The sequence below is a fragment of the Cynocephalus volans genome, chromosome X (genome assembly GCF_027409185.1).
Source record: "Cynocephalus volans isolate mCynVol1 chromosome X, mCynVol1.pri, whole genome shotgun sequence".
NCBI lineage: Eukaryota > Metazoa > Chordata > Mammalia > Dermoptera > Cynocephalidae > Cynocephalus > Cynocephalus volans.
The window spans coordinates 40,785,446-40,857,534 of NC_084478.1; the positions used below are offsets into that span (position 1 = coordinate 40,785,446).

General features: G+C 47.0%; 4 protein-coding genes across 4 annotated transcripts; all 4 read left to right on the forward strand.

The window, feature by feature from the left end:
• Nucleotides 1-3,374: 3,374 nt before the first annotated feature.
• Nucleotides 3,375-4,418, forward strand: LOC134367911 (melanoma-associated antigen B1-like). The gene has a single exon (XM_063084569.1). The coding sequence runs from the start codon at nt 3,375-3,377 to the stop codon at nt 4,416-4,418; it is 1,044 nt and encodes a 347-aa protein (XP_062940639.1).
• A 16,502-nt stretch (nt 4,419-20,920) lies between these two features.
• On the forward strand, nt 20,921-21,964 carry LOC134367912 (melanoma-associated antigen B1-like). Its single transcript, XM_063084570.1, has one exon. It carries the CDS (start codon nt 20,921-20,923, stop codon nt 21,962-21,964), a length of 1,044 nt encoding a protein of 347 aa, XP_062940640.1.
• Nucleotides 21,965-38,466: 16,502 nt separating this feature from the next.
• On the forward strand, nt 38,467-39,510 carry LOC134367913 (melanoma-associated antigen B1-like). The gene has a single exon (XM_063084571.1). It carries the CDS (start codon nt 38,467-38,469, stop codon nt 39,508-39,510), a length of 1,044 nt encoding a protein of 347 aa, XP_062940641.1.
• Nucleotides 39,511-56,012: 16,502 nt separating this feature from the next.
• LOC134367914 (melanoma-associated antigen B1-like) lies at nt 56,013-57,056 on the forward strand. The gene has a single exon (XM_063084572.1). The coding sequence runs from the start codon at nt 56,013-56,015 to the stop codon at nt 57,054-57,056; it is 1,044 nt and encodes a 347-aa protein (XP_062940642.1).
• Nucleotides 57,057-72,089: the final 15,033 nt, after the last annotated feature.

The window sequence follows — 72,089 nt, forward strand, 5'->3', positions numbered from 1 at the left end:
GAAAGGCACGGTGTCTGAGAAGCAGCACGTCTGAGAGGTGGAGTCTGAGAGGCACGGTGTCTGAGAAGCGGTGCATCTGAGAGGCCGGGCATCCAGTCTGCAGAGTGTGACTTCCCAGGACTGGTCTGCAGTCAAGCTGAGGAGCCTAAACGTGGACTGAAGGTACCCCCACCCACCTACAATCAGGCGGGCCCTCACTAAGTCCCGTCCCTGCGGTTGGCTCTGGGAGGCCCCGGGCAGCCACAGCTGGATGTGGCTCACCCTTGCTTCCACTTCTCTGAGAGGTGGCATCTGAGAGGCGTGTAGTCCGGTCTGCCGAGGGTGACTTCCCAGAATTGGTCTGAGGTCAAGTTGAGGACCCTAAATGTGGACTGAGGGGACCACGGCTCACCCACAGCAAAAGGGGCCGCACTAAGTCCCGCCCGTGCACTCGGCCCTGATAGGCCCTGGGCCAGAGCTATAAGACTGAGGAGCCGTGTCATTTCAGCCTTGAAGGCCTCAGGGAGAGGAAGGCCTTAGTTTAAAGAGGACAGCCCCCTTCGTAGAGGGAGAGTCTTGGCCCTAAAAAGATTAAAATTAGGACTTTCAGTGCTCATGAGCAGATGTTTTCTCAAAATTGGGCCCTGCTCTCAAACTTGGGAGCCCCAGGCAAGGTAGCCAGATGTGGAGCACCCCAACTTCCCTCCTAGTGATTCAGAGAGATGAGGGCTTTGGTCTGAGACTTGTGGACTCGGGTCAGTATATGGAGGGGTCATAAATCTTACCAGGCGCTAAGGTTGGAGTCCTCTGTGAGACCTGAGAGAGCCACAGACTCCAGAACAGTGGGATCCTAAGAGTCCCAGCCCTGCTGTCAGCAAGCACAGGTCCCAAGGAGCCTTGGCAAGATGTGGCTCACTCTGTCAACTTAGGTCCAAGGAATATGAGAATCTTTGTCTGAGTGGTGTGGCTTCCAGACAACAGAGGGTGGAGTCCCAGAAAGTATGCAGAGTCAAGATGAAGACCCTGAGTGAGGAAATGGGATGCTACACAGTGGAGAGAGCTTCAGCTGTTGCTGCTCCTGGGAGTCCCAGGCCAGAGCTGGCAGACTTAGATACCCCGGACTCCTGCCTGCAAGGTCTTAGGAAGATGAGAGCTTCGGTTTAAGGCGAAGGGCTGGCTGTGCCAGTTCAGCAGAGGTGGAGAGTCCTAGGCCATGACAGGTCAAGGTACAAATCCTGTGTGAGGAATGGGGCAGCCACCTATCCCAGAACAGAGGGGAACACAGAGTCTTGCCTTTGCATTCAGTACTGAGAAGCCAGGGTTAGAGCTCTCAGGCTGAGGTGTCCCCTCATTTTCTCTGGGTGTGGTCTCAGGGACATAAATACCCTTAGTTTAGTGAGACAGCCCCCATTCAGAATAAGAAGATCTGGTTCCTAACAGGAGCCAAGGTGGTGATACTGAGTATGAGGGGACCCCTCCCAGAAAGAAGTGACCCACGTAGAAACAGAACGTAGAGCTCTGTTCCTACTGCAAAACTTGGGAGATCTGGGTATGATGACATGGAGAATCTCACTTCTTCCTAGAGCATCTCAGGGAGGTGAGGAATTTCACCGAGGTAGACAGCCTAAGGTTAGCAGATTGAGGATTCCCAGCTAGTGCCAGGAGTCAAGGAGAGGATCCTGAGAACTGAGGGGACCACCCATCTCATAACAGTGAGGGTAACGCAGAATCCCTTCCTGAATGTTGCATTAGGAGACCATGGATAGTCGTGGCCAGATGAGAAAAATTTCACTTCTTCTCAGGGTGTCTCAGGGAGTTGATTGCCTTAGTATGAGCAGAAAGGCATTAGGTCAAGACAGGGAGGACTGAGATGAACACCAACGTAGTGAGTGGTAGTCCACAAAGTTCCACCCCCTCTTAGCCCTGGGAAACCCCAGGCAGAGGTAGCCAAATGTATCCCTTCCTCACATCCAGCCCTGGGGACTTGGGGAGTTGAGGGCCTTGATGTGAAGCTGGCAGAGTCAGGTGGGATGAGGGAGGCTCAGATGTTGCCTGAGTAAAGACTAGAGACCAAAGACCCCAGAATAGTGGGGTCTTATAGAGGACAGGGGGTGCTGGACGTGAAGCATGCTTTCTTTCATCTTAGGGCTTGAGGAAGGTGAGAATTTTAATCTGATGCAAGGGGCCACACGTCAGTAGAGAGAGGATTTCCAGGTTGTGCCAGAACATCACAGAGAAAACCTTGAGGACTTCAGGGAACTCCCACCCCATATCAGCAGAGGTACCAGAGTCCCTCTCTGTGTCAGCCCTGAGAGGCTACAAGCATAGATGTCAGGGAGATGTGTTCCTCAGTTCCTCCTCAGGAGTAACAGAGAAGTGATGCTCTTAGTCTGATGAATTTGCAAGGGGGAGGAATTTTAGGTGTTTCCAGGAGTCCAACTGGAGACCTGGAATGAGGACCATGAGTGGGACCACACATCATTGGGCCTCAGCCTGCCAGCCACAGCTTTCAACCTCTGGAGAATAGACAGTGTGTTCAGATATTGCCATCTTCACTTCTTCCGTTGGGTTTCAGGGAGGTGTGGGCCTTAGTATGAGGAGAGATGTCCTTAGGTCTGGAGAGGGGAGCCCCAGGCCGTCCCAGGAGTAAAAGTATGGATCATGGGTGAGGACAGAAGGTACCTCACCCCAAATAGAGGGAACAACAAAGAGTTGGGCCCTGTTTCTGCTCTCAGCACTAGGCATCCTGGCCCAGGGTCGTCAGGCTGAGACTCCTCCTCATTTCTTTGTATTAGGTCTAAGGGAGGTGAGAGCCTTGGTCTGAAGATGCAGCATCAGTCAGCAGAAGGGAGGATTTCAGACTTTAGATGTAGACAAGATGAGGACTCTGAATGAGCGGATTGATGGCCAATGATCCCAAGACAGAGGGCCCCACAAAACCCTCAGAACTGCCTCCAGACCCCACAGAAGTGGTGGACTAAGACACCTCCTTATTTCCTTCTCATGGGTCCCAAAGATCTTTGAGGTGTCACCATCAGAACAGCACAGAATAGACATGATGATGATGATGCCATATGCAAACCGAGAGGACCCTTGAACACAGAGGGAGTCCACTCTGCCGGGTCTTGCTGTGACCCAGTCAGCCCCAAATAAGGGATGGCCTAAGGCACACTGTAACTTCCTCCTCTGGGTTCCCAGAGGACAGGCTGACAAAGAAAAAGAGCCCAATGTGTTCCTAGGACTCTCAAGGGAAACTGCGGAATTGGCTTCTTAAAATCCAAGGTGATATCTCCTTGCTAAAGGTGTTCACAAGATCTCATCCTCTCTCCTCCAGGTGCCCACTTCACCTGACTTCCTGCCCACACGCCTGCCTGCTGTCTCTGACCACAGTCATCATGCCTCGGGGTCGAAAGAGTAAGCTCCGAGCCCGTGAGAAACGCCACCAGGCCCAAAGTGAGACCCAGGGTCTTCAGGGTGCTCAGGCCGCTGCAGCAGAGGAAGAGTCCCCTTCCACTTCCTCTCTTGTTTTGGGGGTTACTCCTCCTGGCTCCCCTGCTGCTGGCATTCCCCAGAAGCCTCAGGGAGCCCCCCACACCCCCACTGCTGCTGTGGGTGTTTCACGCAAGAGATCTGGTAAAGGTGCCAAGGGTAAAGGTGAGGGAAGAAAAAATTCCTCCCAGGCCTCAACCTCCACTGAGAGCTCACGCCATGATCTTCTAACCAGGAAGGCCGGAACGCTGATGCAGTTCATGCTGCACAAGTATAAAATGAAAGAGCCCATTATGAAGGCAGAGATGCTGAAGGTTGTCCACAAAAGGTACAGAGAGCAATTCCCTGAGATCCTCAAGAGAGCCTCTAGGAACATGGAGCTGGTCTTTGGCCTTGACTTGAAGGAAGTCAACCCCAGAAATCACTCCTATACCCTTGTCAGCAAGCTAAATCCCACCGATGATGGGAGCCTGAGCGGTTCCCGGGGCTTTCCCAGGAATGGGCTTCTAATGCCTCTGCTGGGTGTGATCTTCTTCAGTGGCAATTGCGCCTCCGAGAAAGAGATGTGGGAATTCCTGAATATGATGGGAGTCTTTGATGGGAAGAGTCATTTCATCTTTGGGGATGTCAGGAAGCTCATCACCCAAGATCTGGTGAAGGAAAGGTACCTGGAGTATCAGCAGGTACCCAACAGTGATCCTCCACGCTATCAGTTCCTGTGGGGTCCAAGAGCCCATGCTGAAACCAGCAAGATGAAAGTCCTGGAGTTTTTGGCCCAACTCATTAATACCACCCCTAGTGTCTTCCCATTCCATTATGAAGAGGCTTTGAGAGATGAGAAAGAAAAAGCTTCAGCCAGAGCCGCAGCCATGCGTGGCACTTCTGCCAAGGCCAGTGCATGTTCTAGGCCTACACATCTGACAGCTCCTCCTGCCCCTAGTGACGTGTGAGGCAGATTCTGTTATTGAAGAGGGCTTCCAATCTCTTAAGTAGTGAGAGGCCGAGATGGGGCCAGAGAGATCATAATATATATCTTCTTGTTCTTGTTTTACATTAGTATCTTTCAAATACTGTTATTTGAGTAGAATGTTTTTTTTAGATTCAGAGTCTGTGTTTATGAATGATGCAGATCACACATTTATTGCTGTTATCAGGTTTTGAAGAGTTTAGATATTCTGTAATACATTTTGAAAATCTTTGAATCTTCTTGGGGTTTAAGAAAAAGAAAATTTATGGCTTTGGAATGGAGATTTTATTGGAAATCTGTAAAAGAACCCCACTAAACAGAATTGGAGTCTTAAAATAGAGGGAAACAAAGCAAAATATAGTCAATTTTTGTTTGCATTATTCACTTTTGTCTATCTTTTTGTAAAACTCAACGATATGTACCTGGTTGTCTATAATCTATTTCAAGAATGCAGATAAAAGTAAATAGTAATAAATTACATTCTTTGATCGGTGGCTTGTTTATTTCCACCATTAACTGAGCATCTGCTCTCTGCAGGGCTCTGTGCTGGTAGTGATGATGCTAAGATAAAGAAGACCCTTCCGCTGCCCATGGATTTTTAGAGTCTAAGAGCTGGTAGTGTATAAGGAAGATGACTTGGTACACTCTAACATGTACAGGACAAGTAAAAGAGAGGATGGTGGGGGACGGGAAGGAGGTCCAGATGAGAGCAGTCAAGTGTGAATTCCCTCAGTCGAGCAAGGCACTTTGTGGTTTGGGACATTGCAAGTCCCTCGTTGGGAGGTAACCTTAAGTTAGCTCCAAGGTGGGGTAGACGAGACTGTGATAATCATGAGTACGGGCCAAACCCTCAGATGGTGAGCCCCATAGTTGAGAGACTAAGCCCAGAATAGGAAACAGCCCTTAACAATTACTTCGTGATTGTGGGTAAAGCAGGTGGAATCTCTCCCTAAGGTAGAAAGGAAAGATGCACGACGCTCTTGTCCCAGTGCAGTTGAACACAATGCACAAACCAGGTGTGCTGTGCATATGGTCTCCAGGGAGTTTCTGAGAAATAAGGATGATACCCCCTTGAGGTGAGATGCTAAAAAGCTATTAAGCTGGCACCCTTTGCCCTGAGCTGGGGGAGTCAGAGCCTATTTCATTAATTGGGTTATTTTGCATATAATTTGGCAAAACTCCAAGATAGGGCTAAATTTTATTAGTGGTAAAATAAATAGCATTTTTGTTGCGGAGGGCATCTAGGAGGGAGGGGCATTGCTGGTCCTTAACATAAATTCTGAAAACTTTGAGTTGAATCCTCGTGAAGTCCATTAGAGGAATAGCATTCTCTAACGGGGAAAATTTACTTCTATTATTTGTTTAGCAGCACTGTAGTTTATTTGGGGGTTTTGTTTGTTTGTTTTAAAGCACTGAATATTTTCTGACATCTGGATAAAATAGAATTCCCAGAGAAGAGAATAGTCTCTTCTGGTATTAATATAATCATAGTAAAAACTGCCATTCATTAAAGACCCAATATTTGCCAGTCATTTTGCCAGGTGCTTTACACAGATTACATATTTTCTAACAATGCTGTGAGATGGGGCTTTTCAAACTCATTGGCCGATGGAGAACTTGCAATATTCTGAAGTTCACGTGGCTGGTCAGTGATACAGCTGGGACTAGACCTTGGTCTGAATTCCTCTAGAGCTCACCCTTTTCCTCTCCTCCCGGCCTGAGGCAGATCTTGTGTCTATTCATTCATTTCTCTTCTCACTGTTCCACAATGTCTCTCAAGTGATAGGAAGTACTCTGTGGCCAAAGCACTAAAAGCAGGCCTAAAGAAGCCAGGTGAAACTGAGCATCAAACCCAATTTGGGACTATGGGCTTCCTGTGCCTGGGGTCCTGATGCCACTAGCCCTGGGAACCCACTCCACGTATAGTTAGTAAGGGTTATGTGACTAACTCTTATCACTGAAACATAGCAGATGCATGTTTGTCACCTCCAGGTCAAGGCTCATGAGAGCTAGTCTGACACCTCCATGCTTTCTCTTACATTCAACAGCAAACATGGGGAGCCCATGGTGAGGTGTGGAGCCACGTGATGGAAGCAGCCTGCATCCTTGGGTCACCTATTAACAGAGAGCCTCTGCCAACCCACATCAGATTTTGTGTGCACAAGAAACAAATTTTTGTTGTGTTAAGCTATTCAAAAGTTAGGTTTTTTTCTATGGCGTCAGTTAGCACTTACTTTATCTGAGTAATACACATTTACTATTTCTATTGTTAGGCCTATTTAAATATTTTAACGATTGAGTTAATAGTTGTGTATCTATTCTTGTTGTAAAAAAATTTAATAGAGATAAATCACAATTTCTCCCCTTACGACATTCCTCCAAAATTCAGCCCCCTTTTCAAAAGTAACCACAATTAACAATCTGGTATGTGTCATTTTAAAGCTGATTCCAGGCATTTTCATACGTAGATGTGCTATAAAATATATTAAGTTTTTAACATACATGGGTAACATTGTACATATTGTTCTGCTACTTGTTATGTTCTGCCATGTTGCTCTTGTCACTTAATGAAATGAATGCAGGATCCTTCTGTGACAGCACATATAGATCCACCTCACGTTTTAAACTATTTCATAGAATTCTAAAGGGTGTTTGTGCCATAAATAACCATTCTCCTCCTAATGTTCAAGTAAGTTGTTCCCCATTACTTATGATTAATAGAACTGAAATTGATGCCTTTGAACATGAATTTCTGTGTAAATATTCAAGGTTTCTTACAGGAAAGACATAGTAAAGCAGAAATTGGGTTAAAGAAGGTTTGACCATTGTAAATTTTTATAAATATTGCTCAAGTTTCATCACAAAATGATCTAACAACTCACATTACCACAAATTAAAGCATACAGATACCTTACACCCCCCGAAGTCTATATCCTCATTCTCCCCGGCTTCCGAATAGTCTCACACATCGTGATCTATTACTCAGGTAAAAAAGAACCATTCGGATATATATAGGAATGGTCTGGGCTATAATATCCATTGGCTTTTTGGGCTTTATCATCTGAGCCCACCACATATTTACAGTAGGAATAGATGTAGACACTCGAGCATACTTCACAGCAGCCACAATAATCATCACGATTCCCACAGGCATAAAAGTATTCAGCTGACTAGCCACACTGCATGGAGGAGATATCAAATGATCTCCCGCTATATTATGAGCACTGGGCTTCATCTTCCTATTTACAATAGGGGGCCTGACAGGAATTGTGCTAGCCAACTCATCACTAGACATTGTACTTCACGACACATACTACCTAGTAGCGCATTTCCACTATGTATTCTCCATAGGAGCGGTATTCGCTATCATAGGAGGCTTCATCCACTGATTTCCTCTACTTTCAGGCTACACCCTCAATGCCACTTGAGCTAAAATTCACTTCACGGTCATATTCGTGGGTGTAAACCTGACATTCTTTCCACAACAATTCCTAGGCCTATCACGAATACCACGGCGATGCTCCAACTACCCAGATGCATACACCATGTGAAATACAGTCTCATCCATAGGATCATTTATCTCCTTAACAGCAGTTATATTAATAATTTTCATAACATGAGAAGTCTTCACTTCAAAACGAGAAGTTTCAGTGGTAGAACTTCTCAAAACAAATCTAGAATGACTACACGGCTGCCCCCCTGCTTCCCACACATTTGAGGAACCGGTATACGTAAAGACCCAACAAGAAAGGAAGGAATCGAACCCCCAAAGAATGGTTTCAAGCCAACCCCATAGCCCCTAGGACCTTCCCCACAAGCGAGATATTAGTAAAAACATTACGTGACTTCGTCAGAGTCAACTTATAGGCCCGAATCCTTTATATCTCTGTGGCACACCCATTACAACTAGGACTTCAAGACGCCTCCTCCCCCATCATGGAGGAACTATTATAATTCCATGAACACACCCTCATAATCGTGTTCCTAATCAGTTCCTTAGTCCTTTCTATCACTTCCCTAATATTAACCACAAAACTCACGCACACAAGCACTATAACACCCCAAATGGTAGAAACCATATGGACTATTTTACCCGCTGTTATCCTAACTTCCATCGCCCTTCCATCACTACGAATCCTCTATATAACAGATGAAATCAATAACCCCCTCTTAACTGTCAAAGCCATGGGCCACCAATGGTACTGAAGTTACGAATATACAGATTACACAGACCTAAACTTCGACTCATACATAACTCCCACCCCCGACCTAAAACCAGGGGAGCTCCGACTCCTAGAAGTTGACAACCGAACAGTACTCCCGATAGAAACCCCAGTCCACATGCTAATCTCATCCAAAGACGTGCTACACTCACGAACCGCACCCTCGCTAGGCGTAAAAATGGACGCGATCCCAGGACGTCTAAACCAAACAACCCTAACAGCAACGCGACCAGGCCTATTCTACGGACAATGCTCAGAGATCTGCGGCTCAAACCACAGCTTCATGCCCATCCTACTCGAACTCATCCCACTCAAACACTTTGAAGACTGATCAACCTTAACACAACACGCACATCGTGAAGCTAAATAGCATTAACCTTTTAAGGTAAAGAATGGAAGCACTGGCCTTCCCACAATGAGATGCCACAACTAGATACCTCAACATGATTCACCTCCATTATATTTATAATCCTAATGCTCTTCATTATACTTCAACTAAAACCCTCAAAATTCACCTACCCCTCTAACCCCGCAGAAAAAATTACTAAAATACCAAAACACACAAATCTATGAGGAAAAAAATGAACGAAAATCTATTCACCTCTTTTACCACCCCCGTGCTAATGGGAATACCTATCGTAGCCCTCATCATTCTCCTACCCAACGCAATGTGTCCTCTTCCCTCCTGCCTCATCAACAATCGCCTAACCTCTCTACAAATATGACTGATCCAACTTATTCTGAAACGATTGATGGCAACCCACAACACCAAAGGACAATCATGATCCTTAATACTAACCTCACTAATCCTATTGGTTGGCTCAACAAACCTACTAGGCCTGCTGCCCCACTCATTCTCACTCACCTCCCAACTGTCCCTAAACTTAGGCATAACAATCCCCCTGTGAGCCGGAACGGTGATCCTAGGTTTTTGCCACAAAACAAAAGAATCTCTAGCTCACCTTCTACCCCAAGGCACACCCACCCCCTTATCCCAATACTCGTAGCCATCGAAACCATCAGCCTCTTCATCCAACCCATAGCCCTAGCCGTACGGTTAACAGCCGACATCACAGCTGGCCACCTGCTTATGCACCTTATCAGAAACACTACACTAGTACTAACAACTCTGAGCCCCCTGACAGCCTCAGCTACTTTCACCCTCCTCACCCTACTCACCATCCTCAAACTTACCGTAGCCCTAGTCCAAGCTTATGTATTTACCCTCTTAGTAAGCCTCTACCAACACAGCTATGCCTAATGACCCACCAAACCCACGCCTATCACATAGTAAACCCCAGCCCCTGACCACTCACAGGAGCCCTATCCGCATTTCTCATAACATCCAGCCTAACAATATGATTCCACTTTAATTCCAACACCCTCTTAATCCTAGGACTACTGACTAACCTACTAACCATATACCAATGATGATGAGATGTAGTACGAGAAAGCACCTTCCCAGGCCACCATACAACTATCATCCAAACAGGACTACGATATGGAATAATCCTTTTTATTACATCCGAAGTTTTCTTCTTCACCGGGTTCTCCTCAGCCGTTTACCACTCAAGCATAGCCCCAACCCCTAGCTTAGGGGCTTTCTGACCACCAGCAGGCATCAACCCTCTCAACCCCATAGAGGTTCCACTACTCAACACACCAGTACTGCTAGCCTCCGGAGTGTCCATCACCTGGGCCCACCACAGCCTCATAGAAGGAAACCGCAAACATATACTCCAAGCCCTCTTCATCACAATCTCCCTGGGCACTTACTTCACACTCCTCCAAATCTCAGAAAACCTCGAAACCCCCTTTACCATTTCCGACAACGTAAACGGATCAACATTCTTCGTAGCAACAGGTTTCCACGGCCTCCACGTAATGATTGGATCCGCCTTCCTCACCGTCTGTCTTCTACGCCAACTAAAATTCCACTTCACATCCAAACACCATTTTGGCTTTGAAGCCGCAGCCTGATATTGACACTTCGTAGACGTAGTCTGACTGTTCCTATACATCTCCATTTACTGATGAGGATCCTATTCTTTCGGTATCAGCTAGTACAGCTGACTTCCAATCAATAAGATCTGGTCACAACCCAGAAAAGAATAATCAACCTAGCATTAACTCTCTTAACCAACACAACACTAGCACTCCTCCTTATCAGCTTTGGCTTCTGACTCCCCCAAACATATACCTATGCACAAAAGTTAAGTCCATACAAATGCAGGTTGGACCCAGTAGGATCCGCTCGCCTACCATTCTCCAGAAAATTCTTCTTGGTAGCCATCACATTCCTACTATTCGACCTAGAGATTACCTTACTACTACCCCTCCCGTGAGCCACCCAAACGAACAACCTCAAACTAATACTCACCGTGGCACTTATCCTAATCCTCACACTAGCACTAAGCCTAGCCTGTGAATGATCCCAAAAAGGCCTAGAAGGAGCTGAATATGGTAGTTAGATTAATTAAAACAACTGGTTTCGACCCATTAAATTGCGACATTTCGTAACTACTAAATGCCTCCAATTTATATTAACATCATCTTAGCATACACTACATTCCTCGTAGGACTGCTAATATGCCGATCCCACTTTGCATCCTCCCTATTATGCTTGGAGGGCCTAATATTATCCCTATTCGTCCTAGCCACCGTCCTGTCCCTAAACCTACACTTCACCCTATCCTACATCCTCCCCATCATCCTCCTAATCTTTGCAGGCTGCGAAACCGCCATAAGCCTAGCACTTCTAGTAATGATCTCTGACACTTAGGGCCTAGACCTCGTGCAAAACCTTAACCTCCTACAATGCTAAAACTTATTATCCCCACAATCATACTCATCCCCACCACGTGGTACTCCAACAATAATATTATCTGAATCAACTCAACAACCCACAGCCTACTAGTTAGCCTCATCACTCTTCTTTTCTTAAACCACAACGATGAAAATAGCACAACCACATCATTAAACTTCTTCTCAGACCCCGACTCAACCCCACTTCTGGTATTAACAACCTGACTCCTCCCCCTAATAATTATAGCGAGCCAACACCACCTCTCTAAAGAAACACTCATTCGAAAAAACTATATATCCTCACATTAACCTCATTACAAATTTTTTAATCATAACATTTACCGCCACAGAACTGATCATATTCTACATCCTATTTGAAGCAACACTAATCCCACCCCTAATCATCATCACCCGATGGGGCAGCCAACGAGAACAACTACATGCAGGACTCTATTTCCTATTCTATACCCTTTTCGGCTCCGTACCTCTACTAATGGCACTGACCTACATCCACAACTCCACCGGCTCATTAAACCTACTGCTGCTTCAACACTGAACCCAAACACCCCCACCCTCATGATCCGGCACCCTCCTATGAACAGCATGCATAACAGCATTTATAGTAAAAATACCACTCTACAGACTTCACCTCTGACTACCAAAAGCACACGTAGAAGCCCCTATCGCCAGATCCATAGTCCTCGCAGCCATCCTCCTAAAACTAGGAGGATAGGTAATGATACGAATCACCATCATTCTAAACCCCCCAGCAAACTCCATAACCTAAACCCTTCCTCGTTCTCTCTCTATGAGGAATGGTCATGACAAGCTCTATCTGCCTATGTCAGACAGACCTGAAATCCCTCATGGCATATTCATCCGTCAGCCACATGGCCCTAGTAAGCATAGCCATCCTAATCCAAACACCCTGAGGATTCACAGGAGCTACAGCCCTAATAATTGCCCATGGACTTACATCATCCCTGCTCTTCTGTCTTGTAAACTCCAACTACGAACGCACCCACAGTCGAACTATAATCCTGGCCCGCGGACTGCAAACACTCCTCCCCCTAATGGCAACATGATGATTACTAGCCTCCCTAACAAATCTAGCCCTCCCACCAACCATCAACCTAATCGGAGAGTTACTCATAATAATAACATCATTCTCATGATCAAATATTACAGTTATCCTCATAGGACTCAACATACTAATCACAGCCCTATACACCCTATTTATACTAATCACAACACAACGAGGTGCTCTCACACATCACATCAACAGCATCAAACCATCCCTCACACGAGAGAATTCCCTGATACTCATACACATCATCCCGCTTCTACTACTGTCCCTCAACCCCAAAACAGCTCTAGGGCCCCTTTACTGTAAATATAGTTCAGACAAAACATTAGGCTGTGAACCTGACAACAGAGACTCAAAACCCCTTATTCACCAAGAAAGATCCCAAGAACTGCTAATTCTTATGACCATACCTAAAACTATGGCTTTCTTACGTTTAAAGGATAGAAGCAATCCATTGGCCTTAGGAACCAAAAATCTGGTGCAACTCCAAGTAAAAGTAATAAACCTACCCCTATCCCTAACAATAATCTCACTTGTCATTCTCATCATCCCCACCCTTACCAACATGCACAAGCACTACCCCTACCACGTGAAAACCTCAACCCAACTTGCTTTCTTGACCAGCCTCACACCTGCCCTCACATTTATTTACTCTGGACAGGATACAATCACCTCCAACTGACACTGAATCACCATCCAAACACTAAAATTATCCCTTAGCTTCAAACTGGACTACTTCTCTATAATTTTCATCCCACTAGCCCTCTTCGTTACATGATCCATTATAGAATTCTCTCTATGATACATGCAATCGGACCCCAACATCAATAAGTTCTTCAAATACCTACTCATCTTCCTTATCGCAACACTAATCCTGGTCTCCACCAACAACCTATTCCACCTCTTCATTGGATGAGAAGGAGTAGGCATCATATCCTTTCGTCTAATCAGATGATGACATGGCTGAACAGACGCAAACACAGCAGCCCTGCAAGCAATCCTCTACAACCGTCTCAGTGACATCGGCTTCATCCTAGCTACAGCGTGATTTTTCGTATATTCAAACACATGAGACCTCCAACAACTATTCATCCTCAACACAAACCCGAGCCCCCTCCCATTAACAGGCCTCCTCCTCGCTGCAACAGGTAAGTCCGCCCAGTTCGGCCGGCACCCATGACTAGCCTCTGCAATGGAAGGTCCCACACCTGTCTCAGCCCTACTCCATTCCAGCACAAGAGTCGTAGCAGAAATCTTCCTACTGATCCGATTCTACCCCTAATAGAAAACAACAAAACAATCCAAACACTAACACTATGCCTAGGGGCTCTCACCACACTATTCACAGCGATCTGCACCTTAACACAAAACGATATCAAAAAAATTATCGCATTCTCTACCTCAAGCCAACTAGGCCTAATAACAGTAACGATTGTCATCAACCAACCACATCTAGCTTTCCTCCACATCTGCATGCACGCATTTTTCAAGGCCATACTATTCATATGCTCCGGCTCTATTATCCACAACCTAAACAACGAAGAAGACATCGGAAAACTAGGAGGCCTACATAAAATTATACCCCTTACATCAACCTCTCTAATCATAGGAAACCTCGCTCTCACAGGCATGCCATTCCTAACAGGTTTTTACTCCAAAGACCTAATCATCGAGACCATAAACACACTGTATACTAACGCCTCAGCCCTCACAATCATACTCATTGCCACCACCCTCACAGCCGCCTAAAGTACCGGAACTATTTTTCTTTTCTTTTCTTTTTTTTTTTTTTGTGTGTGTGTGTGTGTGACCGGTAAGGGGATCGTAACCCTTGTCTTGGTGTCGCCCGCACCGCTCTCAGCCAGTGAGCGCACCAGCCAGTCCTACCCGCGGTGGGAGCGCTCTCATGCTCCCAGTGCCACACTCTCCCGAGTGTGCCACGGGGTCAGCCCCCGAACCATTTTTCTTACACTACTAGGACAACCCCACTTCCCAACCCTAATAAGCATCAACGAAAACAACCCCAACCTCACCAACCCAACCCAACGTCTGGTAATCGGCAGCATCTTTGCTAGCTTTATCATCTCCAACAGCATGCCCCCAATAAATATTCCCCAAATGACTATACCACTTTGCCATAAACTATCCACCCTCCTCATCACCATTCTAGGCTTCACCCTAGCACTAGAACTATGCCTAAACTCACTCAACCTAACCCCCAAACTATCCTCACCCTCACACAACTTCTCTACTCTCCTAGGATTCTTCCCAACCCTTACCCATCGTACAATACCTTATCTCAGCCTAAGCGCAAGCCAAAGCACAGCCTCCCAAACACTAGACCTAGCTTGACTAGAAGAAACAGTCCCAAAAGACATTGCCCACTTCCAAGTACTAGCTGCAACAACCACCTCCAACCAAAAAGGTCTAATCAAACTTTACTTCCTTTCTTTCCTCATTACAATCCTAATGACTACACTACTAATTATTTCACCACCCCCAAGTAACGTCAATAATAATAATGACACCCATAAACAAAGACCACACAGCCACCGCCACCAATCAGCACCCATAACTATACAACACAGCCACACCTCTAGAATCCTCATGAAAATAACCCGTCCCCTCCCCCACATAAATCACCCAATCACCCATACTCTTAAAACTAATAACAACCTCCACCTCATCATAAAACGCCATCCACAAAACCACAAACAACTATATCACCAACCCCAACAGCAAAGCCCCCCGAACCACAACATTCAAGACCCAAGCCTCCCCTGGAGGCCGGATGTGGCTCATCCTCGCTTCCGCTTTTCTGAGAGGCGGGGTGTCTGGGAATCGCGGAGTTTGGGAGGCGCGGCGTCTGGGAGGCCCTGGGAGGCCCTGGGAGGACGGATGTGGCTCATCCTCGCTTCCGCCTTTCGGAGGGGCGGGCCGTCTGAGAGGCCATGTCTGAGAGTCCTGTAGTCCGGTCCGCCGAGGGTGACTTCCCAGGACTGGTCTGAGGTCAAGGTGAGGACCCTGAACGTGGACTGAGGGGACCACCGCTCACCCACAACAAACGGGGCTGCACTAAGTCTCACGCCTGCAGTCGGCCTTGGGAGGTCCCGGGAGAGCTGTCCGGCAGAGTTGTGCCTGAAAAGTCTCAGCAAGTGCTGGGCCTTTGTCTAACGGAGTACCCCTGATTTTGCATAAGGAGGAGAGCTAGGTCCTAACTAGAGTCAAGGTGAGGGCCCTGAGGGCTAAATGAGGGAATCTCTCCCTAATGGATGTAACAAAGCAAAGCAGAGCCACTGCACTCGGTTCTGGGAGGCTCTGGTGTGTGGAGTACTGACTTTCCTATCTAGAAATTCAGGGAGGTGAGGGCTTTGTTTGCAGGCTGGTGGACTCAGGTCAGTAGAGGGAGGAATTCCAAGCTCTCATGAGATACCAAGGTGAGGACCCTGAGTTTGGATTGAAGGGATCGCTTCTCATCCATAACAAAGGGGCCCCCATAAGTCCTGCCTCTGTGGTTGGCACTGGGAGGCCTCTGGAAAGCTGTCTGGGAGAGTTCTGCCTGGAAAGTGTCAGGGAGGGAGGGAAGTACCTTGGTCTTAGAACTTAGTCCTCATTCTGCAGATGGTGGAGACCGAGGCCTTAACTGGAGTCAAGGTGAGAACTGTGAGGGCTAATGAGCGGACCTCTACCCAAAAGAGGGAGCCACACTGAGCAGTGCCCCTGCACTGGGCTCTAGGAGGTCTCGGGCAGAGTAGACAAATTTGGAGTAACCTCACTTCCCGTCTAAAGACTAACGGATTTGAGGGCCACATTCAAGGCCCACATCTGCTGTCCAGCAATAAGAGGCTCAGGGTAGAGCTGACAGGCTGAGATGCCCTTATTTTTTCCAGAGGTAGTCTCAGGGAGGTGAGGGCCTTGGTCTAATGGGATAGGCCCAATTCATCAGAGGTACCCAGTCCCTAACAGGTTTTAAGGCTGTGACATTGAGTAATGATGAGGGCACCCCTCCCAGAAAGGAGGGGGCCGCAGAGAGGCCCACCCCTGTTGTCAGACCTGGACATGATGATTCGCACTTAGTTTTCCCAGGGCATCTCATAGAAGTAAGAGACTAGGTCACAGGGAACAGCCTCAGGTCAGCATGAGAAGGATTTCCAAGTTGTTCCAGATGTCATGGTGAGAACCCTGAGGACTGTGGGGACCTTCCACCCCATATCAGTGAGGGCCACACAGAATTCTCCCTACTGTGAGCCCTGGAAGACCCCAGGCAGATACGTCAGGCACAGGTGCCCATCAGTTCCCACTCAGGGGTAACAGAGAAATGAAGGTCTTGGTCTGAGGATGATAGTCACACCACAGCAGAGGGAAGAATCTAAGGCCCTCTCATTAGTCGAATTTATTTATTTATTATTTATTTATTTTTATTATGAATATTCATGAGATACAAAGCTCATTGTCACCCCTCGTGCCCATGATGTGAGGGCCAGATTCCTACTGGCCACATACCCATTACCAGAAATTACGTTTGTACCCTGTGTCCCCCGCCCAATTATCCCCCAACCTCCCTCCCCCCCTTCCCCCCACTCCACTTTGTAGCCCTAGGATAGTTTCCTCCATCTGTAAGACCAACACACTACTGTGGTCTTTCTTTCCTTCTTTCTCTCTTAGCTCCCACTTATGAGTGAGCACATGTGGTATTTATCCCTCTGTGCTTTGCTAATTTCACTCAACATAAGTTTCTCCAGGTTCATCCATGTTGCTGCAAATGGGAGTATTTCATTATTTTTTATGGCAGAGTAGTATTCCAGTGTATATATACCACAATTTCCTTATCCAGTCATCCATCGGTGGACATTTAGGTTGGTTCCATGTCTTGGCTATTGTAAACAGAGCTGCTATGAACATGGGAGTGCAGGTATCCATTCGACATGATGATTTCTGCCTGGGAGGCCCCGGGCAGCCACAGCTGGATGTGGCTCACCCTTGTTTCCGCTTCTCTGAAAGGCACGGTGTCTGAGAAGCAGCACGTCTGAGAGGTGGAGTCTGAGAGGCACGGTGTCTGAGAAGCGGTGCATCTGAGAGGCCGGGCATCCAGTCTGCAGAGTGTGACTTCCCAGGACTGGTCTGCAGTCAAGCTGAGGAGCCTAAACGTGGACTGAAGGTACCCCCACCCACGTACAATCAGGCGGGCCCTCACTAAGTCCCGTCCCTGCGGTTGGCTCTGGGAGGCCCCGGGCAGCCACAGCTGGATGTGGCTCACCCTTGCTTCCACTTCTCTGAGAGGTGGCATCTGAGAGGCGTGTAGTCCGGTCTGCCGAGGGTGACTTCCCAGAATTGGTCTGAGGTCAAGTTGAGGACCCTAAATGTGGACTGAGGGGACCACGGCTCACCCACAGCAAAAGGGGCCGCACTAAGTCCCGCCCGTGCACTCGGCCCTGATAGGCCCTGGGCCAGAGCTATAAGACTGAGGAGCCGTGTCATTTCAGCCTTGAAGGCCTCAGGGAGAGGAAGGCCTTAGTTTAAAGAGGACAGCCCCCTTCGTAGAGGGAGAGTCTTGGCCCTAAAAAGATTAAAATTAGGACTTTCAGTGCTCATGAGCAGATGTTTTCTCAAAATTGGGCCCTGCTCTCAAACTTGGGAGCCCCAGGCAAGGTAGCCAGATGTGGAGCACCCCAACTTCCCTCCTAGTGATTCAGAGAGATGAGGGCTTTGGTCTGAGACTTGTGGACTCGGGTCAGTATATGGAGGGGTCATAAATCTTACCAGGCGCTAAGGTTGGAGTCCTCTGTGAGACCTGAGAGAGCCACAGACTCCAGAACAGTGGGATCCTAAGAGTCCCAGCCCTGCTGTCAGCAAGCACAGGTCCCAAGGAGCCTTGGCAAGATGTGGCTCACTCTGTCAACTTAGGTCCAAGGAATATGAGAATCTTTGTCTGAGTGGTGTGGCTTCCAGACAACAGAGGGTGGAGTCCCAGAAAGTATGCAGAGTCAAGATGAAGACCCTGAGTGAGGAAATGGGATGCTACACAGTGGAGAGAGCTTCAGCTGTTGCTGCTCCTGGGAGTCCCAGGCCAGAGCTGGCAGACTTAGATACCCCGGACTCCTGCCTGCAAGGTCTTAGGAAGATGAGAGCTTCGGTTTAAGGCGAAGGGCTGGCTGTGCCAGTTCAGCAGAGGTGGAGAGTCCTAGGCCATGACAGGTCAAGGTACAAATCCTGTGTGAGGAATGGGGCAGCCACCTATCCCAGAACAGAGGGGAACACAGAGTCTTGCCTTTGCATTCAGTACTGAGAAGCCAGGGTTAGAGCTCTCAGGCTGAGGTGTCCCCTCATTTTCTCTGGGTGTGGTCTCAGGGACATAAATACCCTTAGTTTAGTGAGACAGCCCCCATTCAGAATAAGAAGATCTGGTTCCTAACAGGAGCCAAGGTGGTGATACTGAGTATGAGGGGACCCCTCCCAGAAAGAAGTGACCCACGTAGAAACAGAACGTAGAGCTCTGTTCCTACTGCAAAACTTGGGAGATCTGGGTATGATGACATGGAGAATCTCACTTCTTCCTAGAGCATCTCAGGGAGGTGAGGAATTTCACCGAGGTAGACAGCCTAAGGTTAGCAGATTGAGGATTCCCAGCTAGTGCCAGGAGTCAAGGAGAGGATCCTGAGAACTGAGGGGACCACCCATCTCATAACAGTGAGGGTAACGCAGAATCCCTTCCTGAATGTTGCATTAGGAGACCATGGATAGTCGTGGCCAGATGAGAAAAATTTCACTTCTTCTCAGGGTGTCTCAGGGAGTTGATTGCCTTAGTATGAGCAGAAAGGCATTAGGTCAAGACAGGGAGGACTGAGATGAACACCAACGTAGTGAGTGGTAGTCCACAAAGTTCCACCCCCTCTTAGCCCTGGGAAACCCCAGGCAGAGGTAGCCAAATGTATCCCTTCCTCACATCCAGCCCTGGGGACTTGGGGAGTTGAGGGCCTTGATGTGAAGCTGGCAGAGTCAGGTGGGATGAGGGAGGCTCAGATGTTGCCTGAGTAAAGACTAGAGACCAAAGACCCCAGAATAGTGGGGTCTTATAGAGGACAGGGGGTGCTGGACGTGAAGCATGCTTTCTTTCATCTTAGGGCTTGAGGAAGGTGAGAATTTTAATCTGATGCAAGGGGCCACACGTCAGTAGAGAGAGGATTTCCAGGTTGTGCCAGAACATCACAGAGAAAACCTTGAGGACTTCAGGGAACTCCCACCCCATATCAGCAGAGGTACCAGAGTCCCTCTCTGTGTCAGCCCTGAGAGGCTACAAGCATAGATGTCAGGGAGATGTGTTCCTCAGTTCCTCCTCAGGAGTAACAGAGAAGTGATGCTCTTAGTCTGATGAATTTGCAAGGGGGAGGAATTTTAGGTGTTTCCAGGAGTCCAACTGGAGACCTGGAATGAGGACCATGAGTGGGACCACACATCATTGGGCCTCAGCCTGCCAGCCACAGCTTTCAACCTCTGGAGAATAGACAGTGTGTTCAGATATTGCCATCTTCACTTCTTCCGTTGGGTTTCAGGGAGGTGTGGGCCTTAGTATGAGGAGAGATGTCCTTAGGTCTGGAGAGGGGAGCCCCAGGCCGTCCCAGGAGTAAAAGTATGGATCATGGGTGAGGACAGAAGGTACCTCACCCCAAATAGAGGGAACAACAAAGAGTTGGGCCCTGTTTCTGCTCTCAGCACTAGGCATCCTGGCCCAGGGTCGTCAGGCTGAGACTCCTCCTCATTTCTTTGTATTAGGTCTAAGGGAGGTGAGAGCCTTGGTCTGAAGATGCAGCATCAGTCAGCAGAAGGGAGGATTTCAGACTTTAGATGTAGACAAGATGAGGACTCTGAATGAGCGGATTGATGGCCAATGATCCCAAGACAGAGGGCCCCACAAAACTCTCAGAACTGCCTCCAGACCCCACAGAAGTGGTGGACTAAGACACCTCCTTATTTCCTTCTCATGGGTCCCAAAGATCTTTGAGGTGTCACCATCAGAACAGCACAGAATAGACATGATGATGATGATGCCATATGCAAACCGAGAGGACCCTTGAACACAGAGGGAGTCCACTCTGCCGGGTCTTGCTGTGACCCAGTCAGCCCCAAATAAGGGATGGCCTAAGGCACACTGTAACTTCCTCCTCTGGGTTCCCAGAGGACAGGCTGACAAAGAAAAAGAGCCCAATGTGTTCCTAGGACTCTCAAGGGAAACTGCGGAATTGGCTTCTTAAAATCCAAGGTGATATCTCCTTGCTAAAGGTGTTCACAAGATCTCATCCTCTCTCCTCCAGGTGCCCACTTCACCTGACTTCCTGCCCACACGCCTGCCTGCTGTCTCTGACCACAGTCATCATGCCTCGGGGTCGAAAGAGTAAGCTCCGAGCCCGTGAGAAACGCCACCAGGCCCAAAGTGAGACCCAGGGTCTTCAGGGTGCTCAGGCCGCTGCAGCAGAGGAAGAGTCCCCTTCCACTTCCTCTCTTGTTTTGGGGGTTACTCCTCCTGGCTCCCCTGCTGCTGGCATTCCCCAGAAGCCTCAGGGAGCCCCCCACACCCCCACTGCTGCTGTGGGTGTTTCACGCAAGAGATCTGGTAAAGGTGCCAAGGGTAAAGGTGAGGGAAGAAAAAATTCCTCCCAGGCCTCAACCTCCACTGAGAGCTCACGCCATGATCTTCTAACCAGGAAGGCCGGAACGCTGATGCAGTTCATGCTGCACAAGTATAAAATGAAAGAGCCCATTATGAAGGCAGAGATGCTGAAGGTTGTCCACAAAAGGTACAGAGAGCAATTCCCTGAGATCCTCAAGAGAGCCTCTAGGAACATGGAGCTGGTCTTTGGCCTTGACTTGAAGGAAGTCAACCCCAGAAATCACTCCTATACCCTTGTCAGCAAGCTAAATCCCACCGATGATGGGAGCCTGAGCGGTTCCCGGGGCTTTCCCAGGAATGGGCTTCTAATGCCTCTGCTGGGTGTGATCTTCTTCAGTGGCAATTGCGCCTCCGAGAAAGAGATGTGGGAATTCCTGAATATGATGGGAGTCTTTGATGGGAAGAGTCATTTCATCTTTGGGGATGTCAGGAAGCTCATCACCCAAGATCTGGTGAAGGAAAGGTACCTGGAGTATCAGCAGGTACCCAACAGTGATCCTCCACGCTATCAGTTCCTGTGGGGTCCAAGAGCCCATGCTGAAACCAGCAAGATGAAAGTCCTGGAGTTTTTGGCCCAACTCATTAATACCACCCCTAGTGTCTTCCCATTCCATTATGAAGAGGCTTTGAGAGATGAGAAAGAAAAAGCTTCAGCCAGAGCCGCAGCCATGCGTGGCACTTCTGCCAAGGCCAGTGCATGTTCTAGGCCTACACATCTGACAGCTCCTCCTGCCCCTAGTGACGTGTGAGGCAGATTCTGTTATTGAAGAGGGCTTCCAATCTCTTAAGTAGTGAGAGGCCGAGATGGGGCCAGAGAGATCATAATATATATCTTCTTGTTCTTGTTTTACATTAGTATCTTTCAAATACTGTTATTTGAGTAGAATGTTTTTTTTAGATTCAGAGTCTGTGTTTATGAATGATGCAGATCACACATTTATTGCTGTTATCAGGTTTTGAAGAGTTTAGATATTCTGTAATACATTTTGAAAATCTTTGAATCTTCTTGGGGTTTAAGAAAAAGAAAATTTATGGCTTTGGAATGGAGATTTTATTGGAAATCTGTAAAAGAACCCCACTAAACATAATTGGAGTCTTAAAATAGAGGGAAACAAAGCAAAATATAGTCAATTTTTGTTTGCATTATTCACTTTTGTCTATCTTTTTGTAAAACTCAACGATATGTACCTGGTTGTCTATAATCTATTTCAAGAATGCAGATAAAAGTAAATAGTAATAAATTACATTCTTTGATCGGTGGCTTGTTTATTTCCACCATTAACTGAGCATCTGCTCTCTGCAGGGCTCTGTGCTGGTAGTGATGATGCTAAGATAAAGAAGACCCTTCCGCTGCCCATGGATTTTTAGAGTCTAAGAGCTGGTAGTGTATAAGGAAGATGACTTGGTACACTCTAACATGTACAGGACAAGTAAAAGAGAGGATGGTGGGGGACGGGAAGGAGGTCCAGATGAGAGCAGTCAAGTGTGAATTCCCTCAGTCGAGCAAGGCACTTTGTGGTTTGGGACATTGCAAGTCCCTCGTTGGGAGGTAACCTTAAGTTAGCTCCAAGGTGGGGTAGACGAGACTGTGATAATCATGAGTACGGGCCAAACCCTCAGACGGTGAGCCCCATAGTTGAGAGACTAAGCCCAGAATAGGAAACAGCCCTTAACAATTACTTCGTGATTGTGGGTAAAGCAGGTGGAATCTCTCCCTAAGGTAGAAAGGAAAGATGCACGACGCTCTTGTCCCAGTGCAGTTGAACACAATGCACAAACCAGGTGTGCTGTGCATATGGTCTCCAGGGAGTTTCTGAGAAATAAGGATGATACCCCCTTGAGGTGAGATGCTAAAAAGCTATTAAGCTGGCACCCTTTGCCCTGAGCTGGGGGAGTCAGAGCCTATTTCATTAATTGGGTTATTTTGCATATAATTTGGCAAAACTCCAAGATAGGGCTAAATTTTATTAGTGGTAAAATAAATAGCATTTTTGTTGCGGAGGGCATCTAGGAGGGAGGGGCATTGCTGGTCCTTAACATAAATTCTGAAAACTTTGAGTTGAATCCTCGTGAAGTCCATTAGAGGAATAGCATTCTCTAACGGGGAAAATTTACTTCTATTATTTGTTTAGCAGCACTGTAGTTTATTTGGGGGTTTTGTTTGTTTGTTTTAAAGCACTGAATATTTTCTGACATCTGGATAAAATAGAATTCCCAGAGAAGAGAATAGTCTCTTCTGGTATTAATATAATCATAGTAAAAACTGCCATTCATTAAAGACCCAATATTTGCCAGTCATTTTGCCAGGTGCTTTACACAGATTACATATTTTCTAACAATGCTGTGAGATGGGGCTTTTCAAACTCATTGGCCGATGGAGAACTTGCAATATTCTGAAGTTCACGTGGCTGGTCAGTGATACAGCTGGGACTAGACCTTGGTCTGAATTCCTCTAGAGCTCACCCTTTTCCTCTCCTCCCGGCCTGAGGCAGATCTTGTGTCTATTCATTCATTTCTCTTCTCACTGTTCCACAATGTCTCTCAAGTGATAGGAAGTACTCTGTGGCCAAAGCACTAAAAGCAGGCCTAAAGAAGCCAGGTGAAACTGAGCATCAAACCCAATTTGGGACTATGGGCTTCCTGTGCCTGGGGTCCTGATGCCACTAGCCCTGGGAACCCACTCCACGTATAGTTAGTAAGGGTTATGTGACTAACTCTTATCACTGAAACATAGCAGATGCATGTTTGTCACCTCCAGGTCAAGGCTCATGAGAGCTAGTCTGACACCTCCATGCTTTCTCTTACATTCAACAGCAAACATGGGGAGCCCATGGTGAGGTGTGGAGCCACGTGATGGAAGCAGCCTGCATCCTTGGGTCACCTATTAACAGAGAGCCTCTGCCAACCCACATCAGATTTTGTGTGCACAAGAAACAAATTTTTGTTGTGTTAAGCTATTCAAAAGTTAGGTTTTTTTCTATGGCGTCAGTTAGCACTTACTTTATCTGAGTAATACACATTTACTATTTCTATTGTTAGGCCTATTTAAATATTTTAACGATTGAGTTAATAGTTGTGTATCTATTCTTGTTGTAAAAAAATTTAATAGAGATAAATCACAATTTCTCCCCTTACGACATTCCTCCAAAATTCAGCCCCCTTTTCAAAAGTAACCACAATTAACAATCTGGTATGTGTCATTTTAAAGCTGATTCCAGGCATTTTCATACGTAGATGTGCTATAAAATATATTAAGTTTTTAACATACATGGGTAACATTGTACATATTGTTCTGCTACTTGTTATGTTCTGCCATGTTGCTCTTGTCACTTAATGAAATGAATGCAGGATCCTTCTGTGACAGCACATATAGATCCACCTCACGTTTTAAACTATTTCATAGAATTCTAAAGGGTGTTTGTGCCATAAATAACCATTCTCCTCCTAATGTTCAAGTAAGTTGTTCCCCATTAGTTATGATTAATAGAACTGAAATTGATGCCTTTGAACATGAATTTCTGTGTAAATGTTCATGGTTTCTTACAGGAAAGACATAGTAAAGCAGAAATTGGGTTAAAGAAGGTTTGACAATTGTAAATTTTTATAAATATTGCTCAAGTTTCATCACAAAATGATCTAACAACTCACATTACCACAAATTAAAGCATACAGATACCTTACACCCCCCGAAGTCTATATCCTCATTCTCCCCGGCTTCCGAATAGTCTCACACATCGTGATCTATTACTCAGGTAAAAAAGAACCATTCGGATATATATAGGAATGGTCTGGGCTATAATATCCATTGGCTTTTTGGGCTTTATCATCTGAGCCCACCACATATTTACAGTAGGAATAGATGTAGACACTCGAGCATACTTCACAGCAGCCACAATAATCATCACGATTCCCACAGGCATAAAAGTATTCAGCTGACTAGCCACACTGCATGGAGGAGATATCAAATGATCTCCCGCTATATTATGAGCACTGGGCTTCATCTTCCTATTTACAATAGGGGGCCTGACAGGAATTGTGCTAGCCAACTCATCACTAGACATTGTACTTCACGACACATACTACCTAGTAGCGCATTTCCACTATGTATTCTCCATAGGAGCGGTATTCGCTATCATAGGAGGCTTCATCCACTGATTTCCTCTACTTTCAGGCTACACCCTCAATGCCACTTGAGCTAAAATTCACTTCACGGTCATATTCGTGGGTGTAAACCTGACATTCTTTCCACAACAATTCCTAGGCCTATCACGAATACCACGGCGATGCTCCAACTACCCAGATGCATACACCATGTGAAATACAGTCTCATCCATAGGATCATTTATCTCCTTAACAGCAGTTATATTAATAATTTTCATAACATGAGAAGTCTTCACTTCAAAACGAGAAGTTTCAGTGGTAGAACTTCTCAAAACAAATCTAGAATGACTACACGGCTGCCCCCCTGCTTCCCACACATTTGAGGAACCGGTATACGTAAAGACCCAACAAGAAAGGAAGGAATCGAACCCCCAAAGAATGGTTTCAAGCCAACCCCATAGCCCCTAGGACCTTCCCCACAAGCGAGATATTAGTAAAAACATTACGTGACTTCGTCAGAGTCAACTTATAGGCCCGAATCCTTTATATCTCTGTGGCACACCCATTACAACTAGGACTTCAAGACGCCTCCTCCCCCATCATGGAGGAACTATTATAATTCCATGAACACACCCTCATAATCGTGTTCCTAATCAGTTCCTTAGTCCTTTCTATCATTTCCCTAATATTAACCACAAAACTCACGCACACAAGCACTATAACACCCCAAATGGTAGAAACCATATGGACTATTTTACCCGCTGTTATCCTAACTTCCATCGCCCTTCCATCACTACGAATCCTCTATATAACAGATGAAATCAATAACCCCCTCTTAACTGTCAAAGCCATGGGCCACCAATGGTACTGAAGTTACGAATATACAGATTACACAGACCTAAACTTCGACTCATACATAACTCCCACCCCCGACCTAAAACCAGGGGAGCTCCGACTCCTAGAAGTTGACAACCGAACAGTACTCCCGATAGAAACCCCAGTCCACATGCTAATCTCATCCAAAGACGTGCTACACTCACGAACCGCACCCTCGCTAGGCGTAAAAATGGACGCGATCCCAGGACGTCTAAACCAAACAACCCTAACAGCAACGCGACCAGGCCTATTCTACGGACAATGCTCAGAGATCTGCGGCTCAAACCACAGCTTCATGCCCATCCTACTCGAACTCATCCCACTCAAACACTTTGAAGACTGATCAACCTTAACACAACACGCACATCGTGAAGCTAAATAGCATTAACCTTTTAAGGTAAAGAATGGAAGCACTGGCCTTCCCACAATGAGATGCCACAACTAGATACCTCAACATGATTCACCTCCATTATATTTATAATCCTAATGCTCTTCATTATACTTCAACTAAAACCCTCAAAATTCACCTACCCCTCTAACCCCGCAGAAAAAATTACTAAAATACCAAAACACACAAATCTATGAGGAAAAAAATGAACGAAAATCTATTCACCTCTTTTACCACCCCCGTGCTAATGGGAATACCTATCGTAGCCCTCATCATTCTCCTACCCAACGCAATGTGTCCTCTTCCCTCCTGCCTCATCAACAATCGCCTAACCTCTCTACAAATATGACTGATCCAACTTATTCTGAAACGATTGATGGCAACCCACAACACCAAAGGACAATCATGATCCTTAATACTAACCTCACTAATCCTATTGGTTGGCTCAACAAACCTACTAGGCCTGCTGCCCCACTCATTCTCACTCACCTCCCAACTGTCCCTAAACTTAGGCATAACAATCCCCCTGTGAGCCGGAACGGTGATCCTAGGTTTTTGCCACAAAACAAAAGAATCTCTAGCTCACCTTCTACCCCAAGGCACACCCACCCCCTTATCCCAATACTCGTAGCCATCGAAACCATCAGCCTCTTCATCCAACCCATAGCCCTAGCCGTACGGTTAACAGCCGACATCACAGCTGGCCACCTGCTTATGCACCTTATCAGAAACACTACACTAGTACTAACAACTCTGAGCCCCCTGACAGCCTCAGCTACTTTCACCCTCCTCACCCTACTCACCATCCTCAAACTTACCGTAGCCCTAGTCCAAGCTTATGTATTTACCCTCTTAGTAAGCCTCTACCAACACAGCTATGCCTAATGACCCACCAAACCCACGCCTATCACATAGTAAACCCCAGCCCCTGACCACTCACAGGAGCCCTATCCGCATTTCTCATAACATCCAGCCTAACAATATGATTCCACTTTAATTCCAACACCCTCTTAATCCTAGGACTACTGACTAACCTACTAACCATATACCAATGATGATGAGATGTAGTACGAGAAAGCACCTTCCCAGGCCACCATACAACTATCATCCAAACAGGACTACGATATGGAATAATCCTTTTTATTACATCCGAAGTTTTCTTCTTCACCGGGTTCTCCTCAGCCGTTTACCACTCAAGCCTAGCCCCAACCCCTAGCTTAGGGGCTTTCTGACCACCAGCAGGCATCAACCCTCTCAACCCCATAGAGGTTCCACTACTCAACACACCAGTACTGCTAGCCTCCGGAGTGTCCATCACCTGGGCCCACCACAGCCTCATAGAAGGAAACCGCAAACATATACTCCAAGCCCTCTTCATCACAATCTCCCTGGGCACTTACTTCACACTCCTCCAAATCTCAGAAAACCTCGTAACCCCCTTTACCATTTCCGACAACGTAAACGGATCAACATTCTTCGTAGCAACAGGTTTCCACGGCCTCCACGTAATGATTGGATCCGCCTTCCTCACCGTCTGTCTTCTACGCCAACTAAAATTCCACTTCACATCCAAACACCATTTTGGCTTTGAAGCCGCAGCCTGATATTGACACTTCGTAGACGTAGTCTGACTGTTCCTATACATCTCCATTTACTGATGAGGATCCTATTCTTTCGGTATCAGCTAGTACAGCTGACTTCCAATCAATAAGATCTGGTCACAACCCAGAAAAGAATAATCAACCTAGCATTAACTCTCTTAACCAACACAACACTAGCACTCCTCCTTATCAGCTTTGGCTTCTGACTCCCCCAAACATATACCTATGCACAAAAGTTAAGTCCATACAAAGGCAGGTTGGACCCAGTAGGATCCGCTCGCCTACCATTCTCCAGAAAATTCTTCTTGGTAGCCATCACATTCCTACTATTCGACCTAGAGATTACCTTACTACTACCCCTCCCGTGAGCCACCCAAACGAACAACCTCAAACTAATACTCACCGTGGCACTTATCCTAATCCTCACACTAGCACTAAGCCTAGCCTGTGAATGATCCCAAAAAGGCCTAGAAGGAGCTGAATATGGTAGTTAGATTAATTAAAACAACTGGTTTCGACCCATTAAATTGCGACATTTCGTAACTACTAAATGCCTCCAATTTATATTAACATCATCTTAGCATACACTACATTCCTCGTAGGACTGCTAATATGCCGATCCCACTTTGCATCCTCCCTATTATGCTTGGAGGGCCTAATATTATCCCTATTCGTCCTAGCCACCGTCCTGTCCCTAAACCTACACTTCACCCTATCCTACATCCTCCCCATCATCCTCCTAATCTTTGCAGGCTGCGAAACCGCCATAAGCCTAGCACTTCTAGTAATGATCTCTGACACTTAGGGCCTAGACCTCGTGCAAAACCTTAACCTCCTACAATGCTAAAACTTATTATCCCCACAATCATACTCATCCCCACCACGTGGTACTCCAACAATAATATTATCTGAATCAACTCAACAACCCACAGCCTACTAGTTAGCCTCATCACTCTTCTTTTCTTAAACCACAACGATGAAAATAGCACAACCACATCATTAAACTTCTTCTCAGACCCCGACTCAACCCCACTTCTGGTATTAACAACCTGACTCCTCCCCCTAATAATTATAGCGAGCCAACACCACCTCTCTAAAGAAACACTCATTCGAAAAAACTATATATCCTCACATTAACCTCATTACAAATTTTTTAATCATAACATTTACCGCCACAGAACTGATCATATTCTACATCCTATTTGAAGCAACACTAATCCCACCCCTAATCATCATCACCCGATGGGGCAGCCAACGAGAACAACTACATGCAGGACTCTATTTCCTATTCTATACCCTTTTCGGCTCCGTACCTCTACTAATGGCACTGACCTACATCCACAACTCCACCGGCTCATTAAACCTACTGCTGCTTCAACACTGAACCCAAACACCCCCACCCTCATGATCCGGCACCCTCCTATGAACAGCATGCATAACAGCATTTATAGTAAAAATACCACTCTACAGACTTCACCTCTGACTACCAAAAGCACACGTAGAAGCCCCTATCGCCAGATCCATAGTCCTCGCAGCCATCCTCCTAAAACTAGGAGGATAGGTAATGATACGAATCACCATCATTCTAAACCCCCCAGCAAACTCCATAACCTAAACCCTTCCTCGTTCTCTCTCTATGAGGAATGGTCATGACAAGCTCTATCTGCCTATGTCAGACAGACCTGAAATCCCTCATGGCATATTCATCCGTCAGCCACATGGCCCTAGTAAGCATAGCCATCCTAATCCAAACACCCTGAGGATTCACAGGAGCTACAGCCCTAATAATTGCCCATGGACTTACATCATCCCTGCTCTTCTGTCTTGTAAACTCCAACTACGAACGCACCCACAGTCGAACTATAATCCTGGCCCGCGGACTGCAAACACTCCTCCCCCTAATGGCAACATGATGATTACTAGCCTCCCTAACAAATCTAGCCCTCCCACCAACCATCAACCTAATCGGAGAGTTACTCATAATAATAACATCATTCTCATGATCAAATATTACAGTTATCCTCATAGGACTCAACATACTAATCACAGCCCTATACACCCTATTTATACTAATCACAACACAACGAGGTGCTCTCACACATCACATCAACAGCATCAAACCATCCCTCACACGAGAGAATTCCCTGATACTCATACACATCATCCCGCTTCTACTACTGTCCCTCAACCCCAAAACAGCTCTAGGGCCCCTTTACTGTAAATATAGTTCAGACAAAACATTAGGCTGTGAACCTGACAACAGAGACTCAAAACCCCTTATTCACCAAGAAAGATCCCAAGAACTGCTAATTCTTATGACCATACCTAAAACTATGGCTTTCTTACGTTTAAAGGATAGAAGCAATCCATTGGCCTTAGGAACCAAAAATCTGGTGCAACTCCAAGTAAAAGTAATAAACCTACCCCTATCCCTAACAATAATCTCACTTGTCATTCTCATCATCCCCACCCTTACCAACATGCACAAGCACTACCCCTACCACGTGAAAACCTCAACCCAACTTGCTTTCTTGACCAGCCTCACACCTGCCCTCACATTTATTTACTCTGGACAGGATACAATCACCTCCAACTGACACTGAATCACCATCCAAACACTAAAATTATCCCTTAGCTTCAAACTGGACTACTTCTCTATAATTTTCATCCCACTAGCCCTCTTCGTTACATGATCCATTATAGAATTCTCTCTATGATACATGCAATCGGACCCCAACATCAATAAGTTCTTCAAATACCTACTCATCTTCCTTATCGCAACACTAATCCTGGTCTCCACCAACAACCTATTCCACCTCTTCATTGGATGAGAAGGAGTAGGCATCATATCCTTTCGTCTAATCAGATGATGACATGGCTGAACAGACGCAAACACAGCAGCCCTGCAAGCAATCCTCTACAACCGTCTCAGTGACATCGGCTTCATCCTAGCTACAGCGTGATTTTTCGTATATTCAAACACATGAGACCTCCAACAACTATTCATCCTCAACACAAACCCGAGCCCCCTCCCATTAACAGGCCTCCTCCTCGCTGCAACAGGTAAGTCCGCCCAGTTCGGCCGGCACCCATGACTAGCCTCTGCAATGGAAGGTCCCACACCTGTCTCAGCCCTACTCCATTCCAGCACAAGAGTCGTAGCAGAAATCTTCCTACTGATCCGATTCTACCCCTAATAGAAAACAACAAAACAATCCAAACACTAACACTATGCCTAGGGGCTCTCACCACACTATTCACAGCGATCTGCACCTTAACACAAAACGATATCAAAAAAATTATCGCATTCTCTACCTCAAGCCAACTAGGCCTAATAACAGTAACGATTGTCATCAACCAACCACATCTAGCTTTCCTCCACATCTGCATGCACGCATTTTTCAAGGCCATACTATTCATATGCTCCGGCTCTATTATCCACAACCTAAACAACGAAGAAGACATCGGAAAACTAGGAGGCCTACGTAAAATTATACCCCTTACATCAACCTCTCTAATCATAGGAAACCTCGCTCTCACAGGCATGCCATTCCTAACAGGTTTTTACTCCAAAGACCTAATCATCGAGACCATAAACACACTGTATACTAACGCCTCAGCCCTCACAATCATACTCATTGCCACCACCCTCACAGCCGCCTAAAGTACCGGAACTATTTTTCTTTTCTTTTCTTTTTTTTTTTTTTTTGTGTGTGTGTGTGTGACCGGTAAGGGGATCGTAACCCTTGTCTTGGTGTCGCCCGCACCGCTCTCAGCCAGTGAGCGCACCAGCCAGTCCTACCCGCGGTGGGAGCGCTCTCATGCTCCCAGTGCCACACTCTCCCGAGTGTGCCACGGGGTCAGCCCCCGAACCATTTTTCTTACACTACTAGGACAACCCCACTTCCCAACCCTAATAAGCATCAACGAAAACAACCCCAACCTCACCAACCCAACCCAACGTCTGGTAATCGGCAGCATCTTTGCTAGCTTTATCATCTCCAACAGCATGCCCCCAATAAATATTCCCCAAATGACTATACCACTTTGCCATAAACTATCCACCCTCCTCATCACCATTCTAGGCTTCACCCTAGCACTAGAACTATGCCTAAACTCACTCAACCTAACCCCCAAACTATCCTCACCCTCACACAACTTCTCTACTCTCCTAGGATTCTTCCCAACCCTTACCCATCGTACAATACCTTATCTCAGCCTAAGCGCAAGCCAAAGCACAGCCTCCCAAACACTAGACCTAGCTTGACTAGAAGAAACAGTCCCAAAAGACATTGCCCACTTCCAAGTACTAGCTGCAACAACCACCTCCAACCAAAAAGGTCTAATCAAACTTTACTTCCTTTCTTTCCTCATTACAATCCTAATGACTACACTACTAATTATTTCACCACCCCCAAGTAACGTCAATAATAATAATGACACCCATAAACAAAGACCACACAGCCACCGCCACCAATCAGCACCCATAACTATACAACACAGCCACACCTCTAGAATCCTCATGAAAATAACCCGTCCCCTCCCCCACATAAATCACCCAATCACCCATACTCTTAAAACTAATAACAACCTCCACCTCATCATAAAACGCCATCCACAAAACCACAAACAACTCTATCACCAACCCCAACAGCAAAGCCCCCCGAACCACAACATTCAAGACCCAAGCCTCCCCTGGAGGCCGGATGTGGCTCATCCTCGCTTCCGCTTTTCTGAGAGGCGGGGTGTCTGGGAATCGCGGAGTTTGGGAGGCGCGGCGTCTGGGAGGCCCTGGGAGGCCCTGGGAGGACGGATGTGGCTCATCCTCGCTTCCGCCTTTCGGAGGGGCGGGCCGTCTGAGAGGCCATGTCTGAGAGTCCTGTAGTCCGGTCCGCCGAGGGTGACTTCCCAGGACTGGTCTGAGGTCAAGGTGAGGACCCTGAACGTGGACTGAGGGGACCACCGCTCACCCACAACAAACGGGGCTGCACTAAGTCTCACGCCTGCGGTCGGCCTTGGGAGGTCCCGGGAGAGCTGTCCGGCAGAGTTGTGCCTGAAAAGTCTCAGCAAGTGCTGGGCCTTTGTCTAACGGAGTACCCCTGATTTTGCATAAGGAGGAGAGCTAGGTCCTAACTAGAGTCAAGGTGAGGGCCCTGAGGGCTAAATGAGGGAATCTCTCCCTAATGGATGTAACAAAGCAAAGCAGAGCCACTGCACTCGGTTCTGGGAGGCTCTGGTGTGTGGAGTACTGACTTTCCTATCTAGAAATTCAGGGAGGTGAGGGCTTTGTTTGCAGGCTGGTGGACTCAGGTCAGTAGAGGGAGGAATTCCAAGCTCTCATGAGATACCAAGGTGAGGACCCTGAGTGTGGATTGAAGGGATCGCTTCTCATCCATAACAAAGGGGCCCCCATAAGTCCTGCCTCTGTGGTTGGCACTGGGAGGCCTCTGGAAAGCTGTCTGGGAGAGTTCTGCCTGGAAAGTGTCAGGGAGGGAGGGAAGTACCTTGGTCTTAGAACTTAGTCCTCATTCTGCAGATGGTGGAGACCGAGGCCTTAACTGGAGTCAAGGTGAGAACTGTGAGGGCTAATGAGCGGACCTCTACCCAAAAGAGGGAGCCACACTGAGCAGTGCCCCTGCACTGGGCTCTAGGAGGTCTCGGGCAGAGTAGACAAATTTGGAGTAACCTCACTTCCCGTCTAAAGACTAACGGATTTGAGGGCCACATTCAAGGCCCACATCTGCTGTCCAGCAATAAGAGGCTCAGGGTAGAGCTGACAGGCTGAGATGCCCTTATTTTTTCCAGAGGTAGTCTCAGGGAGGTGAGGGCCTTGGTCTAATGGGATAGGCCCAATTCATCAGAGGTACCCAGTCCCTAACAGGTTTTAAGGCTGTGACATTGAGTAATGATGAGGGCACCCCTCCCAGAAAGGAGGGGGCCGCAGAGAGGCCCACCCCTGTTGTCAGACCTGGACATGATGATTCGCACTTAGTTTTCCCAGGGCATCTCATAGAAGTAAGAGACTAGGTCACAGGGAACAGCCTCAGGTCAGCATGAGAAGGATTTCCAAGTTGTTCCAGATGTCATGGTGAGAACCCTGAGGACTGTGGGGACCTTCCACCCCATATCAGTGAGGGCCACACAGAATTCTCCCTACTGTGAGCCCTGGAAGACCCCAGGCAGATACGTCAGGCACAGGTGCCCATCAGTTCCCACTCAGGGGTAACAGAGAAATGAAGGTCTTGGTCTGAGGATGATAGTCACACCACAGCAGAGGGAAGAATCTAAGGCCCTCTCATTAGTCGAATTTATTTATTTATTATTTATTTATTTTTATTATGAATATTCATGAGATACAAAGCTCATTGTCACCCCTCGTGCCCATGATGTGAGGGCCAGATTCCTACTGGCCACATACCCATTACCAGAAATTACGTTTGTACCCTGTGTCCCCCGCCCAATTATCCCCCAACCTCCCTCCCCCCCTTCCCCCCACTCCACTTTGTAGCCCTAGGATAGTTTCCTCCATCTGTAAGACCAACACACTACTGTGGTCTTTCTTTCCTTCTTTCTCTCTTAGCTCCCACTTATGAGTGAGCACATGTGGTATTTATCCCTCTGTGCTTTGCTAATTTCACTCAACATAAGTTTCTCCAGGTTCATCCATGTTGCTGCAAATGGGAGTATTTCATTATTTTTTATGGCAGAGTAGTATTCCAGTGTATATATACCACAATTTCCTTATCCAGTCATCCATCGGTGGACATTTAGGTTGGTTCCATGTCTTGGCTATTGTAAACAGAGCTGCTATGAACATGGGAGTGCAGGTATCCATTCAACATGATGATTTCTGCCTGGGAGGCCCCAGGCAGCCACAGCTGGATGTGGCTCACCCTTGTTTCCGCTTCTCTGAAAGGCACGGTGTCTGAGAAGCAGCACGTCTGAGAGGTGGAGTCTGAGAGGCACGGTGTCTGAGAAGCGGTGCATCTGAGAGGCCGGGCATCCAGTCTGCAGAGTGTGACTTCCCAGGACTGGTCTGCAGTCAAGCTGAGGAGCCTAAACGTGGACTGAAGGTACCCCCACCCACCTACAATCAGGCGGGCCCTCACTAAGTCCCGTCCCTGCGGTTGGCTCTGGGAGGCCCCGGGCAGCCACAGCTGGATGTGGCTCACCCTTGCTTCCACTTCTCTGAGAGGTGGCATCTGAGAGGCGTGTAGTCCGGTCTGCCGAGGGTGACTTCCCAGAATTGGTCTGAGGTCAAGTTGAGGACCCTAAATGTGGACTGAGGGGACCACGGCTCACCCACAGCAAAAGGGGCCGCACTAAGTCCCGCCCGTGCACTCGGCCCTGATAGGCCCTGGGCCAGAGCTATAAGACTGAGGAGCCGTGTCATTTCAGCCTTGAAGGCCTCAGGGAGAGGAAGGCCTTAGTTTAAAGAGGACAGCCCCCTTCGTAGAGGGAGAGTCTTGGCCCTAAAAAGATTAAAATTAGGACTTTCAGTGCTCATGAGCAGATGTTTTCTCAAAATTGGGCCCTGCTCTCAAACTTGGGAGCCCCAGGCAAGGTAGCCAGATGTGGAGCACCCCAACTTCCCTCCTAGTGATTCAGAGAGATGAGGGCTTTGGTCTGAGACTTGTGGACTCGGGTCAGTATATGGAGGGGTCATAAATCTTACCAGGCGCTAAGGTTGGAGTCCTCTGTGAGACCTGAGAGAGCCACAGACTCCAGAACAGTGGGATCCTAAGAGTCCCAGCCCTGCTGTCAGCAAGCACAGGTCCCAAGGAGCCTTGGCAAGATGTGGCTCACTCTGTCAACTTAGGTCCAAGGAATATGAGAATCTTTGTCTGAGTGGTGTGGCTTCCAGACAACAGAGGGTGGAGTCCCAGAAAGTATGCAGAGTCAAGATGAAGACCCTGAGTGAGGAAATGGGATGCTACACAGTGGAGAGAGCTTCAGCTGTTGCTGCTCCTGGGAGTCCCAGGCCAGAGCTGGCAGACTTAGATACCCCGGACTCCTGCCTGCAAGGTCTTAGGAAGATGAGAGCTTCGGTTTAAGGCGAAGGGCTGGCTGTGCCAGTTCAGCAGAGGTGGAGAGTCCTAGGTCATGACAGGTCAAGGTACAAATCCTGTGTGAGGAATGGGGCAGCCACCTATCCCAGAACAGAGGGGAACACAGAGTCTTGCCTTTGCATTCAGTACTGAGAAGCCAGGGTTAGAGCTCTCAGGCTGAGGTGTCCCCTCATTTTCTCTGGGTGTGGTCTCAGGGACATAAATACCCTTAGTTTAGTGAGACAGCCCCCATTCAGAATAAGAAGATCTGGTTCCTAACAGGAGCCAAGGTGGTGATACTGAGTATGAGGGGACCCCTCCCAGAAAGAAGTGACCCACGTAGAAACAGAACGTAGAGCTCTGTTCCTACTGCAAAACTTGGGAGATCTGGGTATGATGACATGGAGAATCTCACTTCTTCCTAGAGCATCTCAGGGAGGTGAGGAATTTCACCGAGGTAGACAGCCTAAGGTTAGCAGATTGAGGATTCCCAGCTAGTGCCAGGAGTCAAGGAGAGGATCCTGAGAACTGAGGGGACCACCCATCTCATAACAGTGAGGGTAACGCAGAATCCCTTCCTGAATGTTGCATTAGGAGACCATGGATAGTCGTGGCCAGATGAGAAAAATTTCACTTCTTCTCAGGGTGTCTCAGGGAGTTGATTGCCTTAGTATGAGCAGAAAGGCATTAGGTCAAGACAGGGAGGACTGAGATGAACACCAACGTAGTGAGTGGTAGTCCACAAAGTTCCACCCCCTCTTAGCCCTGGGAAACCCCAGGCAGAGGTAGCCAAATGTATCCCTTCCTCACATCCAGCCCTGGGGACTTGGGGAGTTGAGGGCCTTGATGTGAAGCTGGCAGAGTCAGGTGGGATGAGGGAGGCTCAGATGTTGCCTGAGTAAAGACTAGAGACCAAAGACCCCAGAATAGTGGGGTCTTATAGAGGACAGGGGGTGCTGGACGTGAAGCATGCTTTCTTTCATCTTAGGGCTTGAGGAAGGTGAGAATTTTAATCTGATGCAAGGGGCCACACGTCAGTAGAGAGAGGATTTCCAGGTTGTGCCAGAACATCACAGAGAAAACCTTGAGGACTTCAGGGAACTCCCACCCCATATCAGCAGAGGTACCAGAGTCCCTCTCTGTGTCAGCCCTGAGAGGCTACAAGCATAGATGTCAGGGAGATGTGTTCCTCAGTTCCTCCTCAGGAGTAACAGAGAAGTGATGCTCTTAGTCTGATGAATTTGCAAGGGGGAGGAATTTTAGGTGTTTCCAGGAGTCCAACTGGAGACCTGGAATGAGGACCATGAGTGGGACCACACATCATTGGGCCTCAGCCTGCCAGCCACAGCTTTCAACCTCTGGAGAATAGACAGTGTGTTCAGATATTGCCATCTTCACTTCTTCCGTTGGGTTTCAGGGAGGTGTGGGCCTTAGTATGAGGAGAGATGTCCTTAGGTCTGGAGAGGGGAGCCCCAGGCCGTCCCAGGAGTAAAAGTATGGATCATGGGTGAGGACAGAAGGTACCTCACCCCAAATAGAGGGAACAACAAAGAGTTGGGCCCTGTTTCTGCTCTCAGCACTAGGCATCCTGGCCCAGGGTCGTCAGGCTGAGACTCCTCCTCATTTCTTTGTATTAGGTCTAAGGGAGGTGAGAGCCTTGGTCTGAAGATGCAGCATCAGTCAGCAGAAGGGAGGATTTCAGACTTTAGATGTAGACAAGATGAGGACTCTGAATGAGCGGATTGATGGCCAATGATCCCAAGACAGAGGGCCCCACAAAACTCTCAGAACTGCCTCCAGACCCCACAGAAGTGGTGGACTAAGACACCTCCTTATTTCCTTCTCATGGGTCCCAAAGATCTTTGAGGTGTCACCATCAGAACAGCACAGAATAGACATGATGATGATGATGCCATATGCAAACCGAGAGGACCCTTGAACACAGAGGGAGTCCACTCTGCCGGGTCTTGCTGTGACCCAGTCAGCCCCAAATAAGGGATGGCCTAAGGCACACTGTAACTTCCTCCTCTGGGTTCCCAGAGGACAGGCTGACAAAGAAAAAGAGCCCAATGTGTTCCTAGGACTCTCAAGGGAAACTGCGGAATTGGCTTCTTAAAATCCAAGGTGATATCTCCTTGCTAAAGGTGTTCACAAGATCTCATCCTCTCTCCTCCAGGTGCCCACTTCACCTGACTTCCTGCCCACACGCCTGCCTGCTGTCTCTGACCACAGTCATCATGCCTCGGGGTCGAAAGAGTAAGCTCCGAGCCCGTGAGAAACGCCACCAGGCCCAAAGTGAGACCCAGGGTCTTCAGGGTGCTCAGGCCGCTGCAGCAGAGGAAGAGTCCCCTTCCACTTCCTCTCTTGTTTTGGGGGTTACTCCTCCTGGCTCCCCTGCTGCTGGCATTCCCCAGAAGCCTCAGGGAGCCCCCCACACCCCCACTGCTGCTGTGGGTGTTTCACGCAAGAGATCTGGTAAAGGTGCCAAGGGTAAAGGTGAGGGAAGAAAAAATTCCTCCCAGGCCTCAACCTCCACTGAGAGCTCACGCCATGATCTTCTAACCAGGAAGGCCGGAACGCTGATGCAGTTCATGCTGCACAAGTATAAAATGAAAGAGCCCATTATGAAGGCAGAGATGCTGAAGGTTGTCCACAAAAGGTACAGAGAGCAATTCCCTGAGATCCTCAAGAGAGCCTCTAGGAACATGGAGCTGGTCTTTGGCCTTGACTTGAAGGAAGTCAACCCCAGAAATCACTCCTATACCCTTGTCAGCAAGCTAAATCCCACCGATGATGGGAGCCTGAGCGGTTCCCGGGGCTTTCCCAGGAATGGGCTTCTAATGCCTCTGCTGGGTGTGATCTTCTTCAGTGGCAATTGCGCCTCCGAGAAAGAGATGTGGGAATTCCTGAATATGATGGGAGTCTTTGATGGGAAGAGTCATTTCATCTTTGGGGATGTCAGGAAGCTCATCACCCAAGATCTGGTGAAGGAAAGGTACCTGGAGTATCAGCAGGTACCCAACAGTGATCCTCCACGCTATCAGTTCCTGTGGGGTCCAAGAGCCCATGCTGAAACCAGCAAGATGAAAGTCCTGGAGTTTTTGGCCCAACTCATTAATACCACCCCTAGTGTCTTCCCATTCCATTATGAAGAGGCTTTGAGAGATGAGAAAGAAAAAGCTTCAGCCAGAGCCGCAGCCATGCGTGGCACTTCTGCCAAGGCCAGTGCATGTTCTAGGCCTACACATCTGACAGCTCCTCCTGCCCCTAGTGACGTGTGAGGCAGATTCTGTTATTGAAGAGGGCTTCCAATCTCTTAAGTAGTGAGAGGCCGAGATGGGGCCAGAGAGATCATAATATATATCTTCTTGTTCTTGTTTTACATTAGTATCTTTCAAATACTGTTATTTGAGTAGAATGTTTTTTTTAGATTCAGAGTCTGTGTTTATGAATGATGCAGATCACACATTTATTGCTGTTATCAGGTTTTGAAGAGTTTAGATATTCTGTAATACATTTTGAAAATCTTTGAATCTTCTTGGGGTTTAAGAAAAAGAAAATTTATGGCTTTGGAATGGAGATTTTATTGGAAATCTGTAAAAGAACCCCACTAAACAGAATTGGAGTCTTAAAATAGAGGGAAACAAAGCAAAATATAGTCAATTTTTGTTTGCATTATTCACTTTTGTCTATCTTTTTGTAAAACTCAACGATATGTACCTGGTTGTCTATAATCTATTTCAAGAATGCAGATAAAAGTAAATAGTAATAAATTACATTCTTTGATCGGTGGCTTGTTTATTTCCACCATTAACTGAGCATCTGCTCTCTGCAGGGCTCTGTGCTGGTAGTGATGATGCTAAGATAAAGAAGACCCTTCCGCTGCCCATGGATTTTTAGAGTCTAAGAGCTGGTAGTGTATAAGGAAGATGACTTGGTACACTCTAACATGTACAGGACAAGTAAAAGAGAGGATGGTGGGGGACGGGAAGGAGGTCCAGATGAGAGCAGTCAAGTGTGAATTCCCTCAGTCGAGCAAGGCACTTTGTGGTTTGGGACATTGCAAGTCCCTCGTTGGGAGGTAACCTTAAGTTAGCTCCAAGGTGGGGTAGACGAGACTGTGATAATCATGAGTACGGGCCAAACCCTCAGATGGTGAGCCCCATAGTTGAGAGACTAAGCCCAGAATAGGAAACAGCCCTTAACAATTACTTCGTGATTGTGGGTAAAGCAGGTGGAATCTCTCCCTAAGGTAGAAAGGAAAGATGCACGACGCTCTTGTCCCAGTGCAGTTGAACACAATGCACAAACCAGGTGTGCTGTGCATATGGTCTCCAGGGAGTTTCTGAGAAATAAGGATGATACCCCCTTGAGGTGAGATGCTAAAAAGCTATTAAGCTGGCACCCTTTGCCCTGAGCTGGGGGAGTCAGAGCCTATTTCATTAATTGGGTTATTTTGCATATAATTTGGCAAAACTCCAAGATAGGGCTAAATTTTATTAGTGGTAAAATAAATAGCATTTTTGTTGCGGAGGGCATCTAGGAGGGAGGGGCATTGCTGGTCCTTAACATAAATTCTGAAAACTTTGAGTTGAATCCTCGTGAAGTCCATTAGAGGAATAGCATTCTCTAACGGGGAAAATTTACTTCTATTATTTGTTTAGCAGCACTGTAGTTTATTTGGGGGTTTTGTTTGTTTGTTTTAAAGCACTGAATATTTTCTGACATCTGGATAAAATAGAATTCCCAGAGAAGAGAATAGTCTCTTCTGGTATTAATATAATCATAGTAAAAACTGCCATTCATTAAAGACCCAATATTTGCCAGTCATTTTGCCAGGTGCTTTACACAGATTACATATTTTCTAACAATGCTGTGAGATGGGGCTTTTCAAACTCATTGGCCGATGGAGAACTTGCAATATTCTGAAGTTCACGTGGCTGGTCAGTGATACAGCTGGGACTAGACCTTGGTCTGAATTCCTCTAGAGCTCACCCTTTTCCTCTCCTCCCGGCCTGAGGCAGATCTTGTGTCTATTCATTCATTTCTCTTCTCACTGTTCCACAATGTCTCTCAAGTGATAGGAAGTACTCTGTGGCCAAAGCACTAAAAGCAGGCCTAAAGAAGCCAGGTGAAACTGAGCATCAAACCCAATTTGGGACTATGGGCTTCCTGTGCCTGGGGTCCTGATGCCACTAGCCCTGGGAACCCACTCCACGTATAGTTAGTAAGGGTTATGTGACTAACTCTTATCACTGAAACATAGCAGATGCATGTTTGTCACCTCCAGGTCAAGGCTCATGAGAGCTAGTCTGACACCTCCATGCTTTCTCTTACATTCAACAGCAAACATGGGGAGCCCATGGTGAGGTGTGGAGCCACGTGATGGAAGCAGCCTGCATCCTTGGGTCACCTATTAACAGAGAGCCTCTGCCAACCCACATCAGATTTTGTGTGCACAAGAAACAAATTTTTGTTGTGTTAAGCTATTCAAAAGTTAGGTTTTTTTCTATGGCGTCAGTTAGCACTTACTTTATCTGAGTAATACACATTTACTATTTCTATTGTTAGGCCTATTTAAATATTTTAACGATTGAGTTAATAGTTGTGTATCTATTCTTGTTGTAAAAAAATTTAATAGAGATAAATCACAATTTCTCCCCTTACGACATTCCTCCAAAATTCAGCCCCCTTTTCAAAAGTAACCACAATTAACAATCTGGTATGTGTCATTTTAAAGCTGATTCCAGGCATTTTCATACGTAGATGTGCTATAAAATATATTAAGTTTTTAACATACATGGGTAACATTGTACATATTGTTCTGCTACTTGTTATGTTCTGCCATGTTGCTCTTGTCACTTAATGAAATGAATGCAGGATCCTTCTGTGACAGCACATATAGATCCACCTCACGTTTTAAACTATTTCATAGAATTCTAAAGGGTGTTTGTGCCATAAATAACCATTCTCCTCCTAATGTTCAAGTAAGTTGTTCCCCATTACTTATGATTAATAGAACTGAAATTGATGCCTTTGAACATGAATTTCTGTGTAAATATTCAAGGTTTCTTACAGGAAAGACATAGTAAAGCAGAAATTGGGTTAAAGAAGGTTTGACAATTGTAAATTTTTATAAATATTGCTCAAGTTTCATCACAAAATGATCTAACAACTCACATTACCACAAATTAAAGCATACAGATACCTTACACCCCCCGAAGTCTATATCCTCATTCTCCCCGGCTTCCGAATAGTCTCACACATCGTGATCTATTACTCAGGTAAAAAAGAACCATTCGGATATATATAGGAATGGTCTGGGCTATAATATCCATTGGCTTTTTGGGCTTTATCATCTGAGCCCACCACATATTTACAGTAGGAATAGATGTAGACACTCGAGCATACTTCACAGCAGCCACAATAATCATCACGATTCCCACAGGCATAAAAGTATTCAGCTGACTAGCCACACTGCATGGAGGAGATATCAAATGATCTCCCGCTATATTATGAGCACTGGGCTTCATCTTCCTATTTACAATAGGGGGCCTGACAGGAATTGTGCTAGCCAACTCATCACTAGACATTGTACTTCACGACACATACTACCTAGTAGCGCATTTCCACTATGTATTCTCCATAGGAGCGGTATTCGCTATCATAGGAGGCTTCATCCACTGATTTCCTCTACTTTCAGGCTACACCCTCAATGCCACTTGAGCTAAAATTCACTTCACGGTCATATTCGTGGGTGTAAACCTGACATTCTTTCCACAACAATTCCTAGGCCTATCACGAATACCACGGTGATGCTCCAACTACCCAGATGCATACACCATGTGAAATACAGTCTCATCCATAGGATCATTTATCTCCTTAACAGCAGTTATATTAATAATTTTCATAACATGAGAAGTCTTCACTTCAAAACGAGAAGTTTCAGTGGTAGAACTTCTCAAAACAAATCTAGAATGACTACACGGCTGCCCCCCTGCTTCCCACACATTTGAGGAACCGGTATACGTAAAGACCCAACAAGAAAGGAAGGAATCGAACCCCCAAAGAATGGTTTCAAGCCAACCCCATAGCCCCTAGGACCTTCCCCACAAGCGAGATATTAGTAAAAACATTACGTGACTTCGTCAGAGTCAACTTATAGGCCCGAATCCTTTATATCTCTGTGGCACACCCATTACAACTAGGACTTCAAGACGCCTCCTCCCCCATCATGGAGGAACTATTATAATTCCATGAACACACCCTCATAATCGTGTTCCTAATCAGTTCCTTAGTCCTTTCTATCACTTCCCTAATATTAACCACAAAACTCACGCACACAAGCACTATAACACCCCAAATGGTAGAAACCATATGGACTATTTTACCCGCTGTTATCCTAACTTCCATCGCCCTTCCATCACTACGAATCCTCTATATAACAGATGAAATCAATAACCCCCTCTTAACTGTCAAAGCCATGGGCCACCAATGGTACTGAAGTTACGAATATACAGATTACACAGACCTAAACTTCGACTCATACATAACTCCCACCCCCGACCTAAAACCAGGGGAGCTCCGACTCCTAGAAGTTGACAACCGAACAGTACTCCCGATAGAAACCCCAGTCCACATGCTAATCTCATCCAAAGACGTGCTACACTCACGAACCGCACCCTCGCTAGGCGTAAAAATGGACGCGATCCCAGGACGTCTAAACCAAACAACCCTAACAGCAACGCGACCAGGCCTATTCTACGGACAATGCTCAGAGATCTGCGGCTCAAACCACAGCTTCATGCCCATCCTACTCGAACTCATCCCACTCAAACACTTTGAAGACTGATCAACCTTAACACAACACGCACATCGTGAAGCTAAATAGCATTAACCTTTTAAGGTAAAGAATGGAAGCACTGGCCTTCCCACAATGAGATGCCACAACTAGATACCTCAACATGATTCACCTCCATTATATTTATAATCCTAATGCTCTTCATTATACTTCAACTAAAACCCTCAAAATTCACCTACCCCTCTAACCCCGCAGAAAAAATTACTAAAATACCAAAACACACAAATCTATGAGGAAAAAAATGAACGAAAATCTATTCACCTCTTTTACCACCCCCGTGCTAATGGGAATACCTATCGTAGCCCTCATCATTCTCCTACCCAACGCAATGTGTCCTCTTCCCTCCTGCCTCATCAACAATCGCCTAACCTCTCTACAAATATGACTGATCCAACTTATTCTGAAACGATTGATGGCAACCCACAACACCAAAGGACAATCATGATCCTTAATACTAACCTCACTAATCCTATTGGTTGGCTCAACAAACCTACTAGGCCTGCTGCCCCACTCATTCTCACTCACCTCCCAACTGTCCCTAAACTTAGGCATAACAATCCCCCTGTGAGCCGGAACGGTGATCCTAGGTTTTTGCCACAAAACAAAAGAATCTCTAGCTCACCTTCTACCCCAAGGCACACCCACCCCCTTATCCCAATACTCGTAGCCATCGAAACCATCAGCCTCTTCATCCAACCCATAGCCCTAGCCGTACGGTTAACAGCCGACATCACAGCTGGCCACCTGCTTATGCACCTTATCAGAAACACTACACTAGTACTAACAACTCTGAGCCCCCTGACAGCCTCAGCTACTTTCACCCTCCTCACCCTACTCACCATCCTCAAACTTACCGTAGCCCTAGTCCAAGCTTATGTATTTACCCTCTTAGTAAGCCTCTACCAACACAGCTATGCCTAATGACCCACCAAACCCACGCCTATCACATAGTAAACCCCAGCCCCTGACCACTCACAGGAGCCCTATCCGCATTTCTCATAACATCCAGCCTAACAATATGATTCCACTTTAATTCCAACACCCTCTTAATCCTAGGACTACTGACTAACCTACTAACCATATACCAATGATGATGAGATGTAGTACGAGAAAGCACCTTCCCAGGCCACCATACAACTATCATCCAAACAGGACTACGATATGGAATAATCCTTTTTATTACATCCGAAGTTTTCTTCTTCACCGGGTTCTCCTCAGCCGTTTACCACTCAAGCATAGCCCCAACCCCTAGCTTAGGGGCTTTCTGACCACCAGCAGGCATCAACCCTCTCAACCCCATAGAGGTTCCACTACTCAACACACCAGTACTGCTAGCCTCCGGAGTGTCCATCACCTGGGCCCACCACAGCCTCATAGAAGGAAACCGCAAACATATACTCCAAGCCCTCTTCATCACAATCTCCCTGGGCACTTACTTCACACTCCTCCAAATCTCAGAAAACCTCGAAACCCCCTTTACCATTTCCGACAACGTAAACGGATCAACATTCTTCGTAGCAACAGGTTTCCACGGCCTCCACGTAATGATTGGATCCGCCTTCCTCACCGTCTGTCTTCTACGCCAACTAAAATTCCACTTCACATCCAAACACCATTTTGGCTTTGAAGCCGCAGCCTGATATTGACACTTCGTAGACGTAGTCTGACTGTTCCTATACATCTCCATTTACTGATGAGGATCCTATTCTTTCGGTATCAGCTAGTACAGCTGACTTCCAATCAATAAGATCTGGTCACAACCCAGAAAAGAATAATCAACCTAGCATTAACTCTCTTAACCAACACAACACTAGCACTCCTCCTTATCAGCTTTGGCTTCTGACTCCCCCAAACATATACCTATGCACAAAAGTTAAGTCCATACAAATGCAGGTTGGACCCAGTAGGATCCGCTCGCCTACCATTCTCCAGAAAATTCTTCTTGGTAGCCATCACATTCCTACTATTCGACCTAGAGATTACCTTACTACTACCCCTCCCGTGAGCCACCCAAACGAACAACCTCAAACTAATACTCACCGTGGCACTTATCCTCATCCTCACACTAGCACTAAGCCTAGCCTACGAATGATCCCAAAAAGGCCTAGAAGGAGCTGAATATGGTAGTTAGATTAATTAAAACAACTGGTTTCGACCCATTAAATTGCGACATTTCGTAACTACTAAATGCCTCCAATTTATATTAACATCATCTTAGCATACACTACATTCCTCGTAGGACTGCTAATATGCCGATCCCACTTTGCATCCTCCCTATTATGCTTGGAGGGCCTAATATTATCCCTATTCGTCCTAGCCACCGTCCTGTCCCTAAACCTACACTTCACCCTATCCTACATCCTCCCCATCATCCTCCTAATCTTTGCAGGCTGCGAAACCGCCATAAGCCTAGCACTTCTAGTAATGATCTCTGACACTTAGGGCCTAGACCTCGTGCAAAACCTTAACCTCCTACAATGCTAAAACTTATTATCCCCACAATCATACTCATCCCCACCACGTGGTACTCCAACAATAATATTATCTGAATCAACTCAACAACCCACAGCCTACTAGTTAGCCTCATCACTCTTCTTTTCTTAAACCACAACGATGAAAATAGCACAACCACATCATTAAACTTCTTCTCAGACCCCGACTCAACCCCACTTCTGGTATTAACAACCTGACTCCTCCCCCTAATAATTATAGCGAGCCAACACCACCTCTCTAAAGAAACACTCATTCGAAAAAACTATATATCCTCACATTAACCTCATTACAAATTTTTTAATCATAACATTTACCGCCACAGAACTGATCATATTCTACATCCTATTTGAAGCAACACTAATCCCACCCCTAATCATCATCACCCGATGGGGCAGCCAACGAGAACAACTACATGCAGGACTCTATTTCCTATTCTATACCCTTTTCGGCTCCGTACCTCTACTAATGGCACTGACCTACATCCACAACTCCACCGGCTCATTAAACCTACTGCTGCTTCAACACTGAACCCAAACACCCCCACCCTCATGATCCGGCACCCTCCTATGAACAGCATGCATAACAGCATTTATAGTAAAAATACCACTCTACAGACTTCACCTCTGACTACCAAAAGCACACGTAGAAGCCCCTATCGCCAGATCCATAGTCCTCGCAGCCATCCTCCTAAAACTAGGAGGATAGGTAATGATACGAATCACCATCATTCTAAACCCCCCAGCAAACTCCATAACCTAAACCCTTCCTCGTTCTCTCTCTATGAGGAATGGTCATGACAAGCTCTATCTGCCTATGTCAGACAGACCTGAAATCCCTCATGGCATATTCATCCGTCAGCCACATGGCCCTAGTAAGCATAGCCATCCTAATCCAAACACCCTGAGGATTCACAGGAGCTACAGCCCTAATAATTGCCCATGGACTTACATCATCCCTGCTCTTCTGTCTTGTAAACTCCAACTACGAACGCACCCACAGTCGAACTATAATCCTGGCCCGCGGACTGCAAACACTCCTCCCCCTAATGGCAACATGATGATTACTAGCCTCCCTAACAAATCTAGCCCTCCCACCAACCATCAACCTAATCGGAGAGTTACTCATAATAATAACATCATTCTCATGATCAAATATTACAGTTATCCTCATAGGACTCAACATACTAATCACAGCCCTATACACCCTATTTATACTAATCACAACACAACGAGGTGCTCTCACACATCACATCAACAGCATCAAACCATCCCTCACACGAGAGAATTCCCTGATACTCATACACATCATCCCGCTTCTACTACTGTCCCTCAACCCCAAAACAGCTCTAGGGCCCCTTTACTGTAAATATAGTTCAGACAAAACATTAGGCTGTGAACCTGACAACAGAGACTCAAAACCCCTTATTCACCAAGAAAGATCCCAAGAACTGCTAATTCTTATGACCATACCTAAAACTATGGCTTTCTTACGTTTAAAGGATAGAAGCAATCCATTGGCCTTAGGAACCAAAAATCTGGTGCAACTCCAAGTAAAAGTAATAAACCTACCCCTATCCCTAACAATAATCTCACTTGTCATTCTCATCATCCCCACCCTTACCAACATGCACAAGCACTACCCCTACCACGTGAAAACCTCAACCCAACTTGCTTTCTTGACCAGCCTCACACCTGCCCTCACATTTATTTACTCTGGACAGGATACAATCACCTCCAACTGACACTGAATCACCATCCAAACACTAAAATTATCCCTTAGCTTCAAACTGGACTACTTCTCTATAATTTTCATCCCACTAGCCCTCTTCGTTACATGATCCATTATAGAATTCTCTCTATGATACATGCAATCGGACCCCAACATCAATAAGTTCTTCAAATACCTACTCATCTTCCTTATCGCAACACTAATCCTGGTCTCCACCAACAACCTATTCCACCTCTTCATTGGATGAGAAGGAGTAGGCATCATATCCTTTCGTCTAATCAGATGATGACATGGCTGAACAGACGCAAACACAGCAGCCCTGCAAGCAATCCTCTACAACCGTCTCAGTGACATCGGCTTCATCCTAGCTACAGCGTGATTTTTCGTATATTCAAACACATGAGACCTCCAACAACTATTCATCCTCAACACAAACCCGAGCCCCCTCCCATTAACAGGCCTCCTCCTCGCTGCAACAGGTAAGTCCGCCCAGTTCGGCCGGCACCCATGACTAGCCTCTGCAATGGAAGGTCCCACACCTGTCTCAGCCCTACTCCATTCCAGCACAAGAGTCGTAGCAGAAATCTTCCTACTGATCCGATTCTACCCCTAATAGAAAACAACAAAACAATCCAAACACTAACACTATGCCTAGGGGCTCTCACCACACTATTCACAGCGATCTGCACCTTAACACAAAACGATATCAAAAAAATTATCGCATTCTCTACCTCAAGCCAACTAGGCCTAATAACAGTAACGATTGTCATCAACCAACCACATCTAGCTTTCCTCCACATCTGCATGCACGCATTTTTCAAGGCCATACTATTCATATGCTCCGGCTCTATTATCCACAACCTAAACAACGAAGAAGACATCGGAAAACTAGGAGGCCTACATAAAATTATACCCCTTACATCAACCTCTCTAATCATAGGAAACCTCGCTCTCACAGGCATGCCATTCCTAACAGGTTTTTACTCCAAAGACCTAATCATCGAGACCATAAACACACTGTATACTAACGCCTCAGCCCTCACAATCATACTCATTGCCACCACCCTCACAGCCGCCTAAAGTACCGGAACTATTTTTCTTTTCTTTTCTTTTTTTTTTTTTTGTGTGTGTGTGTGTGTGACCGGTAAGGGGATCGTAACCCTTGTCTTGGTGTCGCCCGCACCGCTCTCAGCCAGTGAGCGCACCAGCCAGTCCTACCCGCGGTGGGAGCGCTCTCATGCTCCCAGTGCCACACTCTCCCGAGTGTGCCACGGGGTCAGCCCCCGAACCATTTTTCTTACACTACTAGGACAACCCCACTTCCCAACCCTAATAAGCATCAACGAAAACAACCCCAACCTCACCAACCCAACCCAACGTCTGGTAATCGGCAGCATCTTTGCTAGCTTTATCATCTCCAACAGCATGCCCCCAATAAATATTCCCCAAATGACTATACCACTTTGCCATAAACTATCCACCCTCCTCATCACCATTCTAGGCTTCACCCTAGCACTAGAACTATGCCTAAACTCACTCAACCTAACCCCCAAACTATCCTCACCCTCACACAACTTCTCTACTCTCCTAGGATTCTTCCCAACCCTTACCCATCGTACAATACCTTATCTCAGCCTAAGCGCAAGCCAAAGCACAGCCTCCCAAACACTAGACCTAGCTTGACTAGAAGAAACAGTCCCAAAAGACATTGCCCACTTCCAAGTACTAGCTGCAACAACCACCTCCAACCAAAAAGGTCTAATCAAACTTTACTTCCTTTCTTTCCTCATTACAATCCTAATGACTACACTACTAATTATTTCACCACCCCCAAGTAACGTCAATAATAATAATGACACCCATAAACAAAGACCACACAGCCACCGCCACCAATCAGCACCCATAACTATACAACACAGCCACACCTCTAGAATCCTCATGAAAATAACCCGTCCCCTCCCCCACATAAATCACCCAATCACCCATACTCTTAAAACTAATAACAACCTCCACCTCATCATAAAACGCCATCCACAAAACCACAAACAACTCTATCACCAACCCCAACAGCAAAGCCCCCCGAACCACAACATTCAAGACCCAAGCCTCCCCTGGAGGCCGGATGTGGCTCATCCTCGCTTCCGCTTTTCTGAGAGGCGGGGTGTCTGGGAATCGCGGAGTTTGGGAGGCGCGGCGTCTGGGAGGCCCTGGGAGGCCCTGGGAGGACGGATGTGGCTCATCCTCGCTTCCGCCTTTCGGAGGGGCGGGCCGTCTGAGAGGCCATGTCTGAGAGTCCTGTAGTCCGGTCCGCCGAGGGTGACTTCCCAGGACTGGTCTGAGGTCAAGGTGAGGACCCTGAACGTGGACTGAGGGGACCACCGCTCACCCACAACAAACGGGGCTGCACTAAGTCTCACGCCTGCAGTCGGCCTTGGGAGGTCCCGGGAGAGCTGTCCGGCAGAGTTGTGCCTGAAAAGTCTCAGCAAGTGCTGGGCCTTTGTCTAACGGAGTACCCCTGATTTTGCATAAGGAGGAGAGCTAGGTCCTAACTAGAGTCAAGGTGAGGGCCCTGAGGGCTAAATGAGGGAATCTCTCCCTAATGGATGTAACAAAGCAAAGCAGAGCCACTGCACTCGGTTCTGGGAGGCTCTGGTGTGTGGAGTACTGACTTTCCTATCTAGAAATTCAGGGAGGTGAGGGCTTTGTTTGCAGGCTGGTGGACTCAGGTCAGTAGAGGGAGGAATTCCAAGCTCTCATGAGATACCAAGGTGAGGACCCTGAGTTTGGATTGAAGGGATCGCTTCTCATCCATAACAAAGGGGCCCCCATAAGTCCTGCCTCTGTGGTTGGCACTGGGAGGCCTCTGGAAAGCTGTCTGGGAGAGTTCTGCCTGGAAAGTGTCAGGGAGGGAGGGAAGTACCTTGGTCTTAGAACTTAGTCCTCATTCTGCAGATGGTGGAGACCGAGGCCTTAACTGGAGTCAAGGTGAGAACTGTGAGGGCTAATGAGCGGACCTCTACCCAAAAGAGGGAGCCACACTGAGCAGTGCCCCTGCACTGGGCTCTAGGAGGTCTCGGGCAGAGTAGACAAATTTGGAGTAACCTCACTTCCCGTCTAAAGACTAACGGATTTGAGGGCCACATTCAAGGCCCACATCTGCTGTCCAGCAATAAGAGGCTCAGGGTAGAGCTGACAGGCTGAGATGCCCTTATTTTTTCCAGAGGTAGTCTCAGGGAGGTGAGGGCCTTGGTCTAATGGGATAGGCCCAATTCATCAGAGGTACCCAGTCCCTAACAGGTTTTAAGGCTGTGACATTGAGTAATGATGAGGGCACCCCTCCCAGAAAGGAGGGGGCCGCAGAGAGGCCCACCCCTGTTGTCAGACCTGGACATGATGATTCGCACTTAGTTTTCCCAGGGCATCTCATAGAAGTAAGAGACTAGGTCACAGGGAACAGCCTCAGGTCAGCATGAGAAGGATTTCCAAGTTGTTCCAGATGTCATGGTGAGAACCCTGAGGACTGTGGGGACCTTCCACCCCATATCAGTGAGGGCCACACAGAATTCTCCCTACTGTGAGCCCTGGAAGACCCCAGGCAGATACGTCAGGCACAGGTGCCCATCAGTTCCCACTCAGGGGTAACAGAGAAATGAAGGTCTTGGTCTGAGGATGATAGTCACACCACAGCAGAGGGAAGAATCTAAGGCCCTCTCATTAGTCGAATTTATTTATTTATTATTTATTTATTTTTATTATGAATATTCATGAGATACAAAGCTCATTGTCACCCCTCGTGCCCATGATGTGAGGGCCAGATTCCTACTGGCCACATACCCATTACCAGAAATTACGTTTGTACCCTGTGTCCCCCGCCCAATTATCCCCCAACCTCCCTCCCCCCCTTCCCCCCACTCCACTTTGTAGCCCTAGGATAGTTTCCTCCATCTGTAAGACCAACACACTACTGTGGTCTTTCTTTCCTTCTTTCTCTCTTAGCTCCCACTTATGAGTGAGCACATGTGGTATTTATCCCTCTGTGCTTTGCTAATTTCACTCAACATAAGTTTCTCCAGGTTCATCCATGTTGCTGCAAATGGGAGTATTTCATTATTTTTTATGGCAGAGTAGTATTCCAGTGTATATATACCACAATTTCCTTATCCAGTCATCCATCGGTGGACATTTAGGTTGGTTCCATGTCTTGGCTATTGTAAACAGAGCTGCTATGAACATGGGAGTGCAGGTATCCATTCGACATGATGATTTCTGCCTGGGAGGCCCCGGGCAGCCACAGCTGGATGTGGCTCACCCTTGTTTCCGCTTCTCTGAAAGGCACGGTGTCTGAGAAGCAGCACGTCTGAGAGGTGGAGTCTGAGAGGCACGGTGTCTGAGAAGCGGTGCATCTGAGAGGCCGGGCATCCAGTCTGCAGAGTGTGACTTCCCAGGACTGGTCTGCAGTCAAGCTGAGGAGCCTAAACGTGGACTGAAGGTACCCCCACCCACGTACAATCAGGCGGGCCCTCACTAAGTCCCGTCCCTGCGGTTGGCTCTGGGAGGCCCCGGGCAGCCACAGCTGGATGTGGCTCACCCTTGCTTCCACTTCTCTGAGAGGTGGCATCTGAGAGGCGTGTAGTCCGGTCTGCCGAGGGTGACTTCCCAGAATTGGTCTGAGGTCAAGTTGAGGACCCTAAATGTGGACTGAGGGGACCACGGCTCACCCACAGCAAAAGGGGCCGCACTAAGTCCCGCCCGTGCACTCGGCCCTGATAGGCCCTGGGCCAGAGCTATAAGACTGAGGAGCCGTGTCATTTCAGCCTTGAAGGCCTCAGGGAGAGGAAGGCCTTAGTTTAAAGAGGACAGCCCCCTTCGTAGAGGGAGAGTCTTGGCCCTAAAAAGATTAAAATTAGGACTTTCAGTGCTCATGAGCAGATGTTTTCTCAAAATTGGGCCCTGCTCTCAAACTTGGGAGCCCCAGGCAAGGTAGCCAGATGTGGAGCACCCCAACTTCCCTCCTAGTGATTCAGAGAGATGAGGGCTTTGGTCTGAGACTTGTGGACTCGGGTCAGTATATGGAGGGGTCATAAATCTTACCAGGCGCTAAGGTTGGAGTCCTCTGTGAGACCTGAGAGAGCCACAGACTCCAGAACAGTGGGATCCTAAGAGTCCCAGCCCTGCTGTCAGCAAGCACAGGTCCCAAGGAGCCTTGGCAAGATGTGGCTCACTCTGTCAACTTAGGTCCAAGGAATATGAGAATCTTTGTCTGAGTGGTGTGGCTTCCAGACAACAGAGGGTGGAGTCCCAGAAAGTATGCAGAGTCAAGATGAAGACCCTGAGTGAGGAAATGGGATGCTACACAGTGGAGAGAGCTTCAGCTGTTGCTGCTCCTGGGAGTCCCAGGCCAGAGCTGGCAGACTTAGATACCCCGGACTCCTGCCTGCAAGGTCTTAGGAAGATGAGAGCTTCGGTTTAAGGCGAAGGGCTGGCTGTGCCAGTTCAGCAGAGGTGGAGAGTCCTAGGCCATGACAGGTCAAGGTACAAATCCTGTGTGAGGAATGGGGCAGCCACCTATCCCAGAACAGAGGGGAACACAGAGTCTTGCCTTTGCATTCAGTACTGAGAAGCCAGGGTTAGAGCTCTCAGGCTGAGGTGTCCCCTCATTTTCTCTGGGTGTGGTCTCAGGGACATAAATACCCTTAGTTTAGTGAGACAGCCCCCATTCAGAATAAGAAGATCTGGTTCCTAACAGGAGCCAAGGTGGTGATACTGAGTATGAGGGGACCCCTCCCAGAAAGAAGTGACCCACGTAGAAACAGAACGTAGAGCTCTGTTCCTACTGCAAAACTTGGGAGATCTGGGTATGATGACATGGAGAATCTCACTTCTTCCTAGAGCATCTCAGGGAGGTGAGGAATTTCACCGAGGTAGACAGCCTAAGGTTAGCAGATTGAGGATTCCCAGCTAGTGCCAGGAGTCAAGGAGAGGATCCTGAGAACTGAGGGGACCACCCATCTCATAACAGTGAGGGTAACGCAGAATCCCTTCCTGAATGTTGCATTAGGAGACCATGGATAGTCGTGGCCAGATGAGAAAAATTTCACTTCTTCTCAGGGTGTCTCAGGGAGTTGATTGCCTTAGTATGAGCAGAAAGGCATTAGGTCAAGACAGGGAGGACTGAGATGAACACCAACGTAGTGAGTGGTAGTCCACAAAGTTCCACCCCCTCTTAGCCCTGGGAAACCCCAGGCAGAGGTAGCCAAATGTATCCCTTCCTCACATCCAGCCCTGGGGACTTGGGGAGTTGAGGGCCTTGATGTGAAGCTGGCAGAGTCAGGTGGGATGAGGGAGGCTCAGATGTTGCCTGAGTAAAGACTAGAGACCAAAGACCCCAGAATAGTGGGGTCTTATAGAGGACAGGGGGTGCTGGACGTGAAGCATGCTTTCTTTCATCTTAGGGCTTGAGGAAGGTGAGAATTTTAATCTGATGCAAGGGGCCACACGTCAGTAGAGAGAGGATTTCCAGGTTGTGCCAGAACATCACAGAGAAAACCTTGAGGACTTCAGGGAACTCCCACCCCATATCAGCAGAGGTACCAGAGTCCCTCTCTGTGTCAGCCCTGAGAGGCTACAAGCATAGATGTCAGGGAGATGTGTTCCTCAGTTCCTCCTCAGGAGTAACAGAGAAGTGATGCTCTTAGTCTGATGAATTTGCAAGGGGGAGGAATTTTAGGTGTTTCCAGGAGTCCAACTGGAGACCTGGAATGAGGACCATGAGTGGGACCACACATCATTGGGCCTCAGCCTGCCAGCCACAGCTTTCAACCTCTGGAGAATAGACAGTGTGTTCAGATATTGCCATCTTCACTTCTTCCGTTGGGTTTCAGGGAGGTGTGGGCCTTAGTATGAGGAGAGATGTCCTTAGGTCTGGAGAGGGGAGCCCCAGGCCGTCCCAGGAGTAAAAGTATGGATCATGGGTGAGGACAGAAGGTACCTCACCCCAAATAGAGGGAACAACAAAGAGTTGGGCCCTGTTTCTGCTCTCAGCACTAGGCATCCTGGCCCAGGGTCGTCAGGCTGAGACTCCTCCTCATTTCTTTGTATTAGGTCTAAGGGAGGTGAGAGCCTTGGTCTGAAGATGCAGCATCAGTCAGCAGAAGGGAGGATTTCAGACTTTAGATGTAGACAAGATGAGGACTCTGAATGAGCGGATTGATGGCCAATGATCCCAAGACAGAGGGCCCCACAAAACTCTCAGAACTGCCTCCAGACCCCACAGAAGTGGTGGACTAAGACACCTCCTTATTTCCTTCTCATGGGTCCCAAAGATCTTTGAGGTGTCACCATCAGAACAGCACAGAATAGACATGATGATGATGATGCCATATGCAAACCGAGAGGACCCTTGAACACAGAGGGAGTCCACTCTGCCGGGTCTTGCTGTGACCCAGTCAGCCCCAAATAAGGGATGGCCTAAGGCACACTGTAACTTCCTCCTCTGGGTTCCCAGAGGACAGGCTGACAAAGAAAAAGAGCCCAATGTGTTCCTAGGACTCTCAAGGGAAACTGCGGAATTGGCTTCTTAAAATCCAAGGTGATATCTCCTTGCTAAAGGTGTTCACAAGATCTCATCCTCTCTCCTCCAGGTGCCCACTTCACCTGACTTCCTGCCCACACGCCTGCCTGCTGTCTCTGACCACAGTCATCATGCCTCGGGGTCGAAAGAGTAAGCTCCGAGCCCGTGAGAAACGCCACCAGGCCCAAAGTGAGACCCAGGGTCTTCAGGGTGCTCAGGCCGCTGCAGCAGAGGAAGAGTCCCCTTCCACTTCCTCTCTTGTTTTGGGGGTTACTCCTCCTGGCTCCCCTGCTGCTGGCATTCCCCAGAAGCCTCAGGGAGCCCCCCACACCCCCACTGCTGCTGTGGGTGTTTCACGCAAGAGATCTGGTAAAGGTGCCAAGGGTAAAGGTGAGGGAAGAAAAAATTCCTCCCAGGCCTCAACCTCCACTGAGAGCTCACGCCATGATCTTCTAACCAGGAAGGCCGGAACGCTGATGCAGTTCATGCTGCACAAGTATAAAATGAAAGAGCCCATTATGAAGGCAGAGATGCTGAAGGTTGTCCACAAAAGGTACAGAGAGCAATTCCCTGAGATCCTCAAGAGAGCCTCTAGGAACATGGAGCTGGTCTTTGGCCTTGACTTGAAGGAAGTCAACCCCAGAAATCACTCCTATACCCTTGTCAGCAAGCTAAATCCCACCGATGATGGGAGCCTGAGCGGTTCCCGGGGCTTTCCCAGGAATGGGCTTCTAATGCCTCTGCTGGGTGTGATCTTCTTCAGTGGCAATTGCGCCTCCGAGAAAGAGATGTGGGAATTCCTGAATATGATGGGAGTCTTTGATGGGAAGAGTCATTTCATCTTTGGGGATGTCAGGAAGCTCATCACCCAAGATCTGGTGAAGGAAAGGTACCTGGAGTATCAGCAGGTACCCAACAGTGATCCTCCACGCTATCAGTTCCTGTGGGGTCCAAGAGCCCATGCTGAAACCAGCAAGATGAAAGTCCTGGAGTTTTTGGCCCAACTCATTAATACCACCCCTAGTGTCTTCCCATTCCATTATGAAGAGGCTTTGAGAGATGAGAAAGAAAAAGCTTCAGCCAGAGCCGCAGCCATGCGTGGCACTTCTGCCAAGGCCAGTGCATGTTCTAGGCCTACACATCTGACAGCTCCTCCTGCCCCTAGTGACGTGTGAGGCAGATTCTGTTATTGAAGAGGGCTTCCAATCTCTTAAGTAGTGAGAGGCCGAGATGGGGCCAGAGAGATCATAATATATATCTTCTTGTTCTTGTTTTACATTAGTATCTTTCAAATACTGTTATTTGAGTAGAATGTTTTTTTTAGATTCAGAGTCTGTGTTTATGAATGATGCAGATCACACATTTATTGCTGTTATCAGGTTTTGAAGAGTTTAGATATTCTGTAATACATTTTGAAAATCTTTGAATCTTCTTGGGGTTTAAGAAAAAGAAAATTTATGGCTTTGGAATGGAGATTTTATTGGAAATCTGTAAAAGAACCCCACTAAACATAATTGGAGTCTTAAAATAGAGGGAAACAAAGCAAAATATAGTCAATTTTTGTTTGCATTATTCACTTTTGTCTATCTTTTTGTAAAACTCAACGATATGTACCTGGTTGTCTATAATCTATTTCAAGAATGCAGATAAAAGTAAATAGTAATAAATTACATTCTTTGATCGGTGGCTTGTTTATTTCCACCATTAACTGAGCATCTGCTCTCTGCAGGGCTCTGTGCTGGTAGTGATGATGCTAAGATAAAGAAGACCCTTCCGCTGCCCATGGATTTTTAGAGTCTAAGAGCTGGTAGTGTATAAGGAAGATGACTTGGTACACTCTAACATGTACAGGACAAGTAAAAGAGAGGATGGTGGGGGACGGGAAGGAGGTCCAGATGAGAGCAGTCAAGTGTGAATTCCCTCAGTCGAGCAAGGCACTTTGTGGTTTGGGACATTGCAAGTCCCTCGTTGGGAGGTAACCTTAAGTTAGCTCCAAGGTGGGGTAGACGAGACTGTGATAATCATGAGTACGGGCCAAACCCTCAGACGGTGAGCCCCATAGTTGAGAGACTAAGCCCAGAATAGGAAACAGCCCTTAACAATTACTTCGTGATTGTGGGTAAAGCAGGTGGAATCTCTCCCTAAGGTAGAAAGGAAAGATGCACGACGCTCTTGTCCCAGTGCAGTTGAACACAATGCACAAACCAGGTGTGCTGTGCATATGGTCTCCAGGGAGTTTCTGAGAAATAAGGATGATACCCCCTTGAGGTGAGATGCTAAAAAGCTATTAAGCTGGCACCCTTTGCCCTGAGCTGGGGGAGTCAGAGCCTATTTCATTAATTGGGTTATTTTGCATATAATTTGGCAAAACTCCAAGATAGGGCTAAATTTTATTAGTGGTAAAATAAATAGCATTTTTGTTGCGGAGGGCATCTAGGAGGGAGGGGCATTGCTGGTCCTTAACATAAATTCTGAAAACTTTGAGTTGAATCCTCGTGAAGTCCATTAGAGGAATAGCATTCTCTAACGGGGAAAATTTACTTCTATTATTTGTTTAGCAGCACTGTAGTTTATTTGGGGGTTTTGTTTGTTTGTTTTAAAGCACTGAATATTTTCTGACATCTGGATAAAATAGAATTCCCAGAGAAGAGAATAGTCTCTTCTGGTATTAATATAATCATAGTAAAAACTGCCATTCATTAAAGACCCAATATTTGCCAGTCATTTTGCCAGGTGCTTTACACAGATTACATATTTTCTAACAATGCTGTGAGATGGGGCTTTTCAAACTCATTGGCCGATGGAGAACTTGCAATATTCTGAAGTTCACGTGGCTGGTCAGTGATACAGCTGGGACTAGACCTTGGTCTGAATTCCTCTAGAGCTCACCCTTTTCCTCTCCTCCCGGCCTGAGGCAGATCTTGTGTCTATTCATTCATTTCTCTTCTCACTGTTCCACAATGTCTCTCAAGTGATAGGAAGTACTCTGTGGCCAAAGCACTAAAAGCAGGCCTAAAGAAGCCAGGTGAAACTGAGCATCAAACCCAATTTGGGACTATGGGCTTCCTGTGCCTGGGGTCCTGATGCCACTAGCCCTGGGAACCCACTCCACGTATAGTTAGTAAGGGTTATGTGACTAACTCTTATCACTGAAACATAGCAGATGCATGTTTGTCACCTCCAGGTCAAGGCTCATGAGAGCTAGTCTGACACCTCCATGCTTTCTCTTACATTCAACAGCAAACATGGGGAGCCCATGGTGAGGTGTGGAGCCACGTGATGGAAGCAGCCTGCATCCTTGGGTCACCTATTAACAGAGAGCCTCTGCCAACCCACATCAGATTTTGTGTGCACAAGAAACAAATTTTTGTTGTGTTAAGCTATTCAAAAGTTAGGTTTTTTTCTATGGCGTCAGTTAGCACTTACTTTATCTGAGTAATACACATTTACTATTTCTATTGTTAGGCCTATTTAAATATTTTAACGATTGAGTTAATAGTTGTGTATCTATTCTTGTTGTAAAAAAATTTAATAGAGATAAATCACAATTTCTCCCCTTACGACATTCCTCCAAAATTCAGCCCCCTTTTCAAAAGTAACCACAATTAACAATCTGGTATGTGTCATTTTAAAGCTGATTCCAGGCATTTTCATACGTAGATGTGCTATAAAATATATTAAGTTTTTAACATACATGGGTAACATTGTACATATTGTTCTGCTACTTGTTATGTTCTGCCATGTTGCTCTTGTCACTTAATGAAATGAATGCAGGATCCTTCTGTGACAGCACATATAGATCCACCTCACGTTTTAAACTATTTCATAGAATTCTAAAGGGTGTTTGTGCCATAAATAACCATTCTCCTCCTAATGTTCAAGTAAGTTGTTCCCCATTAGTTATGATTAATAGAACTGAAATTGATGCCTTTGAACATGAATTTCTGTGTAAATGTTCATGGTTTCTTACAGGAAAGACATAGTAAAGCAGAAATTGGGTTAAAGAAGGTTTGACAATTGTAAATTTTTATAAATATTGCTCAAGTTTCATCACAAAATGATCTAACAACTCACATTACCACAAATTAAAGCATACAGATACCTTACACCCCCCGAAGTCTATATCCTCATTCTCCCCGGCTTCCGAATATTCTCACACATCGTGATCTATTACTCAGGTAAAAAAGAACCATTCGGATATATATAGGAATGGTCTGGGCTATAATATCCATTGGCTTTTTGGGCTTTATCATCTGAGCCCACCACATATTTACAGTAGGAATAGATGTAGACACTCGAGCATACTTCACAGCAGCCACAATAATCATCACGATTCCCACAGGCATAAAAGTATTCAGCTGACTAGCCACACTGCATGGAGGAGATATCAAATGATCTCCCGCTATATTATGAGCACTGGGCTTCATCTTCCTATTTACAATAGGGGGCCTGACAGGAATTGTGCTAGCCAACTCATCACTAGACATTGTACTTCACGACACATACTACCTAGTAGCGCATTTCCACTATGTATTCTCCATAGGAGCGGTATTCGCTATCATAGGAGGCTTCATCCACTGATTTCCTCTACTTTCAGGCTACACCCTCAATGCCACTTGAGCTAAAATTCACTTCACGGTCATATTCGTGGGTGTAAACCTGACATTCTTTCCACAACAATTCCTAGGCCTATCACGAATACCACGGCGATGCTCCAACTACCCAGATGCATACACCATGTGAAATACAGTCTCATCCATAGGATCATTTATCTCCTTAACAGCAGTTATATTAATAATTTTCATAACATGAGAAGTCTTCACTTCAAAACGAGAAGTTTCAGTGGTAGAACTTCTCAAAACAAATCTAGAATGACTACACGGCTGCCCCCCTGCTTCCCACACATTTGAGGAACCGGTATACGTAAAGACCCAACAAGAAAGGAAGGAATCGAACCCCCAAAGAATGGTTTCAAGCCAACCCCATAGCCCCTAGGACCTTCCCCACAAGCGAGATATTAGTAAAAACATTACGTGACTTCGTCAGAGTCAACTTATAGGCCCGAATCCTTTATATCTCTGTGGCACACCCATTACAACTAGGACTTCAAGACGCCTCCTCCCCCATCATGGAGGAACTATTATAATTCCATGAACACACCCTCATAATCGTGTTCCTAATCAGTTCCTTAGTCCTTTCTATCATTTCCCTAATATTAACCACAAAACTCACGCACACAAGCACTATAACACCCCAAATGGTAGAAACCATATGGACTATTTTACCCGCTGTTATCCTAACTTCCATCGCCCTTCCATCACTACGAATCCTCTATATAACAGATGAAATCAATAACCCCCTCTTAACTGTCAAAGCCATGGGCCACCAATGGTACTGAAGTTACGAATATACAGATTACACAGACCTAAACTTCGACTCATACATAACTCCCACCCCCGACCTAAAACCAGGGGAGCTCCGACTCCTAGAAGTTGACAACCGAACAGTACTCCCGATAGAAACCCCAGTCCACATGCTAATCTCATCCAAAGACGTGCTACACTCACGAACCGCACCCTCGCTAGGCGTAAAAATGGACGCGATCCCAGGACGTCTAAACCAAACAACCCTAACAGCAACGCGACCAGGCCTATTCTACGGACAATGCTCAGAGATCTGCGGCTCAAACCACAGCTTCATGCCCATCCTACTCGAACTCATCCCACTCAAACACTTTGAAGACTGATCAACCTTAACACAACACGCACATCGTGAAGCTAAATAGCATTAACCTTTTAAGGTAAAGAATGGAAGCACTGGCCTTCCCACAATGAGATGCCACAACTAGATACCTCAACATGATTCACCTCCATTATATTTATAATCCTAATGCTCTTCATTATACTTCAACTAAAACCCTCAAAATTCACCTACCCCTCTAACCCCGTAGAAAAAATTACTAAAATACCAAAACACACAAATCTATGAGGAAAAAAATGAACGAAAATCTATTCACCTCTTTTACCACCCCCGTGCTAATGGGAATACCTATCGTAGCCCTCATCATTCTCCTACCCAACGCAATGTGTCCTCTTCCCTCCTGCCTCATCAACAATCGCCTAACCTCTCTACAAATATGACTGATCCAACTTATTCTGAAACGATTGATGGCAACCCACAACACCAAAGGACAATCATGATCCTTAATACTAACCTCACTAATCCTATTGGTTGGCTCAACAAACCTACTAGGCCTGCTGCCCCACTCATTCTCACTCACCTCCCAACTGTCCCTAAACTTAGGCATAACAATCCCCCTGTGAGCCGGAACGGTGATCCTAGGTTTTTGCCACAAAACAAAAGAATCTCTAGCTCACCTTCTACCCCAAGGCACACCCACCCCCTTATCCCAATACTCGTAGCCATCGAAACCATCAGCCTCTTCATCCAACCCATAGCCCTAGCCGTACGGTTAACAGCCGACATCACAGCTGGCCACCTGCTTATGCACCTTATCAGAAACACTACACTAGTACTAACAACTCTGAGCCCCCTGACAGCCTCAGCTACTTTCACCCTCCTCACCCTACTCACCATCCTCAAACTTACCGTAGCCCTAGTCCAAGCTTATGTATTTACCCTCTTAGTAAGCCTCTACCAACACAGCTATGCCTAATGACCCACCAAACCCACGCCTATCACATAGTAAACCCCAGCCCCTGACCACTCACAGGAGCCCTATCCGCATTTCTCATAACATCCAGCCTAACAATATGATTCCACTTTAATTCCAACACCCTCTTAATCCTAGGACTACTGACTAACCTACTAACCATATACCAATGATGATGAGATGTAGTACGAGAAAGCACCTTCCCAGGCCACCATACAACTATCATCCAAACAGGACTACGATATGGAATAATCCTTTTTATTACATCCGAAGTTTTCTTCTTCACCGGGTTCTCCTCAGCCGTTTACCACTCAAGCATAGCCCCAACCCCTAGCTTAGGGGCTTTCTGACCACCAGCAGGCATCAACCCTCTCAACCCCATAGAGGTTCCACTACTCAACACACCAGTACTGCTAGCCTCCGGAGTGTCCATCACCGGGGCCCACCACAGCCTCATAGAAGGAAACCGCAAACATATACTCCAAGCCCTCTTCATCACAATCTCCCTGGGCACTTACTTCACACTCCTCCAAATCTCAGAAAACCTCGAAACCCCCTTTACCATTTCCGACAACGTAAACGGATCAACATTCTTCGTAGCAACAGGTTTCCACGGCCTCCACGTAATGATTGGATCCGCCTTCCTCACCGTCTGTCTTCTACGCCAACTAAAATTCCACTTCACATCCAAACACCATTTTGGCTTTGAAGCCGCAGCCTGATATTGACACTTCGTAGACGTAGTCTGACTGTTCCTATACATCTCCATTTACTGATGAGGATCCTATTCTTTCGGTATCAGCTAGTACAGCTGACTTCCAATCAATAAGATCTGGTCACAACCCAGAAAAGAATAATCAACCTAGCATTAACTCTCTTAACCAACACAACACTAGCACTCCTCCTTATCAGCTTTGGCTTCTGACTCCCCCAAACATATACCTATGCACAAAAGTTAAGTCCATACAAATGCAGGTTGGACCCAGTAGGATCCGCTCGCCTACCATTCTCCAGAAAATTCTTCTTGGTAGCCATCACATTCCTACTATTCGACCTAGAGATTACCTTACTACTACCCCTCCCGTGAGCCACCCAAACGAACAACCTCAAACTAATACTCACCGTGGCACTTATCCTAATCCTCACACTACCACTAAGCCTAGCCTGTGAATGATCCCAAAAAGGCCTAGAAGGAGCTGAATATGGTAGTTAGATTAATTAAAACAACTGGTTTCGACCCATTAAATTGCGACATTTCGTAACTACTAAATGCCTCCAATTTATATTAACATCATCTTAGCATACACTACATTCCTCGTAGGACTGCTAATATGCCGATCCCACTTTGCATCCTCCCTATTATGCTTGGAGGGCCTAATATTATCCCTATTCGTCCTAGCCACCGTCCTGTCCCTAAACCTACACTTCACCCTATCCTACATGCTCCCCATCATCCTCCTAATCTTTGCAGGCTGCGAAACCGCCATAAGCCTAGCACTTCTAGTAATGATCTCTGACACTTTGGGCCTAGACCTCGTGCAAAACCTTAACCTCCTACAATGCTAAAACTTATTATCCCCACAATCATACTCATCCCCACCACGTGGGACTCCAACAATAATATTATCTGAATCAACTCGACAACCCACAGCCTACTAGTTAGCCTCATCACTCTTCTTTTCTTAAACCACAACGATGAAAATAGCACAACCACATCATTAAACTTCTTCTCAGACCCCCACTCAACCCCACTTCTGGTATTAACAACCTGACTCCTCCCCCTAATAATTATAGCGAGCCAACACCACCTCTCTAAAGAAACACTCATTCGAAAAAAACTACATATCCTCACATTAACCTCATTACAAATTTTTTAATCATAACGTTTACCGCCACAGAACTGATCATATTCTACATCCTATTTGAAGCAACACTAATCCCACCCCTAATCATCATCACCCGATGGGGCAGCCAACGAGAACAACTACATGCAGGACTCTATTTCCTATTCTATACCCTTTTCGGCTCCGTACCTCTACTAATGGCACTGACCTACATCCACAACTCCACCGGCTCATTAAACCTACTGCTGCTTCAACACTGAACCCAAACACCCCCACCCTCATGATCCGGCACCCTCCTATGAACAGCATGCATAACAGTATTTATACTAAAAATACCACTCTAGAGACTTCACCTCTGACTAAAAAAAGCACACGTAGAAGCCCCTATCGCCAGATCCATAGTCCTCGCAGCCATCCTCCTAAAACTAGGAGGATACGTAATGATACGAATCACCATCATTCTAAACCCCCCAGCAAACTCCATAACCTACCCCTCCCTCGTTCTCTCTCTATGAGGAATGGTCATGACAAGCTCTATCTGCCTACGTCAGACAGACCTGAAATCCCTCATGGCATATTCATCCGTCAGCCACATGGCCCTAGTAAGCATAGCCATCCTAATCCAAACACCCTGAGGATTCACAGGAGCTACAGCCCTAATAATTGCCCATGGACTTACATCATCCCTGCTCTTCTGTCTTGTAAACTCCAACTACGAACGCACCCACAGTCGAACTATAATCCTGGCCCGCGGACTGCAAACACTCCTCCCCCTAATGGCAACATGATGATTACTAGCCTCCCTAACAAATCTAGCCCTCCCACCAACCATCAACCTAATCGGAGAGTTACTCATAATAATAACATCATTCTCATGATCAAATATTACAGTTATCCTCATAGGACTCAACATACTAATCACGGCCCTATACACCCTATTTATACTAATCACAACACAACGAGGTGCTCTCACACATCACATCAACAGCATCAAACGATCCCTCACACGAGAGAATTCCCTGATACTCATACACATCATCCCGCTTCTACTCCTGTCCCTCAACCCCAAAACAGCTCTAGGGCCCCTTTACTGTAAATATAGTTCAGACAAAACATTAGGCTGTGAACCTGACAACAGAGACTCAAAACCCCTTATTCACCAAGAAAGATCCCAAGAACTGCTAATTCTTATGACCATACCTAAAACTATGGCTTTCTTACGTTTAAAGGATAGAAGCAATCCATTGGCCTTAGGAACCAAAAATCTGGTGCAACTCCAAGTAAAAGTAATAAACCTACCCCTATCCCTAACAGTAATCTCACTTGTCATTCTCATCATCCCCACCCTTACCAACACGCACAAGCACTACCCCTACCACGTGAAAACCTCAACCCAACTTGCTTTCTTGACCAGCCTCACACCTGCCCTCACATTTATTTACTCCGGACAGGATACAATCACCTCCAACTGACACTGAATCACCATCCAAACACTAAAATTATCCCTTAGCTTCAAACTGGACTACTTCTCTATAATTTTCATCCCACTAGCCCTCTTCGTTACATGATCCATTATAGAATTCTCTCTATGATACATGCAATCGGACCCCAACATCAATAAGTTCTTCAAATACCTACTCATCTTCCTTATCGCAACACTAATCCTGGTCTCCACCAACAACCTATTCCACCTCTTCATTGGATGAGAAGGAGTAGGCATCATATCCTTTCGTCTAATCAGATGATGACATGGCTGAACAGACGCAAACACAGCAGCCCTGCAAGCAATCCTCTACAACCGTCTCAGTGACATCGGCTTCATCCTAGCTACAGCGTGATTTTTCGTATATTCAAACACACGAGACCTCCAACAACTATTCATCCTCAACACAAACCCGAGCCCCCTCCCATTAACAGGCCTCCTCCTCGCTGCAACAGGTAAGTCCGCCCAGTTCGGCCGGCACCCATGACTAGCCTCTGCAATGGAAGGTCCCACACCTGTCTCAGCCCTACTCCATTCCAGCACAAGAGTCGTAGCAGAAATCTTCCTACTGATCCGATTCTACCCCTAATAGAAAACAACAAAACAATCCAAACACTAACACTATGCCTAGGGGCTCTCACCACACTATTCACAGCGATCTGCACCTTAACACAAAACGATATCAAAAAAATTATCGCATTCTCTACCTCAAGCCAACTAGGCCTAATAACAGTAACGATTGTCATCAACCAACCACATCTAGCTTTCCTCCACATCTGCATGCACGCATTTTTCAAGGCCATACTATTCATATGCTCCGGCTCTATTATCCACAACCTAAACAACGAAGAAGACATCGGAAAACTAGGAGGCCTACGTAAAATTATACCCCTTACATCAACCTCTCTAATCATAGGAAACCTCGCTCTCACAGGCATGCCATTCCTAACAGGTTTTTACTCCAAAGACCTAATCATCGAGACCATAAACACATTGTATACTAACGCCTCAGCCCTCACAATCATACTCATTGCCACCACCCTCACAGCCGCCTAAAGTACCGGAACTATTTTTCTTTTCTTTTCTTTTTTTTTTTTTTTTGTGTGTGTGTGTGTGTGACCGGTAAGGGGATCGTAACCCTTGTCTTGGTGTCGCCCGCACCGCTCTCAGCCAGTGAGCGCACCAGCCAGTCCTACCCGCGGTGGGAGCGCTCTCATGCTCCCAGTGCCACACTCTCCCGAGTGTGCCACGGGGTCAGCCCCCGAACCATTTTTCTTACACTACTAGGACAACCCCACTTCCCAACCCTAATAAGCATCAACGAAAACAACCCCAACCTCACCAACCCAACCCAACGTCTGGTAATCGGCAGCATCTTTGCTAGCTTTATCATCTCCAACAGCATGCCCCCAATAAATATTCCCCAAATGACTATACCACTTTGCCTCAAACTATCCACCCTCCTCATCACCATTCTAGGCTTCACCCTAGCACTAGAACTATGTCTAAACTCACTCAACCTAACCCCCAAACTATCCTCACCCTCACACAACTTCTCTACTCTCCTAGGATTCTTCCCAACCCTTACCCATCGTACAATACCCTATCTCAGCCTAAGCGCAAGCCAAAGCACAGCCTCCCAAACACTAGACCGAGCTTGACTAGAAGAAACAGTCCCAAAAGACATTGCCCACTTCCAAGTACTAGCTGCAACAACCACCTCCAACCAAAAAGGTCTAATCAAACTTTACTTCCTTTCTTTCCTCATTACAATCCTAATGACTACACTACTAATTATTTCACCACCCCCAAGTAACGTCACTAACAATAATGACACCCATAAACAAAGACCACACAGCCACCGCCACCAATCAGCACCCATAACTATACAACACAGCCACACCTCTAGAATCCTCATGAAAATAACCCGTCCCCTCCCCCACATAAATCACCCAATCACCCATACTCTTAAAACTAATAACAACCTCCACCTCATCATAACACGCCATCCACAAAACCACAAACAACTCTATCACCAACCCCAACAGCAAAGCCCCCCGAACCACAACATTCAAGACCCAAGCCTCCCCTGGAGGCCGGATGTGGCTCATCCTCGCTTCCGCTTTTCTGAGAGGCGGGGTGTCTGGGAATCGCGGAGTTTGGGAGGCGCGGCGTCTGGGAGGCCCTGGGAGGCCCTGGGAGGCCGGATGTGGCTCATCCTCGCTTCCGCCTTTCGGAGGGGCGGGCCGTCTGAGAGGCCATGTCTGAGAGTCCTGTAGTCCGGTCCGCCGAGGGTGACTTCCCAGGACTGGTCTGAGGTCAAGGTGAGGACCCTGAACGTGGACTGAGGGGACCACCGCTCACCCACAACAAACGGGGCTGCACTAAGTCTCACGCCTGCGGTCGGCCTTGGGAGGTCCCGGGAGAGCTGTCCGGCAGAGTTGTGCCTGAAAAGTCTCAGCAACTGCTGGGCCTTTATCTAACGGAGTACCCCTGATTTTGCATAAGGAGGAGAGCTAGGTCCTAACTAGAGTCAAGGTGAGGGCCCTGAGGGCTAAATGAGGGAATCTCTCCCTAATGGATGTAACAAAGCAAAGCAGAGCCACTGCACTCGGTTCTGGGAGGCTCTGGTGTGTGGAGTACTGACTTTCCTATCTAGAAATTCAGGGAGGTGAGGGCTTTGTTTGCAGGCTGGTGGACTCAGGTCAGTAGAGGGAGGAATTCCAAGCTCTCATGAGATACCAAGGTGAGGACCCTGAGTGTGGATTGAAGGGATCACCTCTTATCCATAACAAAGGGGCCCCCATAAGTCCTGCCTCTGTGGTTGGCACTGGGAGGCCTCAGGAAAGCTGTCTGGGAGAGTTCTGCCTGGAAAGTGTCAGGGAGGGAGGGAAGTACCTTGGTCTTAGAACTTAGTCCTCATTCTGCAGATGGTGGAGACCGAGGCCTTAACTGGAGTCAAGGTGAGAACTGTGAGGGCTAATGAGCGGACCTCTACCCAAAAGAGGGAGCCACACTGAGCAGTGCCCCTGCACTGGGCTCTAGGAGGTCTCGGGCAGAGTAGACAAATTTGGAGTAACCTCACTTCCCGTCTAAAGACTAACGGATTTGAGGGCCACATTCAAGGCCCACATCTGCTGTCCAGCAATAAGAGGCTCAGGGTAGAGCTGACAGGCTGAGATGCCCTTATTTTTTCCAGAGGTAGTCTCAGGGAGGTGAGGGCCTTGGTCTAATGGGATAGGCCCAATTCATCAGAGGTACCCAGTCCCTAACAGGTTTTAAGGCTGTGACATTGAGTAATGATGAGGGCACCCCTCCCAGAAAGGAGGGGGCCGCAGAGAGGCCCACCCCTGTTGTCAGACCTGGACATGATGATTCGCACTTAGTTTTCCCAGGGCATCTCATAGAAGTAAGAGACTAGGTCACAGGGAACAGCCTCAGGTCAGCATGAGAAGGATTTCCAAGTTGTTCCAGATGTCATGGTGAGAACCCTGAGGACTGTGGGGACCTTCCACCCCATATCAGTGAGGGCCACACAGAATTCTCCCTACTGTGAGCCCTGGAAGACCCCAGGCAGATACGTCAGGCACAGGTGCCCATCAGTTCCCACTCAGGGGTAACAGAGAAATGAAGGTCTTGGTCTGAGGATGATAGTCACACCACAGCAGAGGGAAGAATCTAAGGCCCTCTCATTAGTCGAATTTATTTATTTATTATTTATTTATTTTTATTATGAATATTCATGAGATACAAAGCTCATTGTCACCCCTCGTGCCCATGATGTGAGGGCCAGATTCCTACTGGCCACATACCCATTACCAGAAATTACGTTTGTACCCTGTGTCCCCCGCCCAATTATCCCCCAACCTCCCTCCCCCCCTTCCCCCCACTCCACTTTGTAGCCCTAGGATAGTTTCCTCCATCTGTAAGACCAACACACTACTGTGGTCTTTCTTTCCTTCTTTCTCTCTTAGCTCCCACTTATGAGTGAGCACATGTGGTATTTATCCCTCTGTGCTTTGCTAATTTCACTCAACATAAGTTTCTCCAGGTTCATCCATGTTGCTGCAAATGGGAGTATTTCATTATTTTTTATGGCAGAGTAGTATTCCAGTGTATATATACCACAATTTCCTTATCCAGTCATCCATCGGTGGACATTTAGGTTGGTTCCATGTCTTGGCTATTGTAAACAGAGCTGCTATGAACATGGGAGTGCAGGTATCCATTCGACATGATGATTTCTGCCTGGGAGGCCCCGGGCAGCCACAGCTGGATGTGGCTCACCCTTGTTTCCGCTTCTCTGAAAGGCACGGTGTCTGAGAAGCAGCACGTCTGAGAGGTGGAGTCTGAGAGGCACGGTGTCTGAGAAGCGGTGCATCTGAGAGGCCGGGCATCCAGTCTGCAGAGTGTGACTTCCCAGGACTGGTCTGCAGTCAAGCTGAGGAGCCTAAACGTGGACTGAAGGTACCCCCACCCACGTACGATCAGGCGGGCCCTCACTAAGTCCCGTCCCTGCGGTTGGCTCTGGGAGGCCCCGGGCAGCCACAGCTGGATGTGGCTCACCCTTGCTTCCACTTCTCTGAGAGGTGGCATCTGAGAGGCGTGTAGTCCGGTCTGCCGAGGGTGACTTCCCAGAATTGGTCTGAGGTCAAGTTGAGGACCCTAAATGTGGACTGAGGGGACCACGGCTCACCCACAGCAAAAGGGGCCGCACTAAGTCCCGCCCGTGCACTCGGCCCTGATAGGCCCTGGGCCAGAGCTATAAGACTGAGGAGCCGTGTCATTTCAGCCTTGAAGGCCTCAGGGAGAGGAAGGCCTTAGTTTAAAGAGGACAGCCCCCTTCGTAGAGGGAGAGTCTTGGCCCTAAAAAGATTAAAATTAGGACTTTCAGTGCTCATGAGCAGATGTTTTCTCAAAATTGGGCCCTGCTCTCAAACTTGGGAGCCCCAGGCAAGGTAGCCAGATGTGGAGCACCCCAACTTCCCTCCTAGTGATTCAGAGAGATGAGGGCTTTGGTCTGAGACTTGTGGACTCGGGTCAGTATATGGAGGGGTCATAAATCTTACCAGGCGCTAAGGTTGGAGTCCTCTGTGAGACCTGAGAGAGCCACAGACTCCAGAACAGTGGGATCCTAAGAGTCCCAGCCCTGCTGTCAGCAAGCACAGGTCCCAAGGAGCCTTGGCAAGATGTGGCTCACTCTGTCAACTTAGGTCCAAGGAATATGAGAATCTTTGTCTGAGTGGTGTGGCTTCCAGACAACAGAGGGTGGAGTCCCAGAAAGTATGCAGAGTCAAGATGAAGACCCTGAGTGAGGAAATGGGATGCTACACAGTGGAGAGAGCTTCAGCTGTTGCTGCTCCTGGGAGTCCCAGGCCAGAGCTGGCAGACTTAGATACCCCGGACTCCTGCCTGCAAGGTCTTAGGAAGATGAGAGCTTCGGTTTAAGGCGAAGGGCTGGCTGTGCCAGTTCAGCAGAGGTGGAGAGTCCTAGGCCATGACAGGTCAAGGTACAAATCCTGTGTGAGGAATGGGGCAGCCACCTATCCCAGAACAGAGGGGAACACAGAGTCTTGCCTTTGCATTCAGTACTGAGAAGCCAGGGTTAGAGCTCTCAGGCTGAGGTGTCCCCTCATTTTCTCTGGGTGTGGTCTCAGGGACATAAATACCCTTAGTTTAGTGAGACAGCCCCCATTCAGAATAAGAAGATCTGGTTCCTAACAGGAGCCAAGGTGGTGATACTGAGTATGAGGGGACCCCTCCCAGAAAGAAGTGACCCACGTAGAAACAGAACGTAGAGCTCTGTTCCTACTGCAAAACTTGGGAGATCTGGGTATGATGACATGGAGAATCTCACTTCTTCCTAGAGCATCTCAGGGAGGTGAGGAATTTCACCGAGGTAGACAGCCTAAGGTTAGCAGATTGAGGATTCCCAGCTAGTGCCAGGAGTCAAGGAGAGGATCCTGAGAACTGAGGGGACCACCCATCTCATAACAGTGAGGGTAACGCAGAATCCCTTCCTGAATGTTGCATTAGGAGACCATGGATAGTCGTGGCCAGATGAGAAAAATTTCACTTCTTCTCAGGGTGTCTCAGGGAGTTGATTGCCTTAGTATGAGCAGAAAGGCATTAGGTCAAGACAGGGAGGACTGAGATGAACACCAACGTAGTGAGTGGTAGTCCACAAAGTTCCACCCCCTCTTAGCCC

Coding starts and splice junctions, on each gene's coding strand:
- LOC134367911 (XM_063084569.1), top strand. CDS start 3,375: ATGCCTCGGGGTCGAAAGAGTAAGCTCCGAGCCCGTGAGAAACGCCAC.
- LOC134367912 (XM_063084570.1), top strand. CDS start 20,921: ATGCCTCGGGGTCGAAAGAGTAAGCTCCGAGCCCGTGAGAAACGCCAC.
- LOC134367913 (XM_063084571.1), top strand. CDS start 38,467: ATGCCTCGGGGTCGAAAGAGTAAGCTCCGAGCCCGTGAGAAACGCCAC.
- LOC134367914 (XM_063084572.1), top strand. CDS start 56,013: ATGCCTCGGGGTCGAAAGAGTAAGCTCCGAGCCCGTGAGAAACGCCAC.